The sequence below is a fragment of the Hemiscyllium ocellatum genome, chromosome 22, assembly GCF_020745735.1.
Source record: "Hemiscyllium ocellatum isolate sHemOce1 chromosome 22, sHemOce1.pat.X.cur, whole genome shotgun sequence".
NCBI lineage: Eukaryota > Metazoa > Chordata > Chondrichthyes > Orectolobiformes > Hemiscylliidae > Hemiscyllium > Hemiscyllium ocellatum.
This window is the reverse complement of record NC_083422.1, coordinates 61,682,687-61,741,321: the sequence shown is the minus strand read 5'-3', so window position 1 is coordinate 61,741,321 and position 58,635 is coordinate 61,682,687. Positions and strand designations below refer to the sequence as shown.

The following is a 58,635-nucleotide window of genomic DNA, read 5'->3' as shown; positions in this document are numbered from 1 at the left end:
AACGTTTAAAAGATATCTGGATAGGGATATGAATAGGAAAGGTTTAGAAGGATATGGGCCAAATGCTAGCAAAAGGGACTAGATTAATTTAGAATGTCTGGTCAGCATGGACGAGCTGGATCGAATGATCTGTTTCCGTGCTGAACATCTCGATGACTAAGTACCTTAGTGTTTCCATTGCAAAATTACAGACTTCACTGGTTATGTCATTTTATTCTTTATAATGAATTTCAAAGTATTACCAGAGTTATCATTTTTGAAGAAGTCCAATAAAGGATTTTCAGCAGAATAGTCTAATGACATGTGTTTACATAGTGCTGTCAACATATCAATGCGTTTTTCAAAATTCAGCTACAAGAGTCACAAGGAACAGAAAACAACTATACTGCAGTTTTTCATTGTTTAAAACAAAACTTCAGTATTGACAGTTTAAATCGACAATAATAGCAGTTATTGTTTTATCTTCAGGCTATTTGGAGGTGATTAAAAATGCCAGAAGTGAAGTCCATGTTTCGAGAAGTCCTTCCTAAACAAGGTGTGTTTTTGTTTAATTTGACGTCATTTGCCATAAACTAAAATATGTCCAGCAATGTTGACACCTTAGGTCATTTTTCAAAATCAAGGACTGTAGGTAATTTTCATTTTCAGAGAATCAGACAAGCCTAATTTAATAAAAAAGCAAGATTATCTGAGATTGAAAATCTGAAATAGAAACAGAAAATGTTGAAACCAATTCAGATAACTCAGTTTCTATTTCTGCAGATGATAACATTTCAGGCCAGTAATTTTTTCATCAGAATTCACCAGGAACATTAAATCTTTCTCTGTCTATTGAGACTGCCTGAATCCAGTATGTTTTGTTGAACATGTGCTATGATATATGTGTTGGAGTAGGCCATTCAGCCCCTTTGGCCTGCTCCATTCTTTAATAGTTGAACTGATTGTAACCTCAAATCCATATTGCCACTACCCCTTATAATCTTTCAGCCCTTTGCTTGCTAAGAATCTACCGCCCTGTGCTTTAGAAGGATTCAGACACTGCTTATATCATCTTTTCAGGAACAGAGTTCCAAAGACCATCATTTCAGAAAAATTGTGCTCCACTTATTTTAAATGGCTGACTACTAGTTCTAGATTTTCCCTCAAAAGGAAATATTCTCTTCACATTTATCTGGTCAAGAACATCTCCAGATCTCACATGTTTCAATCAGGTCACCACTTAGGTATAAACCCTACTTTCCTCATAAAATAACCCACCCATTCCAACTATTAGTCTGGTAAACCTTCTGTGTCCAATGTCTCCAATGCATTTACATCCTTTCTTAAATAGTTAACTAATATTAAACATTACTCCAGATGTGGTCTCACTACCTCTAACTTGCAATAAATAATAACTATCAGATTTCCTTAATGACTTGCTCCTGCATACAATTCTCTTTGTGAACAGTACTTGGAAAAGTCTTCAGTTATAGGTGAGCTATTTACTCAGATACATGAGATTGCCAGCATCACCTAGTCAGGCATGAAACACAACAGCATCTAATCATCTGAAGAATCATCACCAGAAAACCAAAACATATTTACCCAGAGTTGGGTAGTTACCTGGTAGTGTCAGAAGTATGACTACCCGCAGTTTGCACTAATTGTACTGAAAGTGTGTGAAACCTAAGAACATTGAACATAATCCATTGAGACCCTCAACCTGCTCCACCATTTTGGATCATGGTTGGTCATCTACCTCAACACCATATTCCTACTTTTGCCATTTCTGTGATATCATTAGAAGCTAGAAATCTACCAATCTCTAACTTTAACTTAATGACTGAACTTATCCAACTCTCTGGGGCGGGAATTCCACCCTCTGGGTGAAGAGGTTCCACTTCACATCAGTCCTCGATGTCTTGCCATTTATTCTCATATTGTGTTCACTGGTTCCAGACCCCACAACTAAAGGAACCATCCTTTCTGCATCCACTCTTTCTTTAAAACGTTTGTAAGTTTTTATGAAATCACCTCTCATTTTTCTAAACTTCAGAAAATCCCACCTAGTTTCTTCAATCTCTCTTCATAGAACAGTCCTACTATCCTAGGAGTGGATCTGGTGAACCCATCTGCACTCCTGTAAGGCAGATATATCTTTCCTTCAGCAAGGAGACCAGAACTTCTCACAATACTGCATGTGCAATTTAACCAACGCTCTATGCAATTGAAAATACTCTTTGCTCTTGAACTCAAACCCTCTTACAATAAATTTGCCTTCTGAATTGCTTGTTGCACATGATGCTAGATTTCAGTGACTTATACCTACGTGCCTTTTGACATCAACATTTTTCAATTCCTCCCCAAAAAATACTCTGCACATCTATTGTTCCTACTAAAATGAGTAACTTCAAAAATATCCATATTATACTCCATCTTGCATGCTAATGCCCACTCACTCATTCTGTCTAATCCCCTGAAGATTTAGAACTCACTTCCACCAAGTTTTGCATCATCTTGGAAATCCTGCAAATGCTCCCTATATCCAAATTATTGGTCCAGGGTATGAAAATCTGGGACCAAGCACTGATCCTTTTGATACCCACTTGTTAAAGTTTGCCAATCTGGGAATAACTCGTTTATTCCTCCCATATGCTTCTTGTCTTTTAGACAAATCTCAATCCAATATTACCCCGAATTCAATGTGCTTTACTGTTGTTTACTAAGCTCCTGTACAGAACTTTGTCGTAAGCCTTCTAAAAATCCACATACACCACATCCATTGGCTCCCCATGTCAATCCTGCTCGTAAAACCCTCAAGAAACTCTTAAGGTTTTTTTCAAACATGATTCGCTTTCATTATCCACATTGACACTGCCTGATCATACAAATATTTTCGAACAGTAATTGCATCCTTTATAATGGGTCCTTGTATTTTCCCTCCTGCTGACATCAGACTAACATATTTCCTGTTCATTCTTTTTTAAACAGTAGGATCATAGTTTCAATCTTCCAGTTTGCAGGCACCACTGCAGAACCACTAGAATTAAAAAAAAACAACCACCAATGTATTCACTTTGTTCTGTAGTCATCTCTTTCAACACTCTAGACTGAAGGTTATTGTGTCCTAGGAATCTGTCAACGTTCAGTTCCATTTATTTCTGCGATACTATTAAAGTTATTAATTCTGATTTCTTTCAGTTCCACACTCTCACTAGACCCTTGAATTATTTCAGGGAGACTTCGAGTTGTCTTCTTCTATGAAGACTGACACAAAGTATTTATTGGGATTCTATGCCATGTTTGTGTGACCTATTATAAACTCCCCTGACTTTGCCATAATGGACCCACATTTCCTCTTCACATACCTATATGAGTTTTTACAATGTTTTATGTTTGTTGCTATTCTACATATTTAATCCTCTCTTTATCAATTCCATGACATCCTTTGAATTCTAAAATTTTCTAAATCATCAGGCTAACAACATTTTTTTGACAGCTTTATGAACCTCCTCCCTTGATCTAATAAAATTTCTAACTCTGCTTGTTAGCCATGGCTCTGTTGCTATTCTTGTTGAGTATTTTAGCCTCAGGAGTAAATGTTCTTTGACTATTGCACTTTTTTTGCTACTTTTCCTTCTTAATTTGCAGTTTTTCCACTTCCTATAACCAGCTTTGTTTTTATGCTTTCTGAATTCCATCTCAAGTACTCAAGCTAGTTTGCTTAAATCCTCCAAGCAGGACTAGCATTTCTCCTGGCAAGGATATTCATGTGTCCCTAAGGCCACTAAAGGATTTTCACATACATGCTTCTGGATAACACCAGGAATTATTCAGAGAAGCCAGGCCCTCTAACAAAAGAAAGTTTGTTTTGTTACTGTAACAATATGTAGGATTTGAAAAATAATGTTCATCATGTTTATGTTGTTGATTTACTGGATAGCACATGGATCTTTCAGAAGGCATGGCATAAATATCTTATTATTTATTGGCTCCAAAAGCCTTGAATAAAGTTGTGTTAATCCAGCTTTTATTGAGCACAAAACTGTAGCAAAGGTTTTCCACAAATCAACACAAAGTTAGCAATGTCATCAGATGACATTATTGTGCACAAAGTGGAAAAGTTCACACAGGTAGAAAGTGTTCTGATGCAGAGCTTGAAGAGTGTTGTGAAGAGAGCTGGAAGGTTTGCACAACAGTAATATTCAAATGATTTGTCCTGTAAAGGTAAAGCACTGTAGGTTATGGTTTTATTCAGTGCACATCTCTGCGTTACGAACTCTGCCTTGTTGTCACCTTTGATTTTTATGCAATAAATCAAATCTTTCTGGGCTCTTGTTGAAAACTGTTGTTCTCAGTAGGAGAAGATAAAAGAAACAATGGAATAAGTATCCAGTATAGAACAATCTCTGACAGCATAACTGCAAATCCGATGTTTTGATATTTGTGATGTCAACTTCGTATTTTAATTCCTGTTTGCAAGATAGAGAAACAACACCTCACATTTGCCTGGGTACTTTAGGACTCAACATTGAGTTTAACAACTGCAGAGCATGAATGCCTCCCTCTATGTTTGTTATCCAGACACAAGTCCTGTCCTGTTTAGAGTTCTGATGAAGGGTCACTTGACCCAAAACCCTCTTTCTGCGTTCTGTCCAAAGATGCTGCCAGACTTGCTGAGTTTCTCCAGTAACTTTTTTTTTTCTGTCATGTGTTGATTCCTCTCAGCACAGCCAACCCTTTTCCAACTACCGTACAGTTCCTATGATCATCTAAGCAGCAGTTACAATCACCAGCAATCACTTCATCTGCTTCAAAGCAGTTACTTCAACAAGCCTTACTTCGGTTATGGGTAAAGTGTGGAAAAGGTTATAAGAGATAAGATTTATAATCATCTAGAGAGGAATAACATGGTTTTGTGAAGGCTAGGTCGTGCTTCACAATCCTTATTGAGCTCTTTGCGAAGGTGACCAAACAGGTAGATGAGGGTAAAGCGGTTGTTGTGGTGTATGTGGATTTCAGTAAGGGGTTTGATAAGGTTCCCCACGGTAGGCTATTGCACAAAATCCGAAGATATGGGAATGAGGATGATTTAGTGGTTTAGTTCAGAAATTGGCTAGCTGAAAGAAGACGGAGGGTAGTAGTTGAAGGGAAATGTTCATCCTGGAGTTCAGTTACCAGTGGTGTACCACAAGGATCTGTTTTGTGTCCACTGCTGTTTGTCATTTTTATAAATGACCTGGATGAGGATGTAGAAGGATGGGTTAGTAAATTTGTGGATGACAGTAAAGTCGATGGAGTTGTGGATAGTGCTGAAGGATGGTGCAGGTTACAGAGGGACATAGATAAGCTGCAGAGCTGGGCTGAAAGGTGGCAAATGGAGTTTAATGCGGAAAAGTGTGAGGTGATTCACTTTGGAAGGAGCAATAGGAATGCAAAGTACTGGGCGAATGGTAAGATTCTTGGTAGAGTAGACAAGCAGAGAGATCTTGGTGTACCTAGATCCCTGAAAGTTGCCACCCAGGTTAATAAGGTTGTTAAGAAGGCATACAGTGTGTTAGCTGTTATTAGTAGAGGGATTAAGTTTCAGAGCCATGAAGTCATACTGCAGCTGTACAAAACTCTGGTGCGGCTGCACTTGGAGTATTGCGTACAGTTCTGGTCACCGCATTATAGGAAGGATGTGGAAGTTTTGGAAAGGGTTCAGAGGAGATTTATAAGGATGTTGCCCGGTGTGGAGGGAAGGTCTTATGAGGAAAGGCTGATGGACTTGAGGCTGTTTTCATTAGAGCGAAGGTTGAGAGGTGACTTAATTGAGATATAAGATAATCAAAGGTTTAGATAGGGTGGACAATGAGAGCCTTTTTCCTCGGATGGGGAAGGCTAGCATGAGTGGACATAGCTTCAAATTGAGAGGTCATTAATAAATGACAGATATCAGAGGTAGTTTCTTTACTCAGAGTAGTAGGGGTGTGGAACCCCCTGCCTGCAACAGTAGTAGCCTCACCAACTTTAAATGGCCATTGGATAAACATATGGATGAAAATAGTGTAGGATAGATATGCTTCAGATTGGTTTCACAGGTCGGTACAACCTTGAGAGGTGAAGGGCAGGTACTGCGCTGGATTGTTCTATGCTTGTCCTTTTCTTTCTTGGTCTCTGAGAATTGTCTCCATGTACACATCTCCCTCTCCCAGCCCTCCCTCTGCCCAACAAAAATACCATCATTTTCGACTGATTAAAGGTCACTGGGCTCAAACCATTAACTGTCTTTCTCTCCACGGATACTGCCAAACTTTTAGATTAGACTTACAGTGTGGAAACAGGCCCTTCGGCCCAACACGTCCACACCGACCCGCCGAAGCACAACCCACCCATACCCCTACATTTACCCCTTACCTAACACTACGGGCAATTTAGCATGGCCAATTCACCTGACCCGCACATCTTTGTGACTGTGGGAGGAAACCGGAGCACCCGGAGGAAACCCACGCAGACACGGGGAGAACGTGCAAACTCCACACAGTCGCCTGAGGCGGGAATTGAACCCGGGTCTCAGGCGCTGTGAGGCAGCAGTGCTAACCACTGTGCCACCGTGCCGCCCACGAAGCGAAAGACTACCCAAAATCTCCGTAGTTGACAGGATTCGAACCTGCGTGGGAATGCCCCAATGGATTTCAAGTCCATCGCCTTAACCACTCGGCCACAACTACAAACTACAAACTTGTTGTGACTTTTCAGCACTTTGTCTTCGTCTCACATTTCCAGCTTCAGTGATGATTTAAATCAGTTTCTAGCACAGATACAAACAATACTCTCAATAGCGTAAGTTCAAAAACAACTGCCAGGAAATTGCACAATACTGCAATGATGGAGAAAGGAACAGTAGAAATTTTAATTCATTTAGTTTGAAAGTTCTGTTTTGTTTGAGCTTTTTTTTAAAAAGATAGGGGACTATATTTTTAAGTTGCAAATGTGTTGCTGGTCAAAGCACAGCAGGCCAGGCAGCATCTCAGGAATAGAGAATTCGACGTTTCGAGCATAAGCCCTTCATCAGGAATTCATGTGCTTTGACCAGCAACACATTTGCAGCTGTGATCTCCAGCATCTGCAGACCTCATTTTTTACTCGTATATTTTTAAGTTCCTATTTTTGCGACACAAAGTAAAACTGAAATTGAAGGAAAGACGCAGAAGTGCAAGAGACCAATGTCAACAAACACTGACATAAGAAATTCAGCATCGTTCATTGTAGGTGATAGCTTTAAGATATCTAGTTGTTAGGAGATTTGAATATCCTACAAATAGGAATCACATTCTTAGTTATTTAGAAACTACTGCAGCTCTGTAAGGATTTGTATTGGTCATTATCACAAAGATCAATAAAAAAATGTAAAAATACTCATTGGTATTCTTATATCAAAGTCTGGTAAATCAGTCAATGGAATGGATATCTAATCAACTGTAAAATTAAAATATTTTTTCAATAATAATTTATTGTCCTCAATTCACCTTAAAGGCTCCAAATAGTCAAACTAATAGTTACTTGTACTGTTTGTAGTTCAAGTAAAAAATGAGGTCTGCAGATGCTGGAGATCGCAGCTGCAAATGTGTTGCTGGTCAAAGCACAGCAGGCCAGGCAGCATCTCAGGAATAGAGAATTCGACGTTTCGAGCATAAGCCCTGAGGGCTTATGCTCGAAACGTCGAATTCTCTATTCCTGAGATGCTGCCTGGCCTGCTGTGCTTTGACCAGCAACACATTTGCAGCTGTTTGTAGTTCACTATAAATCTCACAGTAAGAGTGTGGTAGAACTACTGGGAAACATCATCATTGACCCTATTTTAGTTCTGTCCTTGCATATGCAAAACCAATCAGTTTTCAGCATCCCTGATGAGCCTTTGAAATAATGGGAGATTTGAACACAAGTCCCGAGATTCACTGGTGAAGCTTCTCTATTGAAATAACCATTTTTTTTCCACTTTGAGGTGATGGCCTTGGATTGGCAATCTCACACAAAAATGCCGGTACAGCTGTTCAACAAAGGAACAGGGAAATGTGGCCATCCTTGGATAGATTATGACTTTTACCATGTTGCTCAATTATTCTCAACAATCAGTCAGTCGTCTTGCCAATAACATCATGTTCCTGAACTGAATCATGACATCTGGTTTGGTGGCAGGTATCAGAGGGTGTTGTTTTGAACAGTAGAAGTTTGCCCTCGACATCAGAAGGTACATGCATACTTGGTGTGCAAACAGACTTAGGGAAGTAACTCATTATGGTATAAGCTCAATCCCAGGCAGTTCAGAAAGAGAGTTCCTGGGCCCAGGAACACAAATCATACACTCAATAAAGATCTAATAATGAGTATTAATGCTCCATGATTACAATCTGTTGCAAAAAAAAAGGAACAAATACCCATGTACTTTACAATTTCTTTAAATCTGTTATTCATTTACAATAGGTCAGCTCTCCTATGAGGATGTTCCTACTATGGTGCTCTGCAAACCAAAGCTGCTGCCGCTTAAATCAGTGACACTGGAAAAGATGGAGAAAATGCAGAGGGAAGCACAGGAGGCCATTCGTCAACAAGAGTTGGCGCAACATGAAAAGAAATAAGAATTTTTCCCAGTCTCACGGGATTGGCTGTAGCCATAAGAACCTGTTTTCATTCCAAGTTGTCATTGATAGTAGCATACCAGTTTTGTGAACTTCAAGATGACATCTTGTAATGCTTAGTTTAAAAGTACAACTGAACCCAACGTTTAATCCAAAATGGAAAATTGTGTGTAGTAGGTCATTCATATAAATTTTAGAGAAACAGGTCATGCAAGCTCAGAAACAACTTATTGCTAACCGATTCACACAATGAATTCTATAAACAAACTGCTGGACACCACCCCCCCCCCCCCCCCGCCACACACACACACACACACACACACGCTTTAGTAAGATAGTCAGTGTAATATTGGGGTGTGGAGCTGGGAAAGGTGGAGAGAAGCACAGGTAGATAGACCTTCAAGCTCCACTGCTCAATAATTTTATTGATCATATCTGGTCTTCAAAACAATCATACAGGAAGCAGAACTTGTTCTTCAATAGTTATTCAGGCAGCATTAAATTGAGTACTATGGCACTTTCTTGAAGTAATAATGTATGCTCTTGTCGAATTTTTTAGTTAAATTAAATGCATTTGCAGTACCATTGTATTGTGTATTCAGCTCAAAGAATAAAAAGCTCCATGTCTTAAATATCAGATGGTATGGTTGCTATTGCACCACTATTCAAACTTCATTTTTGGACAGCAGCGTACAATCTAGACTGAAAGGAGTGTTGCACTGGCAGAAGTCCTGACATATCAGTGGGCTGTTGCACTCACATTCCCTCTGTCTGTCCGTTGTGATAGTTCTGGTGAATATTGGGTAATCAAAGAGAATTAAAGGAATCTTCATGGTCGCTGAGCCAACATCACAAATTGAATTTTAGATTCAAGAGAATTTCGTTAGGAGTTATGGGACATTGGGTAGAGTCAGTTCTCAAAAATAACTTCAAATTTGGAGGAAATCATTCAAAAGTCACTAGTTTTTGCTGATAAGATGGAACTTTTAAGTATACCTATTAGTATTGTTAGTTTCAGCATTGAATATTCCTTCTGTCATTCTCCATTTTGTTCATGTTTGAGATCAGTCAGCCCACTTTTCTTTATGTTCTAGGAAATTTAGCAATTATTAGGCGAAAGAAGCAAATCCATATGGAAGTTTTGTCCTGTCCAAGGAAGATGTTTTAAAACAAAAACCTGACAATAAAACCATAAGACATAGGAGTGGAAGTAAGGTCATTCAGCCCATCGAGTCCACTCCGCCATTCAATCATGTCCGATGGGCATTTCAACTCCACTTACCCGCATTCTCCCCGTAGCCCTTAATTCCTTATGACATCAAGAATTTATCAATCTCTGCCTTGAAGGCATTTAGCGTCCCGGCCTCCACTGCACTCTGCGGCAATGAATTCCACAGGCCCACCACACTCTGGCTGAAGAAATGTCTCCGCACTTCTGTTCTGAATTGACCCACTCTAATTCTAAGGCTGTGTCCACGGGTCCTAGTCCTCGCCTAACTGAAAATATTTCCTAGCGTCCACCCTTTCCAAGCCATGTATTATCGTGTAAGTTTCTATTAGGTCTCCCCTTAATCTTCTAAACGCCAATGAATACAATCCCAGGATCCTCAGCCGTTCCTCGTATGTTAGACCAACCATTCCAGGGAAGCATCTGTGTGAATCTCTGCTGGACACGTTCCAGTGCCAGTATGTCCTTGCTGAGGTGTGGGGACCAAAACTGGACACAGTACTCCAAATGGGGCCTAACCAGAGCTTTATAAAGTCTCAGTAGCACAACGGTGCTTTTATACTCCAACCCTCTTGAGATAAGTGACAACATTGCATTCGCTTTCTTAATCACTGACTCAACCTGCATGTTTACCTTTAGAGAATCCTCGACTAGCACTCCCAAAACCTCTGGTAATTAAAAAAAAGAACTCTGCAGGAGGTGAAAGTGAGGACTGCAGATGCTGGAGATCAGAGTTAAGATTAGAGTGGTACGGAAAAGCACAACAGGTCAGCAGCATCCAAGGAGCAGGAAAATCAACATTTCAGGCAAAAGCCCTTCATCAGGAATGAGCCTTGAAAACATTTAGTGTTCACCTCAATCACTGAGGCAGAATTCCACAATCCCACCACACAAGCAGAAATTTTTTTGACTCAATCTCACTCAAACAGCCAACCCCATATCCTTAAACTATTACCTTTGTAATCAGACATCTAATCTGTCCCTTTTAAAGCTTTAAGACTTATTTTCAATACTGTACCATTTTAGTCAGGCACTATTTGAACTGATATTTCTCAGTGACCTTAAAAAATTTAATTTTACCCACATGAAATATTAAAGTATAATGTCCTATTTGTGCTAATTAGTGCATAAAAAAATCAGAATTCAAATTTCCTTGTGGTTTTAACATCTAAAGATGTAATGAGTTATTTTAAAAAACACACACAACATTCACCAAGTTTAGTAAATAAAATGTTAGAACCCTAATTTTACTTCATTCTTTTATCAATTTTGGTTTGGAGCCATGAACTGCAGGCTGAAGATGACCTTTGGACTGTGAGCAGCAGCTTGTGATAAAAACAACAAATTGTGGTTTGTTTGTGGGGTAAGATCTAGAAGTTAATTGCAGATTAGATCTTAATCAGAAGGATTCCACAGATGCTCCAATATCAGATAATAGATTAGATATGTCTAAACAAATATCAGATTTTTAACTAGGTCAGTCTGGAAAAGACATCATGCTCCAGATGATAGGTGCTGAATGGTGACTGGGACTTTGTGGAGGAGACAGGCAGACAGTCAGAGGCCAGAGTTTTGAATTGGTTTTGGTTAGTGTTTTCACAGAGAAGTTTGGTTGTTAAGATTGGACAGTTTACTGCTTAACCTCCCATTCTCAGTTACTGGAAGTTTGGAGAGTAGAAACTAAGCTATAAGTATCACGGACTCCCTCTGGGGAAACAAACATGGCCCTGATCAACAACTTCACAAAATAATGCATTGTGAAAACCACTGAAGTAATTTGGCCAGTTTTTGTTTTAAAACAACTTTGAATGATCCGTAAACTGTCCATCTGTCTGTTGTGGAGATGGGCTGAACACAAAGGTTATTAAATTTAGACATAGACATCAATTTATTACTTTTGTTGTTTAACTTTACTCTGCTAATGTTACTGTATCATGAGTCTTTTGTTTAAGCTATAAAGCAGTGTTGGGGAATTGATTATTCAGAGTCTGGGTCTGGTTATTCAAGAAGTCTAACTGGGAACCATTGGGGTAAATTGAGGCCTTTGAAGGTTTTTAATTTTACCATGTTGCAAATGCACGTTAGAAAGGCTGATTTGGTTCAACTGCCCGTCTCCATGTGATAGCAAAAAAATAACAATTCTTAGGAATAGACAAGAATTCATAGAAATTATATGGTGCTGAGGCGGCCCTTTGGCCCACTGGGTCTGCACTGACACAAATACCTGACCTTCAACCTGATCCCATTTATAAGGTCTTGGCCCATAGCCATTGCTGCTATGACATGCCCAAGTGCTCATCCAAGTATTTTTTAAAAGGATATAAGGCAATTCACATCTAACAGGCATCATATTCAACATTGTGAATACGTTCTGGGTTAACAAAGCAAAGCTTTTCCTCAACTCCTTTCACTCCCCCCCCCATCCTGTCACCCCGAACTTGTGTCCTCTCGTGACTGACCCTATAACTAAGGGGAACAGCTGCTCCTGATCCTGTTTGTGCCTGTCAATCTTGTACATCTCAATCAGATTGCCCCTCAACCTTCTCTGCTCCAGTAAGAACACAATCTGAGCCTACCCAATCTTTCTCATTACTTAAATTTTCCTTCACAGGCAGCATTCAATCTCCTCTGCACCTGACTTCACTAGTCTCATTTACACACTTAAATCACCTCAAAAAATTCAATCAAATTTGTTAGGCATGACCTCCCTATGACAAAGCCGTACAAATGATCCCTGATCAAGCCTTGCCTCTCCGTGTGGAGATAATTCTGAAGGAGAGAATCTTTCAGCTTACACTTCCAGGCTTATACCTACAAACAAATTTTATATATCAGAGCCACATTAGCTCTTCTCCAGTCCTCTGGCGCCTTCCCTGTGGCCAGAGGGGAATTTGGGTCAGTGCCCCTGTAATTTTTTTCGTCGCCTCCCACAGCAGCCTGGTCAGGGGATCTGCCCACTTTCAAACCTGCCAACACTTCAAAAATGTTACCACTGACTAGGCTTACTAGTAAGATTCTTAACAGTCAACTGTCACAAACAAGGTTCAGTTCCAAGTGACTCCAAATTACACCATATCAGTTTTGATCAACATTTTCATTTTTATATCTCAAAACAAGCAAACATAGGATTGGGTACAATGCTGGTCACCATCCCACAACACTGATACGCAATTTCCCCCGAAACACATCCCCCACATTTTGATCATCCTTTGCATAAAGGAATGGCAAGTAAATAATTGATACACCTTGCTTTTTTTTATGTATCAATTTAAAATGAGGATTCACTACATTCCATGAAAAATCTCAAATATATTTTTCCTGATTAAACAATTCCAGTCTATGACCTCTCTTCTTAACTAAGTTAAAAATCACACAGGTTTAATTGGAAGCACACTAGCTTTCGGAGCGACGCTCCTTCATCAGGTGATGGTGGAGGGCTCGATCGTAACAGAATTTATAGCAGAAACTTACAGTGTGATGTAACTGAAATTATACATTGAAACATAGATGAAAGGCTTAACAGACAATCTGTTAGAATACAGTGATACTTTCACTTCTTTCATGTGTAAATCACAAAACCTTTTCTTTAAAGTTGCATTCTCAGGTTAGCTGTTAACAATGGTGATAGCTAGACAATATGTTGAAGGTGTTGTCTGATTATGACTGATGTTTAGATCGATTCTAATCTAAAAAGAGATAACAGAGTTTTACATAAATTCATGCAGTTTTTGAGCAAAATGCAATGTAACTCTGCAAGTACAAATTCACCCTACAAAATATGTGTGTGCATGTTGGTGTGTGTGTGTCTGTCTGGGGTGTGTGTGTGTGTGTGTGTGTGTAGTGAGTGCAGAGTGTCTCAAGTCTGTGAGGGGGTGCATGTGTGAGGTGGGAGTGTGTGTGTGTCTATAAGGGTGTGTGTGGGTGTCTGTCTGCGCATCTATGTACACCTGTGTCCGTGTGTATGAGAGTGTGTGTGTATAGGAATATATGTGTGTGTGTGTGTGTGTGTGCGTGCGTGCGTGCGTGCGTGCGTGCGGTCGTTCAGGTGACCATCCTCCAAGGTGGACTTCGGGACAGGCAGCAGAGAAAAGTGGCCGAGCAGAGGCTGATAGCTAAGTTCAGTACCCATAGGGAGCGCCTCAACGGGACCTTGGGTTCATGTCACATTACACATGATCACCAATGCACTATACACACACACACACACACACACACACACACACATTTTGTGGGGTGAATTTGTACTAGCAGAGTTACATTGTACTTTGCTCAAAAACTGCAAACATTCATGTAGAATTCTGAGCTCAAAAACTGCATGAATTTATGTAAAACTTGTTATCTCACTTTTTAGATTAGAATCAATCTAAACATCAGGTCATCGACAGAGAACACAGGGGGCTAACACCTTCAACATATTGTATGGGTTTCCTCCCACAGTCCAAAGATGTGCGGGTCAGGTGAATTGGCCATGCTAAATTGCCCGTAGTGTTAGGTAAGGGGTAAATGTAGGGGTATGGGTGGGTTGCGCTTCGGCGGGTCGGTGTGGACTTGTTGGGCCGAAGGGCCTGTTTCCACACTGTAAGTCTAATCTAATCTAAAAAAAATATTGTCTAGCTATCACCATTGTTAACAGCTAACCCGAGAATGCAACTTTAAAAAAGGTTTTGTGATTTACACATGAAAGAAGTGAAACTATCACTGTATTCTAACAGATGAAAGGCTTAACAGACAATCAATTTTTCAATGTATAATTTCAGTTACATCACACTGCAAATTTTTGCTATCAATTCTGTGTTAGGATTGAGCCCTCCACTATCACCTGATGAAGGAGCGTCGCTCCAAAAGCTAGTGTGCTTCCAATTAAACCTGTTGGGACTATAACCTGGTGTTGTGTGAATTTTAACTTTGTGCACCCCAGTCCAACACCGGCATCTCCAAATCTTCTCACTAAGGTGCCTGCAACAATGTAGTCAGTGCATAGGATCAGTTTGCTCAGTTGGCTGGACAGATTGTTTACAGAGTATTGTTCACAGCAGGAGTTCAATTCCCACACAGGTTGAGGTTACAATGAAGGACTGTCCTCAACTTCTTCCCTTGCCTAAAAATGTGGTGATGCTCCAGTTAAACCATCACCAGTTGTCTCTCTCTCTCAGAGCAGCCCTACGGGCTGGTAGGACAGTGGCAACTTTGCCTTTCAGTATGGTATTAGATTTGGAGCAAGGGAGATAGAGTGTACACATTTTTCTAATCTGGTACTTGTGCCTTTAATTAGAAGAATTTACAGAAGTATGCTGGTGGGACACAATGAAAACTCTAAACCTTTAAAAACCAACTTTATTGATTTTCATTTTCTGCAAGGAGGAAGAGTACATCCACTCTAAGATTCCATCTTCAAAATCAGTTTAATGCCACAAGTTATTTGTACCATAAAGCAATTGAACAGTTTGTACATTCTGCTGGAAATTGTACACAAATAAAAAAAGGTACAATCCAGCTTTTTATTTTAAACTGCTTGAAGCATTGCATTTTTAGCATTAGCAGCCAAGAAAGAGATTCATTACACACAGCACGTGTGACCCATTCAGAGATTTCGGCATTTAAGCCAGTCCTTTTGAAAACCACAGTATTCAGAAAGGCTTGGCAGTGAAGTTTGTACAAGACTATGGAATGATCAGGTTACATAAATCCTTAAGGAGCTTGCTTTCATCGACCACAAGGTGTGGGTGGTACTGCTGTCAATTCTTCATTCCCCCCACCCTTGGAAAAAAGAAAAACAAAACAAAACCTATACCCCACAAACGTAAATGCTTTTTCATTCTATTTTCATAGCAAATGCACTTTAACCCATGAGGTTTAACCTCTGGTAATATGAGGTTTGAGGAGTGAAAAGCTATAATCAAGAAGTCGACTGCACAAAAACAAAAGTCAAAAAAACTGCAGGAACGTGTGCTTGGTCACCTTTGTCAATGTTCTCATTTGAAGCGTCCACCATCTCCTTCACTCACAAAGCGTTTCCGTCCCCTTAGAGTTGAAGTTAAAATAAATTAATACAAGGTATCAGCAATTTATTACTCCTTACATTAAATAAAATCAATAGTGATTGTGCTCTCTATATGGCACCAACTTCTGCCACTGATAACATTTTCATCTACAGTGACAAGCTACAATTATTCTAACTTGTTCAAACAGATTAATGTTGCATTTTGTTCAACTCATTTACAAACCTGGGGAAATTAAGCTAAACCATATAATTACTTTTTTTTCTTCAAGCTGCCTTTAAGTAGAGGCAATACCAACTGTATAAAATTCATTCTTGGGACATCGCCTCAATGGGGAGTTATGTATTCACCAATCCTATTTGCCAATAAGTATTCTTCCCGAACTACAGTCTCCCAGAAAAAGGTGTTACTTCCAGGATATTGACACAGTCACATTAAAGGAACTTTATATGTCCAAGTTAGGATCACACACGTCATTAAGGGAAGTGTGCATTCCCATGTACTTTTTGCTCCAAACTGTGGTAGCTACCGATTTGTAAAGTGCTGCTCAGTGAGTTTGTAGCTGTGTCCTGCAGACAGGAAACAGGTAAAGTGACTAAAACTTTAAGAAAAATAAAACAAGCTTTGTACACACTTACAAAATGCAACATTTACAATTTCACAATAAATAGAACTGAACAAAAAAAAACTTCCTCACCCAATCAGATCAAAATACTGAAGCAAGCATTTCACGTATATTCCTCTAACAGTTGAATATTTGACTGTGAAAATGGTTAAGGATCCAAATCAACATTTTAAAGGAGTAAAAAGCTCAAAGAATGCAAATACCCTTTCAAAAAGATTACAGAGCTAATTGGATCCACAGTACCTAAAAATTCAGCTCATTTATACCAATTATGATAGTACCTGAAACATAATTTTGAACTGGAGTTTGAAAGAACAAAGAGATTGGTTGAGTGATTGAGCAATATTCCTCACCTGGAGGGACAAAGATCTCTCAGCTCTTTCACGATGATCCCCATTTGATGGCACTGTTCCACAAACCTTTCTATTACTGTGTAAGCTTGCGGCACATCTAAATGAATATCAGGAATTTCCTTGTACACTCTCTCAAAACCCTGCAACAAAATAAAAAGAGAACTTTAATTCCTTCATTTTTCTCATTGGAAGAAAAGTGTCTATTTTGCCTATACCAATTTTTAAAAAAATAACGACATTTCAAACAGGCCTGGCCATCTCAGCATGGGCATGGTGAATATACTGGAGAAAATAATTTCAGTTGATAATCCAGAAAACTGTCACTTTCATTTCTCTTCCCCAATAAGTTCACATTCTTTATTCATTCTGTTAACCCACTCTCTCAAAGCATATTTTTCCAACTTGTTACAAATGCTAAAGTTAACAGAGGTTAAGACAAAGAAATCACAGTGTGGGCATAAATAGAGGGCCTGAAGGAGATATAGTATTTTACTGGAGGTGCTTTGGGTGGCAGTTAGCACTGCTGCCTCACAGCACCAGGGACCCAGGTTCAGTTCCAGCCTCCGGCAACCGTGCAGAGCTTGCACATTCTCCCCGTGTCTGTGTGGGTTTCCTCTGGGTGCTCCTGGGACATCACCACCCCAAACACATAAATAGAAAGCAGGAATTTTCAGCAGGGCTTCACCGGAGGCCCACTGAAGATGATATCTGGTAGGGTGACAAAACGTCTGGAAATGAACCTTCCAGCTCAGTGAGAAAACCAACATCCAAAACCTCAACCTGAGCTACAAATCTTAAAATCTCAGTCCGGTTTCCTCCCACAGTCCAAAGATGGGCAGGTTTGGTGGACTGACAATGCTAAATTGCATTGTCCAGGGATGTGTAGATTAGGTGGATTAGCCATGGGAGATGCAGCCTTACAAGGATCGGATAGGGTAGGGGAGTAGGTCTAGGTGGGATGCTCTTCAGAGGACCAGTGTGGACTTGATGGGCTGAATGGCCTGCTGTAGGGATTCTACGATTTCGAAATGTCAGGTATAAATTGAAGCATCAGCACTTTACAGCCTGGAACATCAGTGCACACACGGCAGGTCGGGTTCTCTCTCTCTTATTTATATATTTTATATTTATTTATATATACACATATACACACACACACACACACACACACACACACACACATATATATATATACACACACACAGTCTTAGTTCAACCATTTAGTTTCAAATATGCCATTTTGGAAAACGTCCTTCTAAGACAGCATTAACACAAATATGAATTCAAGCAGGCCTATACCATTAGGCTTGCTCTGCCATTCAACAAAGTCAGGACTGATTTAATTAATCCACATTCCCAACTACCCTCGATAGACTTTCACTCCTGTGCCTGCCAAGAGTCAACCGACTTCTGCCTAAAAATGTTCGAGGACTCTGCCTCCACTACCTTTGGAGGAATAAAATTCCAAAAAGATTCCCAACCCAGGGAAGGGTTTTCTCCTGATCTCACCCTTAAATGGGTGATCTATTGTTCTGAAAGAGGAATGCCTAGATTCAGGAGTAGAAGCATCCTTTCCACATTCACCCCATTAATACTCAACAGGATCTCAATGTATCAACCATAATTCTCTAAACATTAGGATGTCTGTACTGCACAAAGCTAAGAGATGTTATAGAACATAGAAGAGTATAACACAGTACAGGCTCTTTGGCCCTCAATATTATGCTGAGCATTTATCTTAATCTAAGATCAACCTAACCTACACACACCGCAATTTACTGCCATCCATGTGCATGTCCAGCAGTTGCTTAAATGTCCCTAATGCATCGGACTCTACACAGAGTGGTGGGTGTGTGGAATGCACTGCCTGCAGTGGTGGTAAAGAACCTACCTCTGACATCTTCCCTTTACCTTCCTCCAATCACCTTAAAACTATGACCCCATGTGACAGCCATTTCTGCCTGGGGAAAAGTCTCTGGCTATCTACTCTATCTAAGCCTCTCATTACCTTGTACACCTCTATCAAGTCACCTCTCTTCCTTCTTCTGTTCAGTGTGAAAAGCCCTAGCATCCTGGTAAATCCCCTCAGCACCCTCTCTAAAGCATCTATAATGAGGCGACCAGAACAGGCCACATTATTCCAAGTGTGGTCTAACCAGAGTTTTCTAAAGGTACAGCAAAACCTCACGGTTCCTAAAATCATTCCCCGTTAATGAGAGCCAAAACACCTTACCCCTTCTTAACAACCCTATCAACCTGGGTGGCAACTTTGAGGGATCTATGTACGTGGACCCCAAGATCCTGCTGTTCCTCCACCCTGCCAAGAATCCAGTCTTTAACCCTGTATTCAGCATTCAAATTCGACCTTCCAAAATTAATCTCTTCACATTTATCCAGGTGGAACTCCATCTGCCACTTCTCAGTCCAGCTCTGTATCCTATCAATGTCTTGTTGTAGCCTACAGCAGCCCTTGGCACTATCTACAACACCACCGACCTTTGTGTCATCAGTAAGCTTACTAATCCACCCTTCCACTTCATCATGCAAGTCACATAAAAACTACAAGAGCAGAGGCCCAACATAGAACATGACACAGTAATATAGGCCCTTCGGTCTTCAATATCACCCTGACCTGTGAAACCAATCTGAAGCCCATCTACCCTATACTATTCCATCACCATCCATATATTTATCCAATGAAATTTAAATACCCTGAAAGTTGTGGAATTTACTACTTGTTGCAGGCAGAGCATTCCACGCCCTTACTACTCTCTGGGTAAAAAAAATCTGACATCTGTTCTATGTCTATCACCCCTCAATTTAAAGCTCTGTCCCTCATGCTAGCCAGCACCAGAGGAAAAAAGGCTTTCACTGTCCACCCTTTTTAATCCTCAGATCATCTTGTATGTCTCTATTAAGTCACCTCTTAACTTTCTTCTAACAAAACAGCCTCAAGTCCTCAGCCTTTCCTCACAAGACCTTCCCTTCAAACCAGGCAACAGCCTGGAAAATCTCCTCTGCACTCTTTCCAATGCTTCAACATCCTTCCTAGAATGTGACGACCAGAACTGTGCACAATACTTCAAGTGCGGCTGTACCAGAGTTTTGTACAGCTGCAGCATGACCTTGTGGCTCTAAAACTCAATCCCTCTACCAATAAAAGCTAACACATCGTGCAACTTCTTAACAACTCTATCAGCCTATGTGGCAACTTTCAGGGATCTATGCACATGGACACAAAAGGGCAGCCTCTCAGTGCCAGGCACCCATGTTCAATTCCAGCCTTGGGCAACTGTCTGTGTGGAGTTTGCACATTTTCCCTATGCCTGTGTGGGTTTCCTCTGGATACTCCGGTTTCCTCCCCCAATCCAAAGATGTGCAGGTCAGGTGATTTGGCCATGCTAAATTACTCAGTGTCCAGGGATGTGTAGATTAGGTGCATTAGTTAGGGGTAAATGTAGAGTAGTAGGGTCTGGGTGAGTTACTCTTCGGAGGATCGGAGTGGATTTGAAGGGCTGAATGGCCTGTTTCCACACTCACTAACAACAAGAGCTCCTTAAACAGCCTCTACATTTCTGTTGTGCATTTCTCGTAGAACAATTGTTCATATTTTATACTTCACAGCTCCTTTCTAAAAGCAATATAATCTCCCCTTCCCCAATTAATTTCCTTCCTACATTGTCTGTTCCTATCCCTCTCTATGGCTATGGTGAAGGTGAGGCAGTGGTGGTCACTGTCACTGAAATGCTCTCTCACCGAGAGATCTGACACCTGGCCTGGCTCGTTGCCTAGCACCAAATCCAATATGGCCTCCCCTCCTCAACAATAACCTTTCCTGCAGCTGTGATGCACTCTCTAATTAACAATGCTACCCCCCCCTCTTCGTTTACTCCCCTCCCTGCTCTTTTTAAAAGATCTAAAACACTGGAACATCCAGCAACCATTCCTGACCCTGTGAAATCCACGTCTCCATTACTGTCACAACATTGTAGTTCCAAGTACTGATCCACATTAAGTTCATCACTCTCTTACCTGACACTCATTATAGTTTATCATGCTAGGAGTTGAACATTAAGATGATAGGTTTCAATAATACAGGACATTGGTGAGACCTCATCTCAAATACTCAGTGCAGTTTTGGTTTCTATCTTGGAAGGATGTAAATGTATTGAAAGTGGTTTGCTGGATTGATATCTGGTATTAATTGCCTTACACAGGCTTGGCTTGTTGTTTCCACTGGAGTTTAAAGAGTGAGGGGTGACTTGACTGAAATGTCCAAAATCCTGCATGGTCTTGACAAGGTGGACATGGAAAGGAGGCTTCCTCTTGTGGGTCAGTCCAAAACCAGGGGCACTGTTTCAAAATTAGGAACTACCATTTGAGGACAGATGAGCAATGTTTTACTCAGAGAATTGTGTAGCTATGCACCTCTTTGCCTTGGAGATGGTGTGACTGAATATTAAGTCATAGGTGAATAGATTCTGGTTAGGCAGGGGAAATCCAATATTACAAGGGGTTGATAGAAATTTAAAACATAAATCGATCAGCCATGATCTTAATGAATAGTGGAGCATGCTGTATTCTGTGTACACATTCTTAAATTCAATGGATATAATCCTAGAGTGAATTGAATTGATTGTCACATGCACGGAAACACAGTGAAAAGCTTTGTCCAAGCTTTTCTCATGAGACAATCCCACAATTCCAGGTATCAGTCTAGTAAACTTTCTCTGAATAGCTTACAACACATTTAAATATTCTCAGATTAAAGAGAAAAACTGTGCACAGTACTCCAGATGTGGTCTCAAAGCCTTGTAAAACTATAGCACAATTTCCTTACTTCTGTATTTAGTTCCTCTCTCAATAAACCATAACATTCTATTCGCTTTCCCAATTACATGACAGACCTAAATACTAGCCTATTATAATTCATGCACAATAATACCCAGATTTCTCTACATCTCAGATCTCTGCAATCCTATATATTTTGATATGCTTTTTAATTCTCTGCATCAAAATTGACAATTTCACATTTTCCCACATTATAGTCCCGACATAGTCTCCTTATATTCTTTTCACAAATTACTTACCTATCCTTGTGTCATGAACAAATTTAGCAATCATATCTTCTGTCCCTTCATTCGAAGGTATTTAATATAAATTGTAAAATGAGGTTACAGCATTCATCTATATGCTACATGATTCCTTACACCTTGCCAACAGAAAGTAACCCATTTAAACCTACAATGTTAAACTAAAAATCTAAACATCAGTGACCATGCAAAAGAGAGGTAAAGATTCCTCACTAAAATCAACGGTCCTCTAAAGCTTGAGGTACAAATTTAAATACTAAATAATTTTGAAATACAAACAGCCAATCCTCTCCAGGAGACAGTGATGGGAGCCATTGTAATAGAAGTACTTCAGAAATTACAGGTGTATGTACTATTTACAGGTACTTTAAACACACTGCAGTGCTGTCCAGTAGGTGGCATACTTACTCTGTTCATTTGGTCCACTGTAATGACAGATGATTCCCACAAGGATTTAAGTAGCTTCAGGATCATTTTAAAGGTAGTTTCTCCAGTTGATTCCAGAACCATCACTATAGCCTAAAACATTTTAAATGCAATAGTCAATTTAAATATTTACATCTTAAACTGTACAGGGTTAGAAACCATTCTAAATAATCTTTAAAATGAAATTACTATAATAAAACCTAGCAGTTAACTGCTAGATCAATAAATTATTTCTCAGGGTCAGGGGGTTCTCAAGCAGCATTCATGACACAGCAGACCACTTCAGTTATACTTCATTGAGGAGAGAACCAAAAAGATTTTCATTTCCATGGCATCTTTCATGATAACAGATTCTTCGAAAGTGTAGCCACTGTTGTAATGTGGGAAGCACAACAGCTAATTTATGTATAGTAAACTCCCACAAATAGCAATATGCTAAATCGGCAGACAATCTGTTTCTTGAGGTTGAGTGAAGGAGAAATATTGACTACACTTGGGGATAACTCCACTAATCATAGCATTTTTGTCTGTTCAATCATACGATGTAGGCGTCACTGGCTGGTCCAGCATTTATTACCACCATTAAAATGCCCTGGAGAAGGTGCTGGTAAGCTGTCTTTTTAAAAAACTATTGCAGACCTCAATGAAGGAACCCACAATGTTGTAAAGAATTCTAAGATTTTAACCCAGTAAGTGAAGGAACAGAAATACAGTAGTCACTTCCATACCCATTGGGGATATGTTACACAACCTACTTGTGGAACCAGCGGATAGGAGTGAACCCATTCATTTCAACGGGAAATTTACCTTCACAGCAGTCCCCTGGTCTCTGGCTCCAGAAGGTTCCCTTTAATACATCAGGGCCGCAGTAAACTCCAGGTAACTGAAAACGGAATTCCATGGATACAGAAGTCACCCCGTACTTCAAAGCCAGAATGGTGTGTGGTTTTGGCTAGGGGAGAACTTGTAGATGATGGTGTTCCCATGTGTCTGCTACGGTCTTCCTGCTAAGTGGTGGAGTAGCAATACAGTAGGTGGTACACGGACTTGGCAGCGGAGATGAAGAGAGATATCTCAGTGTCCAGGTGCATAAGTCCTTGAAAGTTAACAACCCTATCAACCTGGGTAGCAAGAAGGCATATGGTGTGTTGGCTTTTATTGGCAGTGGGATTGAGTTTCAGAGCCACGAGGTCTTGCTTCAGCTGTATAAGACACTCGTAAGACTGCATCTGGAGTATTGCGTACAGTTCTGGTCACCACATAGTAGGAAGGATGTGGAATCTTTGGGAAAGGTGGAGAGGAGGTTTACCAGCATGTTGTCTGGTCTGGAAGGAAGGTCTTACGAGGAAAGGCTGAGGGAACTGAGGCGGTTTTCATTGGAGAGAAGGAGGTTGAGGAGTGATAATCAAGACATACAAGATAATCAGAGGGTTAGATAGAGTGGAAGGTGAGAGCCTTTTCCCTCAGATGGTGAAGGCTAACACAAGGGGACATAGCTTTAAATTGAGGGGTGATAGATATAGGTCAGATATTAAGGGTAGTTTCTTCACTCAGTTGTAGTGGCATGGCCTGCCTGCAACAGTAGTAGACTTGCTGATGTTCAGGGCATTTAAATGGACATTGGACATACATATGGATAATAATGCAATGGTGTAGGTTAGATGGGCATCAGATTAATTTCACAGGTCGGCGCAATACTTGGGTCGAAGAACCTGAACTGCGCTGTAACGTGTATGTTCTATGTTCTAATCCGTGTGGGTCCCACACCTCCATCGTTCAGCCACTCTAAATCAGAACCTTCTAGCATACTCACAGCTTCCTGTACTGCAGTCAGCTCTGTATCCATTCCCCAGTATCAGCCGGTTCCAACCTAATTTATTATTCTAATGTGACACTTACCAAAAATCTTCTTAAAATCAAGACATGTGATGCATCTACCTTCACCCTTAAATACACTTTATTACTTCTACAAATAATTCAGAGATGGACCAAGTGAAACTTTCACTTTTGACATCCATGCTGCTTAATCATTGTATTTTTGCTGTATGGATGGTTCTCTTTTCTTCTTTACTGGCCATTTTCCTCTATTTGAAATTAAAATAACTCTCCAGATATTTTCTTAATCAAACTGTTCAAGATGTTTTTACATACCGCTGGAGAAGGTGGGACTGGAAGCTGGGCCTCTTGATCCAGAGGTGAGAACACTACCATTGCACCATAACAGCCCTCAAACATTGTGCTTGGTTGGTCTCAAAACACCAACCTTTTGGTTAATAATCAAACACGCTGACCAACTACACCACAAGGTGACTACTCTATAATTCCTTGGGCATATTATAGCTACGTTTACAGAAGGAGACAGATCATGTTATCTACCAGTCCTCTGGCACTATACCTTTTTCTCAAGAAATATAGTGCCTTTGCTGTGTCTTCTTGGATCAGGGGTTTTATCCAGTTTGATTAATTAGATTAGTTTATTATTTTCAAATTTAACTGTGACTCGATCATTTCTAATCTTGTATCCCAATGTAACGTACACCTGGGATGAAATGTAGGAGCACAGTCTACCTGGGAAGTACCAAATCAAAATAATTTCAATATTTGCGCCTTTTCGGTCTTGCTTGTGATTTACCTTGACTATTCCTTACGGGCCATAATCACATCAGACTTGCTCTTTAAAATATGCCTGTGGAATATTTTATTATTTTGTTTCATGTTCCTTGATACATATTTGCATAATTCAAATCTTTGCATTTATTTTCTTTGATCTTTCTCAAGATTGGAATTCTTCCCAGGTATACACTTTATTGTTTATTAACTTTGTGCCGTCAGTTATTCCCCTAAAATTATCCTCCCTCCATATCTTTATTCATTTCTTTTTCAGATTTCGACGTGACCACCACAGAAAGCAGTTGAGGCCAAGACATTTTATGATTTCTAACAGTTTGATATAATACTTAGTAAAGGGATCAAGAGGAAAAGCCTGAACAGGCTGTTGTATTGGATGATCAGCCAAGATCATAGTGAATGGTGAAACAGGCTTGTGGAGCCTACTGCTGCCTCTGTTCTCTGTGCTCCTACATTTTATCCCATTAACATTATATCCATTTGGTGTCTTTGTTAGAATATATTTTTCAAAGACTCGGTTGACTACAATTTGAAAAAAGTTTGAAATTTCTGTTCTCTTTCCTTGTTAGCCAATATCATTGTCTTTGAGGGTTAGGAATATAACAAGAAAATAGACAATCTATACCTGGTCTTTTGTCACTTTGTTTTTGCCCTTTTCAATTAGTCTATTATGTTGACTGCTGCTTAGATGTTCCTTACTTTTACTTCCACTACCTTTGATATTGTGATTATTTCAACATTGTGAATGACCTATTGCTTAAAATGTATGTACATGTGACACTCACAGATAATCACTTCTGTTTTTACCTTGTACACCAGTTCATGGTGAAAGTGTGGTACTTCGAGTTCCTGAAGGCAGTGTTCTGCTTCTGCTAAGTCTCCAGACACTTGGTATTCTTTCAACAACATGTCAATCTATCAGAGTAATTATAGAGTGGAGGTATTTTTGGGAGTGTTGGGGAGAAGGTGAAAACAAACAAGATGCAGTCAAGCACGATCAAATAATATTTCATTATACACTGTTCATCTAGTTCGCTGGTGACTACTATTAAGGTCACACGGATTATCTTTGGCTATCTTGACTGGAAATCTGCAAAAGGTTTTAAAAATATTAACCCAACCATTTTCAGGCACAAATTTTTCAAACTATATTTTTAAAAACCTCAGTGAATCCTGCATATGAAATTAAATTGGAAAAAGTAGATACTGACATTGTTTATTGTTAATGCCCAATTGCCTGTGGAGGTGGTGATGCTGCTTGAACTGCTGGAGTCCATGTGCTGTGGGTTGACCCACAATGCTCTTAGGAAGGAAATTTCAGGATTTTGACCCAGCAACAGCGAAGGATCTGAGTCAGCACGGCACGTGGCTTGAAGGGGAACTTGCAGAGGACGGTGTTCCCATGTACCTGCTGCCCTTGTCCTTCTAGTTTGACAAGGTTACAGTTTTGGATGGTGTCTTTTAAGCAACTTTGGGGAGTTACTGCAGTGCAATTTATAGGTAAGTACACATTACTGCCACTGTGCAATGGTGTTGAAGAGTGTACCAAAGAGTTTGTTTTGTCCTGAATGATGTCAAGCCTTTTAAAGAGCTGATAGAGCTGCACTCGTCCAGGCAAGTGGAGAATATTCCATTGTGCCTTATAAACGGTGGGCACATTTTGGGAACCAAGAGGAGAATTACTTGCCACAGAATTCCCAGCCTCTGACCTGCTCTTCCAATCACTGAATTTTTGCAGCTGATCAATAATATAATTGCTATACAAGGAGGCTTCCCTTTGGCATACTGTGGGATGGATGCATATATGTATATACTGCAACTTAAAATCAGAATAATAGTGTAGAAGGCAATGGAATCTGGCCTGGTTTTGAAGAGAATTCCAATCTTTCTCTCACCATATTTCTTCATACATCTGCAATAGATTCTCCTTCCAAGATTTACCCTATTAAATCTGTTCCCATCTCTAAAAACTCACTGTATGATAAATAAAAAGTTTTTAAAGTAAACTTTGACCAAAAAAAACTTAAAATCTGTGGTTCCACTTGTTGTCAACTCAATCACAGGAAACCATTTCTCTCCTTTAACCTATTCAAATCCTTCATTTTAAACACATCAATCAAATCTCTTCTCAGCCTTCTCTGGTCTACGATGCAGTCCACTCATGAAACTGCAATTTCTGAACCCTAAAATTGGTCTTGTACATCTCTTTCCATACCCTTTTCAAAGCTGCGACATTCCTCTTCGAGTGAAGTGTCCCAAAGTGGACGCAAAACTGCAGCTGGGCAGAACTGCGATAGGGTTTTTACATAAGTTTAGCATGATTTACTGGCCTATTACTCTATACTTCTACTAATAATGCCCAGGATCTCACATGCTTTAATAACCTGCCCTACCATGTTCAAACATTCAGATCACTGTTGTGGTTCTGTTCGCCGAGCTGGGAATTTATGCTGCAGACGTTTTGTCCCCTATCTAGGTGACATCCTCAGTGCTTGGGAGCCTCCTGTGAAGCGCTTCTGTGATCTTTTCTCCGGCATTTATAGTGGTTTGTCTCTTTCGCTTCTGGTTGTCAGTTCCAGCTGTCCGCTGCAGTGGCGGGTATATTGGGTCCAGGTCGATGAATTTGTTGATAGAATCTGTGGAGGAGTGCCATGCCTGTAGAAATTCCCTGGCTCTTCTCTATAATGGTAGTGTTTGGCTTATCCTATAATAGTAGTGTCGTCCCAGTCGAACTCCTGTTGTTTGCCATCTGTGTGTGGGGCTACTAAGGATAGCTGGTCGTGTCATTTCGTGGATAGTTGGTGTCAAACACTGAGGATGTTACCTAGACAGGGGACGAAACGTCTGCAACACAAATTCCCAGCTCGGCGAACAGAACCACAACAACGAGCACCCAAACTACAAATCTTCTCTCAAACGTTGAATTCGGATCACTGTTAGTGCACCACGTCCACTTGTGAAATGATCTCTCACACAATTTGGCATTAACAGTAAGTGGAAAATGTACTTATAATGGTGATCCTTAAACAACAATGCAATAAATAGTGTATTTTGCAAAAATGTGGCTAACTAGACAGCCATGAAAAATTGAGTCTGAAGTCAGTAGTAACAATAAGGTGACTTAAGAGGAAAAATAATCCCAAGTTCAGAGATACCCAAAAAAGGGCAATGTATGAAAGGCAATAAGGCAAACCGAGACAATCACAGATCGCTAGACGTATTACACAAACAGTGGATCGGTCATAGTTACCAGATTACTTTGGTGACCACGTTAGAGTTTAGATTCAACCTATACTATGACCATTCGATCAGAAGAAAGACTTTAAACTAAAAAGGTTAAACTAACCACAGTCATAACTTGGCAATCTGTGTTATTGCAAAATATTCCTACATTCATTACAGAAATAATAATTTGTCCTTTTAAAACAGAGCTTCAAGAGGTTCTATGTAATGGCGAAAACTGCATACTTGTTCTACTTTGTCCAATATTTCTCAACTCCCAGGAAAGGTATACAACTCAATAACAGACATTTCAAAAATGTTTTTAATTGTTCATCGTGAAATGAAATGTTACAGGCTACAAACTTCAATACTAGTTTTAGGTCCATGATGAAAACAAAAACAACTACATTTTCATCCAAGTTGCAGAGTAGAGAAACCATTAAGGTTACATACCTCTTGGACAAGTTGTTCAACTGGCCTTTGTCCTCCTCCTGTTCCCCATACATTGTCCAGACGCAGACCGCCTCTCTTCATACTCAGCAACACTGCGGCTCTACCCAAGGCAGCTCTACAGACAGAGAATGGTTTTGGGAGATGGGTTGGGGAGGAGAGGAAAGGGAAAAAAAAAAGTGTTTCCCTCAAATTCTTTTCATTGAAATAGCTAATATTGTGAGCTACTTCACCTGAGACCGGACAAGCATTACTAAAGTCAATTAGAAGTTTTGGATATTTGTGCTCTTATTAACAATGTTCAAGAACTTTTCAAAAACATATCTTGATACTCTGCAGCTGGATTTCAAAGTGCACATTACAGCAAATAACAATCATATCCCATTTCTTAAAAAAAATACAAGATAAAATTTAAACCACCTACCTGGCATTCTCACAATCCACTTTCCCTTTGTAACTTTCAATGTAACTTTTTGACAGGATGTCATCTGCCACAGCTCTTGCAATAAATTGGCCCACAAGCTGAAAAAATAATTTTAAGTGGCATCAACTTCCAAGTCAACATTTACTCAAACTGCAAAAAGCCATGCAAACTGATGAATTAAACAAAATAGCAACTTTATTGCCTCTCACTAAGAGGATAAAACTGAAGTGATAGAAGTTCTGACAATACATTTTGGTTTAAGTCCAGGAATGACCTGAAAGAGAATAAAATTTTAGTAAAGAATGACTTTCTAAAACGGGCATATGACTGGGACAAAACTGAAATCACAAAATTACTTTTGAAACCATACAATTATCTATTTTTCGTCCATCATAAAGAATACTTTACTGAGTCAACCAATTAAATCATTGTTGAAACCAGACATGACCTAATAAACAAGAGCAGTTTAGCACACTGTCAAATTGTTGTCGGTTTCCATTTCTTTCACTCCCGCTACAGAAAGTGATGACAAGAGGGAGTGGACTGCAGTCATTGAGGCACCATCAGGTATCTCATAGTAGCATGCAGTTATTCACTTAATGAAATGAGCCCTTAGCTCTTCTAAACTATTCATGGAGCACTCAATGATAGACTGCAGTGATGAGGAGGGAATGCTTTCGCTGTCATGTAGTTCAAGGAAGTCAGTGTGCAAAATAGTTACAGTACTTACCCAAGTGATTACCAACATGGCATACTCATGTTAGAAGATTCACTTAAAAAGCTGGACATCAGGACCATTTGTAACTCTGTTATTCCCTCCAATCACAACCAAATGTGTTACAGAAGGACTGGAGGAAAATCCACTTTCAGATCCCCATAAATTTACTCTCCACATTGTTCAGTTTTTATTAGCTGCAGTGGGGTAGTTATACAGTTTAAGTGAATTACTTTTCTGCAGAAAAAAGTCCACTGCTGTCCTTATATAAAAGAATCTGGATGAAATATAGGAGGCAATGCAAGTAAATTTGTGGATGGCACCAAAATTGGTGTCATAATGGACAATGAAAGTGGTCATCTGGCCCAGAGGGCTAAGGAATGGCAGATGGCTTTTAATGTAGGTAAATGCGGGTGTTGTTCTTTGCTAAGACAAACCAGGACAGGGCTCGCACAGTTACTGGTAGGGCCTTGGGAAATGTCAGAGACACCTAGTGGAGCAGGTACATCGTCCCTTGAAAGTGGCGTCACAAGTGGACAGTGTGGTGAAGGTGGCACGTGGCACTTGCCTTCATCGGTATAGGCGTTGGGATGACATGTTATGGTTGTACAAGACAACAGTAAGACTACATTTGAAGTATTGTGCACAATTCTGGTTGCCCTACTTTAGGAAGGATGTTATTAAACTAGAAAGTGTGCAAAAAAGGATTTACAAGGATCTAACCAAGACTGGAAGGCTCGAGTTATAAGGAGAGGCTGGATAAGCTGGGATCTTTGTTGCTGGAGTGTTGGAGGCTAAGAGGCGACCCGAAGGAAATTTTATAGAATCATGCGGGGCATAGATAAAATGAATAACCAAGTCTTTTTTCCAGGAGTCCAGGAAATAGGTTTAAGGTGAGAGGGATCTGAGGGGCAACATTTTCACACAGAGGGTGGTGCATATATGGAACAAGCTGCCAGAGGAAATGGTAGAGGTGGGTACAGTTACAACATTTAAAAGACATCTGAACAGGTACATGGATAAGAAAGGTTTAGAAGAATGTTGGCCAAATGCAGGCAAATTAAGGAAACCTGATCAGCATGACTATGACATGGATCAGTTGGGCTAAAGGCCTGTTTCCATGCCGAATGACTCTGACTTCATTATTGGCTTATTTTAACTGCTCTTTAATATAAAATAGGTTTTATTAAAGACTGGATTACACTCTGCTTTTCCACATTTCCAACAGCTCCTTTAGTTGGAAAGCCATATGAAGAAAGAATAATACAGAAGCTCATTAAATTGTTCATGTATCCAGCCAAACAGCTATCAATAGAGGACAGGTCACAGTGATCTACCTATATCATTTGAAAAGGGGAGATTCAACTTGATTAAGACTTTGGACATCACTGACATTATTTTAATTATGGAAATAGATTATGCTGGCAGGGGTCACAGGGTAAAAAAGGAAGGAATGGACCATTTATAAAGCTGGAATCTTCACATTGTTTCACAAAGTCATCTTCCTATACAGCAAAGGCGCTTAGTAGATTAAAACACGTTTTAAAGATTTCAATATAATTAAACCCCTGGGATAACCGGAGAAATATTATTCAAATTAATAACGTTTTTCATAATGCAAAGAACCACCATTCCACAAGTAGATAATACTTTAAATTTAAAAAAAACAAACTGCCCAGGGTACATGTGGTTTTACAGATGAAGATAACCTTTCAGTATCAGGACTGGGGTATGGGCAATGCGGGTCAGGATCCAATTCAATATTAGTTGAGAATGTCAAAAAGCTTAAGGATGACAAGTGGCAAAGCACCCCCCTGGTGCAATAGGGACTGGTGTCAGGGTTCAAGACAAGACACACTGCTGTGACAGCAAAGGGAGATTTAATTTGTACCCAGATAAGAGTGATTGATGCTGATAGGAGATGGCCACAAATCATTCCATTCCCCAGCACAAATATTCTTCACCTTGAAGGCAACAGAAAACTACCTCATTTGAAAATGTTTGCACTCACCTGTGGTGCTCCAGGAGTATCCAAGGCCAATTCTGGCAAATCCTTCAGCAGCATATCAAAGGATTTTTCCACATCATTTGTGGTGAGTACTTTGCCACACAGATCAGACAGAAGTCTAGAGGTGAGCTCACGATGGCTGGCTTTCCCCTCTAAAGCTAATGATACTGCTAACACTGGCACAGTGCACTTCATTTCCCCAAGATTCAAGTTATTCAGCAGCTCCTGCGTAGCAGCAAATAAAACACAATGAAAACAAAACAGCCAAGAAAAATGTTAAGATTTGAGAAGTGGGAAACTTCAAAATTTCAAAAGCAAGTTCAAACAAAATCTCAGTGAAATGGGGAAACGAACTGGTAATGGCAATGCCTCATATAGATGACAAGTTCTTACAGAAAAAGGCATTAAGTAGTCTGTTTTGTTGAATAATAAGACCTGTGCAACCAAATGCTGGATTATTGATCTCCTGTTGGCATGATGATTGGGAAGAAAAACGTTTTTGTAAATGCTTGACCCTTCCCTCCAGAGTCCAAAAGTACTGTAGAAGAAAGGAATGCACAAGGAGAAAGGAAAGATGGGGTTACGGAAAAGAAGAAAGGGTAACTAAGAATAATCATAAAATTCAAGTATCTAGTCTCTTTCAGTATACCAGTTTTTGCAATGACAGGTAGTTTTGCCAACAACCAGCACGCTGGGCACAAGACCACAGAATCTAATTCAAGTTACCTTGCTCAACTATATGAAGATCAGTACCTGCTGAAACAGCTCTAACAGCACAATGGTCAATATGACTGCATAAATACAGGAAGGGGTATGTTGAATTCACTTTTCTGTGTCTCAAAAATGTGCCTTTTGGTTAAAGCATCTTCATCTCAGACAATATCCAAACCGGCCCATGATTTTTTCTGGTCATATTAAATCTGCCCAAGCATCAGGAAAAGATGCCAAAGAATTTCCACCACAGCAGGATAATCTGACTTGATTGCTGTTTCAAGTAAAAGTATTCTCATTAATGCCATAATTTAGAAAGCGCGCAAGGGAACAAATATACAAGTACGCAGTTGAATGTCAACTTCCAAAGAAATCCAACTGAATGTGGCACAGAGACTCAGATCACAATTGTAGCATCAGCCAGTAATAAAACAGATAAAAACCTCACTTCGCGATGCAATGCTATTCCCCGAAAAGCAAATAATCTTTGTTGTTCTAGTTATCATCACAGACAGAACAGATTATTTATTTATTTATTATTTCACTGTTGTCAACACCATACTGCTTTATGGGATTTGACTGCTAACCATGTTTTCATAACTCAATTGCTGACAAACAGCACAAGGTCAGATTGGGATGTCTGATTGGTGCATAGGAGTTTGACTGAAGGGTCTGCTACCGTGCGGTACAACTCTGACAGTGGGAGTTCAGCTCAGCTCAGCTATGTTGTTGATTTGTGTTTTCTTTTAAAACAATAAACAGTGCCCATCACAAGTTTTAATCCATCATTGTAGCTCAACTATTCCAGTGCATTAAGTAGCAAAGTACAGAGATAGCTTATTCACCCATTTCCTATTGCAAGTTCTTACCCACCTCGACATTAACGAGTTCAGGAATCACCTTCTCCTGGCAGAGGGATTGCAGCCTTTTCCCTGAATGGATTCAACAATTATACTGAGACAGGCATTCTCCTTATTCAAATCACTTTAAAATGCTTCGAGAGCAGATTGTTTTCAAACACAGCAAACAGGAACAAGAGGCGGCCATTCGGCCCTTCAAGTATGCTCCACTATTCAATATAATCATGGTTGATCGTCCAACTCAGTAACTTATTCCTGCTTTATCTTCATACCTTTGGATTCCTTAAGCTCCAGGAATTATATCTAACTCCTTCTTGAAAACATTAATGTTTTGGCCTTGACTACTTTGTGACAGAGAATTCCACTCACCACTCTCTGGACAAGGAAATTTCTCATTTCCACCCGAAATGGCCTGCTCCATATTTTAAACTTTGACCCCGGCTCTGGACTCCCTTGTGATCGGGAACATCCTTCCTGCATTTACTGTCTAGTCCTGTTAGAAATTTATAGGTTTCTATAACATCCTCCCTCATTCTTCTAAACTACCATAAATATCGTCCTAATCAAACCAGACTCTCTTCATAAGTCAGTCCTGCCATCCCAGAAACCAATCTGATCAACCTTCATTGCATTCAGTCAACAGACAGAACACGCTTCCTCAGATAAGGAGGCAAAATCTGCACACAATATCAACAAAGGTTTGCTCTTCAATTGTCCTTCCTGCTTGGTTCAATAACCTCTGAAGATTTTATTTTCTCAAGACCAAAATAGCAGCAGAGACATCTAACAAAAAACACTCCAAACTAGAGCCATATTGGGAAAACTTTAATGTTTGTCCTACTCAAAGAGTTTTTAAATTTGATAAGGTAGTATAGTCATCCATGCCCTGTGGCTACCATAGCTTTACCCCATACCCTACCAAACAACAGCAACTTCTCTAAGGTATTAGTCAGATGCTTGCCGTTAGCAACCATTTCAGGGTCAATAGACAATAGGTGCAGGAGTAGGCCATTCTGCCCTTCAAGCCAGCACCACTGTTCATTATGATCATGGCTGATCATCCACAATCCAGTATCCTGTTCCTACCTTATCCCCATAACCCTTGATTCCACTATCCTTAAGAGCTCTATCCATCTCTTTCTTGAAAGTATCCAGAAACTTGGCCTCCACTGCCCTCTGGGGCAGAGCGTTCCACACAGCCACCACTCTCTGGGTGAAGAAGTTTCTCCTCAACTCTGTTCTAAATGGCCTACCCCTTATTTTTAAACTGTGTCCTCTGGTTCAGGACTCACCCATCAGCGGAAACATGTTTCCTGCCTCCAAAGTGTCCAATCCTTTAATAATCTTATACGTCTCAATCAGATCCCCTCTCAGCTTCCTAAACTCAAGGGTATATAAGCCCAGTCACTCCAGTCTTTCAGTGTAAGGTAATCCCGCCATTCCAGGAATTGACCTCGTGAACCTATGCTGCACTCCCTCAATAGCCAGAATGTCTTTCCTCAAATTTGGAGACCAAAACTAGACCCTGGTGTGGTCTCACCAGGGCCCTGTACAGCTGCAGAAGAACCTCTTTGCTTCTATATTCAATTCCTCTTGTTATGAAGGCCAGCATGCTATTGGCTTTCTTCACTGCCTACTATACCTGCATGCTTGCTTTCATTGACTAGTGTACAAGAATACCCAGATCTCTCTGTACTGCCCCTTTACCTAACTTGACTCCATTTAGGTAGTAATCTGCCTTTCTGTTCTTGCCAAAGTGGATAACCACACATTTATCCACATTAAATTGCATCTGCCATGCATCTGTCCACTCACCTAGCCTGTCCAGGTCACCCTGTAATCTCCTAACATCCTCATCACATTTCACCCTACCACCCAACTTTGTATCATCAGCAAATTTGCTAATATTACTTTTAATACCATCTTCTATATCATTAATGTACATTGTAAAAAGCTGCGGTCCCAGCACTGATCCCTGCGGTACCCCACTGGTCACTGCCTGCCATTCCAAAATGGAGCCGTTTATCACTACTCTTTGTTTCCTGTCAGCCAACCAATTTTCAATCCAAGTCAGTATTTTGCCCCCAATACCATGCGCCCTAAGTTTACTCACTAACCTCCTATGTGGGACTTTATCAAAAGCTTTCTGAAAGTCCAGGTACACTACATCCACTGGATCTCCCTTGTCCATCTTCAAAATTACATTCTCAAAAAATTCCAGATTAGTCAAGCATGATTTCCCCTTCATAAATCCATACTGACTCTGACCTATCCTGTTATTGCTATCCAGATGTGTCATAATTTCATCCTTTTATAATTGAGTCCAGCATCTTTCCCACGACTGAGGTCAGACTAACTGGTCTATAATTCCCTGATTTCTCTCTCCCTCCTTTCTTAAAAAGTGGTACAACATTAGCCACCTTCCAATCCGCAGGAACTGATCCTGAATCTATAGAACATTGGAAAATGATCACCAATGCATCCACGATTTCCCGAGCCACCTCCTTCAGTACCCTGGGATGTAGACCATCAGGCCCCGGGGACTTATCAACCTTCAGACCTAACAGTCTCTCCAACACCAATTCCTGGCAAATATAATTTCCCTTAAGTTCAGGTCCTTCAGCCACAGTTACCTCAGGGAGATTGCCTGTGTCTTCCCCAGTGAACACAGATCTGAAGTACCAATCCAACTCTTCTGCCATTTCTTTACTCCCTGTAATATATTCACCCGTTTGTGTCTTCAAGGGCTCAGTTTTAGTCTTAACCATTTTTTTTTCCCTTTCACATACCTAAAAAAGCTTTTACTATCCTCCTTTATATTTTTGGCCAGTTTACCTTTGTAGCTCATTTTTTCTCTGCGTATTTCCTTCTTAGTAATCCTCTTGGGTAAACTTGTGCATTATACCCAGAAATACCCATGTCATGAACATTTAAGGAGACAATATAATTAATTGTTTTTTTTTACCCCTAAAGTCTATAAATACTTGGTGCGCCTTGGTCTTCAGTTCAAGAGAATTATCTTCATAAAACTACTGTACAAATGTCTTTGTCAAGTTCCTATGGTTTACTTTGTTACCCTTTAGAGACTTATCAAGTACTGTACTATCAGTATACATCCAGATCATTATATCTTTATTCTGTTGAGACAGTGTGTAAAAGATAAAAAGTATGAAAAGTAGAGGATAACAAAAGTGTCAACACATTTCAAAGTTAATTACTTGGCTGTGATGCATTCAGGAATTTCCAGAAAATGTGAGGTGTACAATAGCAAGTGAAGATACACTTTTTTTTTACTGCAGTAAACAGCAGTGTGCATTTGCAACTTGATTTCAATGTAATAAAATGTCCCCTGGCACATTACAGGAGTATCAACAAAACTTAACACTGAGCTACATGAAGAGCAGTCAACACAGATGGCCAAAAGCTTGTTAAAGGAGGCTTTAAGGAGCATCTTAAAAAGGAGGTACAGACGCAGAAGGTTTCGGAAGGTAAACCAAGAGCTTGGGGGCTATGGTGGCTACTAGACAATGAAAATCAGGAAGGTACAAAAAAAAAGCAGGATTGAAAGAATACAGAATATAGAGCTGGAAGACAGAAGAGTAAGGCTATGGAGAGATATTAACACAAGGACAACATTTCTAAATTCGAGTAGCTACCAGACTGAATACCTATATAGGTCAGCAAAGAGGTGACAGTGAATGGGACTAGATGCAAACTCTGATATAGGCAGTGCTTTGGGTGAGTTGAAGTGTAAAGCGTACAATGTGGCTAAACCTGCCACCTGTCACCAACATTGTGCTGTTTGAATTTGCCTAGAGTAAGAACAATTACCTGCAAAATACCAATTGATTCTTGGTAAAGGAATCTAGACTTCATTCCAAGATAACTACCAATATTTAATCCCATTCCTCCAAGTTCCAGTTGAAGAAAAAGCATTTAAAGTTTAGAAGCTAAAATCATACTTGTGACCATCCCTTTAGAATTGAACTTCGAAGTGAAGTTTCTTCACACACTAACAAATGTATATTTTGAATGGTTTATTCTTCACACGTTACTGGCTCTACTCCCTCCAGAGTACTTTAGTTTTTGCTTGAGCCAAGACAGGTGAAGAATTTACACTTTTTAAAACTTAGAAAATCTCCAAAATGGTGATCAACATTATTTTTTTTAAATAAAAATAAATGACTTGTACTATAATAGAAGAATTAAACAGTTAGTTACAATATTAGAATTCTATCACTAAACAAAGTGATATCTTTAGAAAACTGAAATGCACATTAATTTGTCAATCTCCTCAATCTTGGAGCATCACTGCAGGAGGTTTTCAGAGCAAGGTCCAAGACTCCCATGAATGACTGGACGTTCACTGTTCGATCAGAACTGGAGAGGTTTGCTGATTGCTCAAAGCACAACTTTTCAGATACTGAAACAGCAAGACCAGTATAACATTCAGGCTTGGGCAAATACATGGACATAACAGTCACGCCACACAAGTGTCAGGCAATAACCATCCCCAACAACAATCTAAAAATCTGAACATTCATCGGCATTACCTTGCCTGAATTATCTACCGCCAGCATCCTGGAGGTTTCAACTGACCAGCAACATTCTTACTGTGGTTACAAGAGCAGATGAAAAGGTAAGAAATTCCAGAATGAGCAACTTATTCTCTCAATGCTTGTCCACTATATCCATAGCAATAATGTGACGGGAGCACTCTCCACTTACCTGAATGGGTTCAGCTCCAACACCACAAAGTTTGACGGTATTCTAAAAACAGCAGTCTGCTTGATTGGTGCCCCATCTAACTATTTTCCACATTCACTCTCTTCGCCAAAGTTGGACAGTGGGTGCAGTGTGTACCACCTACAAGATGCAATGCACCAACTCACAAAGGTTCCTATGATCGCATCTTCAAATTCCATGATCCCTGCCACTCCAAAAAACAGTAGCAGCAGATATTGCAAAAAATAAGGAGTATCGGGATTGAAGGTGACGTAGCAGTTTGGATCAGAAATTGGTTAGCTGAAAGAAGACAGACGGTGGTGGTTGATAGGAAATGTTCATCCTGTTTTTGGGCCACTGCTGTTTGTCATTTTTATAAATGATCTAAAGGTGGGCGTATAAAAATGGGTTAGTAAATTTGCAGATGACACTAAGGTAGGCAGAGTTGTGGATAGTGCTGAAGGATGTTGTGGGTTACAGAGGGACATAGATAATATGCAGAGCTGGGCTGACAAGTGGCAAATGGAGTTTAATGTGGAAAAGTGTGAGGTAGTTTGCTTTCGAAGTAGTAATAGGAATGCAGAGTACAGGGCTCATGGTAACATTCTTGGCAACGTAGAAGAAGGGAGAGAGATCGCGGTGTCCTGGTACATAGATCCCTGAAAGTTGCCACCCAGGTTGATAGGGTTGTTAAGAAGGCATATGGTGTATAGGTGTTGATTGGTAAGGGGGACTGAGTTTCAGAGCAATGAGGTTATTCTTCAGCTGTACAAAACACTGGTCAGGCTGCACCTAGAGTTTTGCATACAATTCTGGGGTCACCGCGTTATAGGAAGGATGTTGCAGCTTTGGAAAGGGTGGACAGGAGATTTACCAGGATGTTGCCTGGTATGGAAGGAAGGTCTTATGAGGAAAAGCTGAGGAAACTGGACTGTTTTCATTGGAGAAAAGAAGGTTAAGAGGTGACTTAAATCAAGACATAGACCTTAATTAGAGGGTTAGATAGGGTGGATGGTGAGAGCCTTTTTCCTCATGGTGAAGGCTAACACGAGGGGTCATAGCTTTAAATTGAGGGGTGATAGATTTAGGACAGATATCAGGGGTAGTTTCTTCACTCAGAGTAGTAGGGACATGGAATGGCCTACCTACAACAGTAGTAGATTTGCCGACGTTAAGGACATTTAAGTGGGCATTGGACATACATATGGATAATAATGGAACTGTTTAGGTTAGATGGGCATCAGATTAATTTCACAGGGTGACAAAAACATCGTGGGCCAAATGGCCTGCACTGCGCTGTGACATTCTATTTTCCAAATGTGGGAACACCACCTTCTGCCAGTTCCCCTCCAAGCCACACATCATCCTGCCTTGGAAAGGTAGGAATGTTCCTTCAGTGTCATTAAGTCAAAATCCTGGAACTGTTTTTTTGCCTGTATTTAGAATGTACCTACAATAGTGGGTTTTGAGAAGATTTGTAGCTCAGGTTGAGGTTCACTCGCTGAGTTGGAAGGTTCGTTTTCAGATGTTTTGTCACCATACTAGGTAGTATCTTCAATGAGTCTCTGAATGAAGCACTGGTGGTGTAGCCCACTTTCTATGTTTGGGTTTTTTAGGGTTGGTGATGCCATTTCCTGTGGTGACATAATTTCCAATGGTGATGTCATTTCCTGTTTTCTCAGGGGTGGTAAATGGGATCCAAGTCAGTGTGTGTTTGAGTTCCAGTTGGAATACCATGCTTCTAGGAATTCTCGTGCGTGTATCTGTTTGGCTTGACCCAGGATGGATGTGTTGTCCCAGTCGAAAAGGTGTCTTTCCTCATCTGTATATAAGGATACTACTGATACTATGTTGGACAAAAAGGCAGAGTACTAGCCACAAAACAACGTGATCCACTCTCACTAGTATCCTTATATACAGGTGAGGAAGGACATCACTTTGATTGCATGGCTCCAAACCAGAACTCTCTCAACAAACACACTGGACTTGGATCCCATTTTTACTACCCCCTGAGAAAAACCATGAAATGACATCACCGTAAGAAATTATGTAACCATGGGAAATGACGTTACTGACCCTAGGAAACTCAACCAAATAAACAGAAAACAGGCTACAACATCAGTGCTTCATTCAGAGGCTCACTGAAGGTGTTACCTAGTATGGTGACAACATCTTGAAAATGAACCTTCCAGATCAGTGAGCAAACCTACATGCACAATGTACCTACATATCAAGCTCACCATCACTGTCAAGGTACTACAGAGTTCCCAGTCTCTGATCTACTTTTGAAATAACTGTATATGGCTTGACCGGTTAAGTTTCAGATCAATGGTCACCTCCAGGTTATTGAAGATGGAAAATTTAGCAACAATACTGTTGGTAGAATTGGTCATTATTTGGCACTTGTGGGATATGAATGCTTCTCACCACCTCCTAGCTCGAGTCTGGATATTGTGCAGGTCTTGCAGGCAGGCACAAAGATTTGGAATGAGAGGAGTTGTGAATAATACTGAATATTACAACTGTCAGCACTTTAAGGAAGATCATTGATGATGCAGTTGAAGATGGTTGAGCCAGGACACTAGGCTGAGGAACTTCCACCAGCAATATCTTGAGGCCGAGATGATCGCCTGCACCAACCACAAACAAACAAATTTCTTTCACTCAGACAGGTGAAAGAATCTGACTAATTAAAGTACTAGAAGTCAAAGTAATTTTTAGCAAATGTAACTAAACTATGTGCATGAATGTGAAGTAAAGACTAAATCATGAGTTAACTTCCAGAAAGTGCTATTTGCTTTTGTTTTCCGTATAGCATTAGAGTCTTAAGGAACCAGAAAGAACTTGCTTTAGACAATCATCTATGCAAAATTCAGTATGTCAATGGGATATTGAGTAACAAATAAGCAATAATATGCATTCCAGACATTTCACTGATTAAAGGAACATTTAGGCTGTAACAGAGTGATAAAGTAGATTAGCTTAGTTCTTTGGGAACCAGGGTAGTCCTAAATAAAAGTTAGAACCAAACAAAATAGAACATAGAACAGTAAAGCACAGAACAAGCCCTTCAGCCCACGATGTTGTACCGACCATTGATCCAAATGGCTGAATCATTGTTAAAAACACCCTACTCTGCTGTCAAGAGTTTAAGCTATTACTGTAATTTTACTTATTTTTATGTATCTTAATTGTTTAATTTCTTCAAAATCAGTTTAGAAAGCACAAAAGGAGACAGTCAATCCATTAAGTCTACACTGGCCCTCAATGTTCAATTCACCTAGTACATTGTCTTTTCTCCATGACCCCCACACTTGGATTACCTTTTGAATGTTCGACCCTCCACCGGGGTCTCAGGTGGCACATTCCAAACACTAACCATGTGTTGCATGAAAAATTATTTCGCGTCATTTTATTTCTTCCAATTACTTTAAATCTGTGCTGCCTTGCTTAATTTCTTCACAAGTTTGAAGTTTCTCCTTTCTAGTAAGAAGGAAAAGACCCTGCATGACTTTGAATATCTCTCAGAGACTCTCTCAGCTGCTTCACCCTGTTTCAACTTCTCCACTATCATCTTAACTGATTCCTCATTCCTAGAACCATTCTTGGCAATCTCTCGCCATTCTCACCAATATCTTCACATCCTTCCAAAAGTGCAACATCCAAGAGTGAATACAAGGCTGATCTCATATTTTGTACAAGTTCAACATAACCTCCTTGCTCTTGTACTCTATGCACTTATCAAATAGTGCCAAAGATTCATGTTTTAATAGCTGCCCTCTAACTTGTTCTGCCATCTTCAATTACTTATACATGTGTACACCCAGGTCCCTCTGCTCCTGCATCTCATTTAGAATTAAATGCTCTTTATTTTACTTTGTCTCCTCATATTCTTCCACGTAAATGAATCACTTCACACTTTCGTATTGAACTTCAGTTGGCCTCGTCCATACATTTTACCCTCTTGTCTATATCCTTTAGAAATACTGAACTATCCTCCTCAAAAGCTCACAATGCTTCCAAATTTCACTTTGTGCACAAACTTGGACAGCATCCATTAAACATTCTTCTTTATTTTAATCAAAGAATTCTGAATCCATGCTTTTACTGACCCATTTATTCTATGATCTATAACTATAGTAATTTAATTTGGAATCCCAAGTCACATTATAGCATCTCATGCAACAAACGCTCACAGCATGTGACTGTGAAAGCCTGTCGGCCATAATACCACTTCAAACTTACAAATATATCACACAATTGCAATTCAAGGTCAGATCACATGAAATGCACTGAGTCTCCTTGAAACTGTAATGATTTAAAGACTAAACTCCACAAGTTAGTCATGTCAGCATATGCATGAAATACCTGTGGTGTCATACCTATGAATATATACAATAGCACATTTTAACTTGGAGCTTCAGGAGATGGAAAACCATCTACAAGTGACTAAACCAGTAGTCAAACTTTTTTCCATCTGCAAGCCCCAAGGCAAAAGACTGGCCCACCAACTTGCCTGATCACACTCACTTTCACTTGTTACCACAAAAAAACTCTCAATGAATGTAAACCACAGCTCGGTTTTTAATGAAACACCAAAGGACTGATTCCTAGCTGGATAGCATTAGTGTCTTGCTGAGTTCCACGTAAAGCTAATTCCTCTGTTTCTGGCCTACAAATGTTGAATATCTAACCTTGTTGCATGTTGTAAAAGGTAACATGAGTTTTGCACGTTACTATATAATTGTTGCTCAGATTTATGACAACTCATGGCACATAGCAGCTTATTGGTCTTGCTGCATGACTAACAGGTGGTGCAGAAGACCTGTTCTCTCAAAATGCCTCAGCCATGAAGTGGCACATCATTAACTTGCATTTTGGACCAGTCCACAAACATTTGGAGGAACATTCTTGGGAAACAGTCAAATTAGACACTGAACAATGCAAGCACTGAAAAATCCAATTCAGAAAATCAAACTAGCACCCAACTCTTAAATGATCATTACTATATATAAATCACACCATTTAATTACAGCTGGCTCTTTTCACTGCCTGCATCAAGCATAAAGGTAAAGAACTGCAGATGCTGGAAATCAAACTGTTGAAAAATTCAGCAGGTCTGGCATCATCTGGAGAGAAAGCAGAATTAATGTTTCCGATCCAGTCACCCTTCTGTTCTGTAATGTTAACTCTGTTTTCTCGGTCCAGCAATTCCTGTTTTTGTTTCTGATTTCCAGCATCTGCAATTCTTTTGTTTTTTTTGATTAACGCAGGCAGTGAAAAGAGCCAGCTGTGATTCATTTATCATAATAAACATTTAAGAGTTGGGAACTAGTCTGTTTTTTTGAAGGGATTTAAAAATAATTAGATCAGTGTTTTCAGAGTCATGATTTTAAAAATCGGTGTGTCAAAGGGAGCAGGTGACTGCAAGGATCCCTGGAGTCTTTATTAAAGGTTGTTTGTATTGTGGGGAGTTACAACAGGAGTGAGAAAATACAGAACCTTTAGCTTTCACAGAATTAAAGATGACCAAGTTTTTTTTACAAAACATTGTTAAAAAGCTTTTGGGTTCATTTTGAAGTAGAACTGACCAAAGTCATGCATATCATCTCACCTAAAAAAAGGAGATTGTTCAGAGTAGTTAAGGGATCAAGCTACCACACAGAGTAAGAGTTGCAGTTTGTCAGTATTCCCAGACCAGTGGTTAGAACACTGTGGATTATTCAAAGCTGAGCAAGTTTAAGCTCTCAGTTGTGAGCACTTCAGGGAAAAGGACTCTGTTTCACAGGTCTAAATGGAGACGAAACAGTTATGTCAAATATACAGACTGAACCGGAAGGAAACCTTCCCTGGATTCTGATAAATTGCAAAGTGATCATCTTTGGAAGTAAAGGAGATTTTGTTTTGTCTTGTGTTTCAAACTTTTACATGTTAATAGTGTCAGAGTCATAAAGATGTACAGCATGGAAACAGATCCTTCGGTTCGACCTATCCATCCCATTGGTTTGTTTTATTTTTCTTTGTAATAAATGTTTTGTTGTTAAAACACAGCCTGCAACCTTCTGTTTCAGTGAAAGGACTGTATGTTAATTTATCGAGATATTTAATTCCAGGATCTGATTTATTCAATGGTGAGATTCACTGGACTCTTTTGGTGGTTAAATCTTATTCCCTTCACACAGACCAATGCCTTAAACATGCAATTATTGTTTCCAAATGGTAAGTCATGAGATAATAATTATTTGTGAAATTGTGAAACACTATAAAACATTTAATTAAATAGCTTTCTGCATTAGCAACGGATTAACAATCTGTCACAAATACTGAAGAAATATTAGGCAGATAACAACTAAACTTCAAAAACTGTATAAACACAACACATTTCATTGGTTGACAAAAAGCAGCAACAGTAAGTTGATTCAGATGAGCATATAGTGAAATGCACCTTGGCTTAAGCAAATTAAATATGATTAAATTTCTCTAAGCTTCTACCCAATAACCCTACCATGACTTCCTTTCTAAAAAGGATTAAACATCTACAAGATGTAGACCGTTTCACTTTAAAAATCATCGTCTTTAAAAAAAAAACACAATTGTTTAAGAAGTTAACTTTAATAGTTTAAATTGGTTGATATAATTTTTATATTAAAATCAAGTATTACATACATACCAGAACTTCATTAGTGTCTCCATGTTCAAAGTATTCTTGCACAATTGGAGTCACAGTTTTCTGAAAGACCCCTTCATCTAAGGGAAGTACGACTGTTTCATACACGCAATTCTCCTGTTGAAATTTACAACAGAACTAAAATCTTGTTATCCAATGGTGCTGTAAATAGAAACAAACTTTTCAATTTGAAATAGTTGGCACCCTAGTGACATGAGAGAGCCATGCTGATTAAAGAGAAATAGACATGGTACAAATTAATACAGAACAGAACACATTGCTTTAAACATATGATAGTTAGGTTTCATCTCCTCACCATCCCCTTAAGGCAGTAAAGCTCAATGATGAACAAGTTAGCTAGCTTTAAAATGTTTCACTTGTGTGTTAATTTCTGTTACATGCATTGAGTATTATTAATCACGTGTAAACAAAAACAAGCCTGCCCTTAAACATAATCTTACTGGCCTTGGAGGTAAAGACATCATAACCCTATTCAAAAAGTAAGCTCTCTCGTTTTCTAGTCAATACTCCACTCAATCAATACCTCCAACAAGTGAATGTGCATCGCTTGCATTTCATTAGGAGCTTACAACCTACAAAATGATTCATCTACAGAAACTGTGACCTCACTTTAAAGCAATTCACTGAAAACAGCACAAGATACTAAAGACTTACAAGCACCAATATTCCTTTTGTTCAATTTCTGGAAAAATCACTTTGGATCAGTACCTCAGTCAATCTTCAGTTATAGGACACAGACATGTATTACAGTGCTACCACCACTAATGGCTGAGATTAATTATTTCACTGCGGTTTGGGAACTACATTTGTCCAGTTTTGTTGGAGAAGGTTGGGAGTTGTGCTTAATCTATCCTTCCACTAGCAAAGTGGTCACATTTAGTATGAAGAACCAACTTCAATTCTAAACTCTACCAGTTTCTGGAGAGCCATCATCATCACATTCCAAGAACTACTGTGGGAAGAACAAGTTAACATTAACCACCTCCCAAGACAAGAAATGTGGATAAACTTGGTGATTACCATTTCCATCTTACAAATCATAGAAAATATTTTATCCTGTAAAATAGTTTTAATTGCTTAAAACAAAAGGAACACAAGTTTGAAAAATAAAGGGGAAGAAATAGAACTAACTACAGGTTAAACCACAAACAACCAAAGTTTTAAAAATTTAGGTATCTGATGCTTAAAATTCACTCACCTGATCTTCATCATAATTGGGATCTCTGACATCCACTTCCTCCAAATCATACACCTCACCAGGTGTCCCCCAAACACCCTTCCCGCCTGCTCCACCTATCAACAGAATTTGAATGTTAAATAAAAAAAGTGAAAAATAAAGGCCAAATATGTAATTACATTCTTGTAATTAAAAAAATTGGCTTTCAGAAGCACAGTTTAAAATTATTCTGATCCAGGCAGTGACTGAATTTACACCACAATCTCACAAATTACAGTAACTGCTACCCAATCTGTCCAGTCTCTAATTCCAGTTGCATTTTAATAGTACAACCAGCTCTAATTTCAAAGATGCTGTCACTGAAAATTAATGTGCAATTTGTTTCAAAAACTGTGCACTCTGGCTTTTCCTTTTTATACATAAAGGTAAGATAATTTTTTTGGCAGGATAACTAAGCAAAAGCTCGACAAGATTTATGATGTAAAGACCCAGCAATTAGGATGCTTTATTCTTATCTCATGCTCAGTTAGTACATGGACTGTGCTAATATGGTTCCTGCAAAAATAACTACAGCAAAAAGATAAACCCTAATTCTGTAGAATTTAAACACTAAGAATTATTTCTATGGTTTTAAAACATACAACATTCAAGCATTCCACAAGATTTGTTATGATCTTTCTTTACTGGCTGGTGCAGCTTGATAACTGAAAATTTCTATGATCTTCTTGAATGAAGAAAACAACTGAATTTTTCAGATAGTTGCAGTAACTCGTAAAGGACATCCAAAAAGTGTATTTTCCAGAAAATTCTCCATCTATCCCACTACAATATGTGATTCTCAATAATTAAAGTCAAGATCTACAAGTTAGTGAATTATAAATTGTAGAATGCACCCATCATTAATTCCACCTTTCAGTGCAAGCTGTACTAAACATCAAAATATCCCCAAGATGAATCTTGCTCCATTCACATATTATGAGCCCCCCCATTTAGGCAAACACAATTAAATATACAGTAACTTAATCTCAACATATTAACCATTCTCCTGCTAACCTCCTCCACATTCACTGTACCCAATTCCATATCCACAATCTTAGCAAATATTCAGCTGTTTCAGCAAAGCTCCGCACTGATTTAAAATTCACAACAAAATGACCCATAATCTCACAAAAGGTACACTGATGGGATGATTTAAAATGATTCAGATGTCACTCAGGTTTCGACCAAGATTCCAGTTCAGGGCTCAGGCAGAGAAGATAGTTATTAGCCTGTATTAGCCTCTATTTAACTCATGTTGCACTTGATGTGGATAACAGGGGCAAAAAAGTTAAGGTATTCCATTCCACAGTCTCAATACCTACTGCCCAGTTTTTTTTTTAAATTGGTTTTGACTCCAGACTATAAGCATTTCTCTCATGGAACCAACCATTCCTTTAATAAATGTTACCAAATGGAAAAAATATATCCGTAATAAAATGTACCACATCTGTTACTATCAAATTACAACATAGCTAACAGCCCATTTAGATTTATTTCTTTATGTTGCAGATACTTTGAAAAGTTAAATAAGATGCTGCAAAGCATTTACAAGGAGGGAGTGGCACATGCACCACTTCTGAAAGCAAAGCTCTTCCTGGGTTAGGATTTGGTCATGTCAACAGATCTCTCACTGATCACAGAATTGGCAATTAAACCTTGACAGTTCTATGGATTGTCCATTGTTAGGGAATGCCTAGGAGGAGACCTGGTGGTGCAAGCCCTGACTGTTAAGACATCCGCCAATCAGAGAACATCATGCCAACAATGCCAGCAAAAGTGACAGCAGCTGGAAGCAATGGATGCACCAGAGGGCCCAGGATCATTGTGGGAACTAAAGCCAAATTGGGTGAAAGGCAGAATTGGGATTGACAGGCGAGTAGAAAGCTTTCACCAGCTACCACTGAGTGCCGGTAACAGGGTAAAACTACAATGCAACACAATGAAAGTAAATCTGTCAAGTATCACAAGCTTCCACATACACTAATTTGAGAACAAGAGGCATGCATTTAACAGGCCCAAAGAAACACGAAGACACGAGAAGGAACATTTTCAAGTGGTTAAGATCTGAAACACATTGCATCAGAGTATAGTTGAGACAGGTCCAATTGAGGCATTCAACTGGAATTAGATCAGAATCTCAAAAGGAAAAACGTTCTGAATTATGGAGAGAATGAGATTCTGGTCTCCCTATTGAAAGAATATTGTGAAACGTGAAAGGATTCAGAAAAGATTTGAGGCTACCAGGGTTGGAAGTTTTGAGCAATAGAGAGGCGCTGAGGCTGTTTTTCCTGGAGTGTTGGAGACTGAGAGGTGAACTCGTAAAAGATTTATAAAATCATGAAGGGCATGGATAGGATAAATAGACAAGATCTTTTCCTAAACTAGAGGGGATAGGTTTAGGGGAAAGATTTAAAAGGGACCGGAGAGTCAACTTTTTCTCGTGGAGGGTGGTGCATGTACGGAATGAGCTGCCAGAGGATGTGCTGAAGGCTGGTACAATTACAACATTTAAAAAGCATCTAGATGGGTATATGAAGAGTTCAGAGGGATATGGGCCAAGTGCTGGCAAATGGGACTAGATTAATTTAGGATATCTGGTTGGCATGGATGAGTAGGACTGAAAGGTTTGTTTCCATGCTGTACATCTTCTGACTCTATAAATAGCACTTAGTGTATTGTTCATTTGAAGAATTGTTGCAGGCATGGCAAATGAAATAGGCTCTTGTGCTCATATGATTCTGTAACATAACGGACATTGAAATTAGTTAGATTTCCTGTGTAATGGAAGCAAATCAAATCAAAGTATAGCCCCCAACCTTAGACATTTTCTCCCTAAAATCCTGTTTCTCATTCAACCAGAAGACAATTTTTTAATATTAAACGTTTATCTAATTAATGAACAAACTCCTGTTCTGCAGGGAATTACTAACCTAGGCTATCTACAAAAGCAAATTGCTGTTTCCTACCAACTGAATCAAAATACTGAATTGCACAATTTCCTGGAAATACAATTCCTGCTAAGACCTAGCAATGACATCAGCTTTGGTCAGCCATTTTGTGGCTGGTAGAGTCAGTATCCATAAAAGGATCAACCAGAAGCTCATCCAAAATAAACTGAATAAGGAATCCAATGTATTCAATTGTACCAAAACATTTTGTCATTAACCCATGACTCACTTCTTTCAAATTTTAAAAATAAAAATCACAACACCAGGTTGTAGTCCAACAGGTTTATTTGGAAGCAGTAGTTTTCAGAGTCCTTCATCAGGTAGCTGTGGAGCAGGATTGCAAGACACAGAATTTATAGCAAAAAGATTACAGTGTCATGCAACTGATACGATATATTGAACAAATCTAGAGGTATTTGTTAAACCTTTTATCTTTTAGAATGGGTTGCAGGTTTTGGTTCATTAACATGCAAATCCCAGAACTTCTTTCAAGTCACATTCTCGAGATAGCTTAAGGTTTTATAACAAAAGGTGACATTTCAGCTCAAACAATGCATTAAAGGTGTGAGGTTAGAGTTTGTCTGTACCCCAAGCTTGAGTTAGACTGGCGCTATTTCCAAAATAGGAATGTATAAAATATTACATGAAGAGAGTGAGAGCACATTGAGTGCACATGAGGGAGTGTGCATTTGCGTGTGCGCATGCTTGGTAAAGTGTGTGCATGAGTGTGATGAAGTATAAGCCTGTGAGAGGGTGTGCGCATGGGTGTAAGTGGGGGGGGGGGGGGGGGGGGGGGGGGGGTGTATGTGTGTATGAGAGAGTGTGTATATGAGGGTCTGCGTGAGTGTGGGGGTGTGTGCCTGTGAGGGTGCACGCCTGTGTGTAGCATAGTCAGGTCACCTGTAGTGTGACATAAACCCAAGGTCCGGCTTGAGGCCATCCTCATGGGTTACACACACACACACACACACACACACCCCCCTATGGGGTGAATTTGCATTTGCAGATACATTCTATTTTGCTCAAAAAGCACACAAGCTGCAAGCAGTCAACCCGTGTAATGTTTTATAAATTCCTACTTTGGAAATAGAATTAATCTGGCTCAAGATTGGGATACAGATAGACTCTGACCTCATCTTTAATACATTGTCTGAGCTGAAATGTCACCTTTTCATATAAAACCTTAAAGTTATCTCAAGAATGTGACATAAAATTAGTTTTGGGATTTACATATTAATGAACTAAAACCTGCAACCCATTCTAAAAGATGAAAGACTTAATCTAGATTTGTTCAATATATCACATTAGTTGCATGACACTGTAATCTTTTGCTCTAAATTCTGTGTCTTATGATCCTGCTCCACAGCTACCTGCTGAAGGAGCAGCACTCCAAAAGCTAGTGCTTCCAAATAAACCTGGTGCTGTGTGATTCTTAAATTTAAGAATAAGCATGGCCATCATGGGACCTTTTAGATGAGCAGACGGAAATTGATAGAGTGGCAGTGGATTTGAGAATATTGAAGGAGATTGATTCACTGCAGAAATGGATCTTGGGATCTGGTTAAGGAACATTGTAAGATGTGGAGGAGCCAGTGTTAGATAGGGGCGAACAAAGTTAGAAGGAACAGCACCCTGAAAGCTAGTGCTTCCGAATAAACCTGTTGGATTATAACCTGGTGTTGAGAGATTTTTAACTTTGTACACCTCAGTCCAACATCATGGCTATTCTTAAATTGTGTTTGTGGCTATAGGGAGTGCATGGTCATGGAAAAGGAGTGCACTACATGGGTAGGGTGGAAGCAGGAGACAGTTATTGAGATAGTGCTATTGAAAAAAAAAGTTAACATACTAAATAAAAAAAGATTGAGGAGAATCTCATACCAAAGAAACAAATGATAATACAGACAATTTGTTCACCATGAAGATGATTTCAAATGCTACAGGATTACAAGTTAAAGACCAAGAAAGGAAGTCACATATAATCAGGATAACAGAGCTTTGAATATTGTTACTAATGAAAGTCCACTGAAGCAAACAACAATAGAATGCAGCCTGCAAGATACATCAGTAGGAAAGGATGCCATAGAGCTTAGAGGCCTGATGTTTTCCTGCTTAAAAAATATATTGCAAGACTTTATCTCAGCACTCCACCCATGTCTTCCTCCTCAAAATGTATAGAAAGTGCTCCTTTGTAAAGAAAGTGCATCCTTGAATGCTAATCACTTCCAAAATAAAACCTCAAGTACTTGCCTTTCTTGGGCAGTCCTCTTCCTTTTCCCATCCGTGACTTCCTGTCCAACATTTTTCCTTTCGGGCTAGTGGGAACAACATTCCGACTACTCTCCCCATTATCACTGAGGGAATCTCCTCGTCCAGAATCCCGAGAAGAGTTCTTCCTCAAACGTCTCTTGGCTTTAGCCTTGAGTCGAGCTTCATGAATGGATGTCTCACGTGATGTCCAATTCCCATTGATTTCATTTGGTAGCATAATAGCTTGTGTTTGATCTTCATCTCCAGACAACATGTTACTAGTACTGTTGTCAAGTTCTGAAACAGCAAGTTGAGCCATTAAGTCAACAATGATGTTCAACATTTAGGAAAAGTACCATATAAAGTGTACTTTTTACGGTGGAGATTAGCACAACCAATTAACACCATTGGTAGTTGACACTTTCACCTGCAAGATCTGTGACAATGGTAGTCTTAACACAACAAATGATCCATCTGACTTCAACTGGCTATAGCATGCCTAGCTCCTGAGTTACATCTCACACAGCCTACAAAACTAAATTCCAAGCTATTCATCTAGTATTCTGTCTAAAAGAAAAACCACAAAATACCTCCAATAAAGAAAAAAAGATCATGCATACCATGTTTTAGGGAGGAGATTTGTTTTTACTAAAAATATCAAACTCTTAGGACATATACACAATGATACTCTAGACAACAAAACTTGCCCTCAGCGCACACTGCCATTAAATACAATGCAAGTGTACTATAAACTCTGTTTGTTCTCATTCTATCTCTCCTCTTCTTTTAAACATACTCCTTATGAAGCAATTAGTCATCGTCCACTCGGATTATGCGTTGGAGAGCAATTTGGATGTTTCCTATCCTAAGTTCCTGGGAGTTGATAAGCGGAGTTGGTGGAAGGCTTGTTTGCGATGCACAGCAATGCCAAAAGAGTGTGTCCTGCCATCGGCTGAGGTTACAACGAAGGTCCCACTTTCTCAACCTCACCTTCACCGGAGGAGTGGTGACCTCAGGTTAAACACACCACCAGTCGGCTCTGTCTCACTCTAATGAGAGCATAGCCCTACAGTCCTTTGGGATTATGGTGACTTCACTTGTTAATACATACCTTTCCTAAGAAGAGCAAACTGTTTAGAATAATTATTTGACAGCTTTACGTAGTACACGTCAGTAATCTTCTCTATATCATATTGTTTCTTTCCCTTGAGGCACCTCCATTGGCAACGAATTACAAACATTTACACATTTAATAAGATCTAGGCATGCATGTAAAAAAGACGTCCAATAGGTAGGCTCTTTTTCATTTGTAGCTTCTCCAATACAATGGTACCAGGTTCAAATGTTCTTCTTCCCAAGCTTCAAATAATCCCCCATTTTTCATCTCTATGCACAGAGCTGAAATCAAAAATCAACTGTCTACTCACTCATCTCTCAAACAACAATGGAACTTATGTTACTCTTGCCTCCATCAAGATTTCAAAATTCTAGCGCTAAATCGATCCACCTACTTGGTCTAGTCTCATTCTATACAATCTTAGAAGCATTCTAAACTCGAGTTTTAGCTTTTGCCATTCCTTTCCCAATTATAACCTTATAACTGACAATGCAGGATGGAGATATGACATGTGACCATGGCATCTATGAATTGGTTCCAACCAACAAAACTATGCACAGGCTTATCTGCTCAACTCAACCACAGGATGAGCTTACCTCAATGACAACCAAAAGGTTCACCACTACCTACTTTCACCAGACCCTCACAGCAAGCCTGCTTCATAGTTTTAGCAATAATAGTAATTATAGAAAGCTATTAAATCACTGGATATTGTGCTATTTAACAATTTTCAGGTGTCTCCCTGTACAGAGGAAACACCATGACAATCACTAACGGACCATTCTTAATTATAGCAGTAAAGCTTTATTACACTCTTAAGCTGGTAATCTAAGGTCAGACCTCCCATAATTTGTATGTAAAAAAATACATTCCAACAACTTTTCACTCAATTAAAATGCTACAATACCAGTTAATTATTTTAATTTTATTCAGTTGCAAATTCACACACATGAACACGGAGTTCAGTCTCAGCTGAACTAATGGGTTTCAGGAGGGACAGCACAGCAACCAGGAATACTTTTCGTGTTGTGCATGGGAAGGAGGAAGAAAATGATTACAGGTGAAAAACATGCAAAAAGGAAAATATTAAGATAGCTAGCACTGCCAGAAACAAAGCATTTCTCTGATACGTGGGATAACTACAAGTTAGTGAATTTAATTTCTCATTGAAACACGCACTCCACTGAATTAAAGTTAAGCAAACTATCTGCACGTTTGTGCACATCTCGAAATTTCACATTTCAGATGCATTGAAATTGATGACTGGAGGCTTGAATTTTCACATTTATGGAGAACTTGCATGTGAGTTCAGAAGCATTGCCAATCATGAACAGAACGACAAATCTGTAAACCTCTCCAGCATGCATTAACTAAGGTTTGACTTTCAATATTTTATCTGAAAGATGACAGAGGGAAATTCCTTGCGCTAAGTTGGTAATGGAAGTTATAGAGAGAAAAGGTTGGACCACATTAATCCAAGAAAATCTGATAATGAACAAAACTGTCTCCATTAACAAAGGAGGAAAAACTTACAGCCACAAAATTCCATAGTGAGTCCGTGATCTCAGCCTTGTTTTCAGGAGGAAGACTATAATCTCCGTTACTAAATTACATGTGCAGGAATGAAGATAACTGGCTTCAATATCTCAATGATAACAACCATAGAAGATAAAAGATGGCATACTATACTTCCTGTTGGACACATTTCTTTAATAGGGTAGAATTAGGTTTGACTGTTGTGGCCACATTGATTAGTTAGTTGATGTTTCTTGCCTAGGCACATGAGACAAATCACTCATAGAACTGTAACTCCAACTCAGAACATTGGGAATGAGGCCAGAAAGGATGTTTAATTGTTTCAGTGATGTTGAGGCACATATTCAAAAAAAACCCAGACTTTTGTAAACTCAAAACACTATTGGAGGAACAGCATTAATTTATTTAAAAAGCTGAAGCTTAAAAAAAGTTGACTAATTTTACAGTAGAGTAGACTATTACTCAATTGATTCAAGCAGAAATTTTATTTGGACAGGTCAGATTAGTGATGAATTATATAAAAGTTTAATGGCCAAACAAGACACAGGAACTAGTTGAATTTGTATGCTAACAACACTATTGCTACTAAATCAACACAAAAAAGCCGACAAGAAAAATCACCATCATTTTGGGAATTCATTCAGCACAACCTTATGAGAATGGTTTTGAAGCTTATCTCACTGAACCCTTTAGACACAGTAGATAGGCAGGAGCATGTGCCAGTTGCTGCAACAGCAGTCTGAAATAGGAAAACATTGGTTCCAATTGGAATGCCAGAGACAGAAGAAAAACATGCTAAGTTAAACAGTGTATTGTTGGAATTAATTGGCATGGAAATCACTAAGCCCATCAATGAGGGAACAGAAAAACATCAGGCTGAATAACTGCTGAAGTTAATAAACAAAATGATCAAAGTTGTGTTCAAAATTCTAACTGGACTATACATGGTAAATGCAGGAAGGATGTTCCTGATAACCAGGGAACCCAGAACCAGGGTCATAGTTCAAGAATAAGGGTAGGCTATTTAAATGAGGAGAGATTCCCTCACCCAGAGAGTGGTGAGCCCGTGGAATTCTCTGCCCCAAAAGCAGTTGAGACCAAAATGTTGAATTGTTTTTCCACGAATGAGTTCCATACCTTCCTTAGGGCTCAAAGAATAGGGAAGAAGCAGGAAGAAGGGACTGAGTTGGATGATCAGCCATCATGTTAAATGACATAGCTGACTTATAGGGACAAATGATCTACTCCTCCTAGTTTTCATATATCTGAGACACACAGCCTGGTTAGGTTATTTCCTGGGAGTAGTTTGAGCACTCAAAATGAAATAGATCATAAAGCTAATTCTTCAAAAATAGATATGGATATACCTTTACCAGAGGTAAATGTCAAGAGATTTCTTCAAAAAAAAAATAAAGTCAGCTTACTTTTGGGCAAATTTCAAAATTTCCTTCAAACGAGACAGGCTGCTTTTGCATAAATAGCTTTGACAAAAGAGTGTTATGCAGAAGCCTATTCAGACAAAAATTAACAAAGACCACCATAAACATTCACTACCCCAACCACTAACACACAGTAGCAACAGCATGGATCATCTAAAGATACACCAAAATGACTCTCACAGGTACCTGTGACAGCTCCTTGCAGATCTGCTTCCTTCGAGGTAATAGAGGTCAAGGGCAAAAAATGCACAGGAGCACCATTGATCATTACCTGCAAGTTTCCCTCCGAGGCATACACCATTGTGACTTGGAAATTCATCACCATTTACATGTATTCACTGGGGTAAAATCGTGGAACTTCCTTCTCTAACAGCACTGCGTGTACCTGAACACCACATACTACAGCAACTCGAGAATGCAGCTCCTTCAACGAGAATTAGGGATGAGCAACAGATGCTGGCATAGCCAGTGAAGTTCACATCCAATGAAAGGATAAAAAGAGAAAAGTCAATATTAGATGAGGTAACAAAAAGCTTGGTCACAGATAAATTTTGAGGAGTGCAAAGGAGAGGGTGGTGAAGGCAGAAACAAAAAAGATTCAAGAAGGAAAATCCATAATTTAGCATCAAAGGATCAGCTGCCAAGACATGTTCATGACAAATGTAATGTTTTGTGAAGGGCTGTAAAAGTAGAAGTTAGAGGTAATGGGGACAACATCACACAGGGATTTAAGAATTGAGAGATTTTTTTCCAGAGGTATTTGGGGACTACAGGACAATGTTGGGAAAATGAAATGAACAAATGGAACTTGGTACAAAGCATTAGTTCCTCCAGATCTGACTGTACCAAATTATGAAGTTGGGAAGCATTGAAAATGGAAGATTACAATCTTGAAATTTCCAGTGTTTACCTGGAGGAAACTGGGCTTGATTCAGGCAAGCAGACTGGCAACGCATGGTGAAGTATGAAAACCTGACAGAGACACGACCCTCTGTCACAGAGTATAAATTAAACTAGCTTTGAGTCCCCCATTTTAAGTGACTAGAAGATCAATGCTTCAACCCCAGACAGTCCAATCATTTATTCAGCAGTGACAGACGAAATAGAGTTGCTACATCAGCTGGGAAACAAGAACTGTGAGCATATGAATGCATCATATGACCTGTTTCATCCAATCACATCAATGTTGTTGCAAACGTATTAAAATAAAATTTTATTAAACAATAGAATCTCAATTACATAACTTGGTTCAGATAGATGCAAATTCCAGTCTACCTTCAGAAATTGAGCTAAAATTACCATGCATTATTGAATAGCGTTGCATGGTTGGTAGGGAGTCCAGTTTAGGAATACCAGCATGCAATAAAGGCCACAAGGTATTATTCGAAAACAGAACAACATTCTGCAGAACTGCTTCAGCTAAAACCATAATAGCCATCAAGGCAATTACTGCCATCTGAATTAAAGTAAATGTTAAAGTGTAAACATCTTCAATACAGATAAAATAATGCAAATACAAGGTTCCTTTCACTCCCACAAATACCATCAACTTTCTGATATGTGTGGTGCACGAATTTCATTCTAATTCTTTAATGGCCAATGTTGATTTTTTTGGGACGGACAGGGTGGCGAAAAAAGTTACAAACCCGTGAGAGTTCAAAGTTCTGGATTTACACAAACACATGCAACGGCGCGGCGATTAATGGGTTAAAACATACACTACCTTCCGAAGCAAAAGGTGTGAAAAAGTTCAATTCTCAAAAATCACCAAATACACACTGACCCGGGAATACACCAAACAGCAACACCCCACCACAGCACGTGGCAATGCAAAATGTTTCCCTACAACTTTTAAGTGGAAGTACAGTGCAGAAAAATGGCAACACGCGGTATTTAAAACAAACAAAACTTATTCCAGGAGATGCAATTCCGGTTAAAGCAAACGAACAATACGAACTGCAGCCCCTGAACAGACGTACACCTTGCACACAGTGATCGCAATTTTACTTGGAGTCTGAGGTTATTTCAGACACAATCCCCGCAGTCAGCAGGCAGAGCCTGTCACTCACACACAGCCACAGTCGCGGCCCCTGGCCCTAGCCCTGGTCCTGGCCCCTGTCCCTGGCCCCTGTCCCTGTCCCCCAGCCCCTAGCCCCTGTCCCTGTCCCCTAGCCCCTGTCCCCTAGCCCTGTCCCCCATCCCCTAGCCCCTATCCCCAGCCCCTGTCCCCGTCCCCGTCCCTGTCCCTGTCCCTGTCCCTGTCCCCTGTCCCTGTCCCCCAGCCCCTGTCCCTGTCCCTGTCCCCCAGCCCCTGTCCCTGTCCCTGTCCCCCAGCCCCTGTCCCTGTCCCTGTCCCCCAGCCCCTGTCCCTGTCCCTGTCCCTGTCCCCCAGCCCCTGTCCCTGTCCCTGTCCCCCAGCCCCTGTCCCAGCCCCTGTCCCCCAGCCCCTGTCCCAGCCCCTGTCCCCCAGCCCCCAGCCCCTGTCCCCCAGCCCCTAGCCCCTGTCCCCCAGCCCCTAGCCCCTAGCCCCTGTACCTGCGGGTGAGCTGCTGCGTTTACTCTCGGTCTCTGTTGCCATGTTGCTGCAAGGTCAGAGTCCGAGATCTCCGCGGGGGGGGGGGGGGGGGGAACGTGTCCTTTCAAGGAGGGGGAGCGTGCCCTCGGCTCAGGAAGAGGGTGTGGGTGTGTGTGTGGGGGGGGGGTGTGGGTGTGTGTGTGGGGGGGGGGTGTGGGTGTGTGGGTGTGGGTGTGGGTGGGGGGGGCGAGTCTTGTCACAGAGTATGGGCGGGGGCTGTGATTTCTCTGGGAGAGTGGGCGGGGTGTTGTCAGAGTGAGGGGGGGAGGCAGGGGTGGGGGTGGGGTAAAGGAGTGATTCCTCTGGGAATCTGGGGGTGTTCCGGAAGTCAGGGTGTATGGTCTCGGGGGGGGGGGGGGGATTCCGGGTGGGGGGGAGGGGTCTGTCCCTGTGGGGGAGGGGGTGGGTGATGGGTCTGGCCCTTTGGCGGGGGGGGGGGGGAGGTGTTGTCCCTGTGTCGGGGGGGGGTCCGTGCCCCGCCTCGGGCCTGGACCCTCCCAAAAAATAAATCTGTTGTTTAATTTGACCCGAACCCCGGGGGGGGGGGGGGAGGATTGAGGGACTGGAACCCGGCGGCGGGCTCTGACAGGCTCTGCCTCCCCCGGTCCCGGTGACGGTGCGGCCCGTCTCCCCCTTCACCCCGCCCCCAGGCCACGGACCCCGCCCAGTCGCTTCGATTTGTTTTTCTTCGGGACACGTGGGTAGCAACAGCATTGTTCATTCGTCACCTTCACCTCGGGCTGGACCAATAGTAGCGAGATCCATTCCATGTAGGCCGGCCCCAACGACCATTCAGCGC

The 58,635-nt window shown here is 40.1% G+C and overlaps 1 protein-coding gene and 1 non-coding gene across 3 annotated transcripts; both read right to left on the bottom strand.

Annotated features, from left to right (window-relative positions):
• Positions 1-6,610: 6,610 nt before the first annotated feature.
• On the bottom strand, positions 6,611-6,692 carry trnas-uga (transfer RNA serine (anticodon UGA)). The gene has a single exon. It is a non-coding gene; the product is annotated as a tRNA-Ser (tRNA).
• Positions 6,693-15,184: 8,492 nt separating this feature from the next.
• Positions 15,185-57,904, bottom strand: pdcd4b (programmed cell death 4b). 2 transcript variants are annotated; one of them, XM_060842281.1, is made up of 12 exons: positions 57,797-57,856; positions 55,533-55,717; positions 51,170-51,466; positions 45,954-46,048; positions 44,738-44,851; positions 31,775-31,996; positions 29,049-29,146; positions 28,628-28,742; positions 25,760-25,867; positions 22,307-22,417; positions 16,806-16,945; positions 15,185-15,849 (listed from the first exon to the last, which is right to left on the bottom strand). In XM_060842281.1, exons 3-12 carry the CDS (start codon positions 51,441-51,443, stop codon positions 15,801-15,803), a joined length of 1,326 nt encoding a protein of 441 aa, XP_060698264.1. In that variant the 5' UTR covers positions 51,444-51,466; positions 55,533-55,717; positions 57,797-57,856; the 3' UTR covers positions 15,185-15,800. The 2 variants fall into 2 exon arrangements, with proteins under 2 accessions (XP_060698264.1, XP_060698263.1); XM_060842280.1 differs by lacking the exon at positions 55,533-55,717 and having other exon boundaries at positions 57,797-57,904.
• Between the last annotated feature and the right edge of the window lie 731 nt (positions 57,905-58,635).

Bases quoted from the DNA above. Each gene is read 5' to 3' on its own strand.
- pdcd4b (XM_060842280.1), bottom strand. From the start codon at position 57,839: ATGGCAACAGAGACCGAGAGTAAACGCAGCAGCTCACCCGCAG. The intron at 44,852-45,953 runs GTGAGTGAATTT...AAATTTCAACAG, and splicing joins CCAATTATGATGAAGATCAG to GAGAATTGCGTGTATGAAAC. The intron at 15,850-16,805 runs GTGAGGAATATT...TTCAACTCTAAG, and splicing joins AGAGATCTTTGTCCCTCCAG to GGGACGGAAACGCTTTGTGA.